General features: G+C 43.2%; 1 long non-coding RNA gene across 2 annotated transcripts; it reads left to right on the top strand.

Annotated features, from left to right (window-relative positions):
* Window positions 1-202: 202 nt before the first annotated feature.
* LOC125690788 (uncharacterized) lies at window positions 203-45,449 on the top strand. Of its 2 annotated transcripts, XR_007375796.1 has the most exons (6): window positions 203-710; window positions 3,939-4,128; window positions 4,559-4,687; window positions 4,788-4,873; window positions 28,405-31,240; window positions 44,372-45,449. It is a non-coding gene; the product is annotated as an uncharacterized LOC125690788 (long non-coding RNA). The 2 variants fall into 2 exon arrangements; XR_007375795.1 differs by lacking the exon at window positions 44,372-45,449 and having other exon boundaries at window positions 205-710; window positions 28,405-32,679.
* Window positions 45,450-60,948: the final 15,499 nt, after the last annotated feature.

Below are 60,948 nucleotides of genomic sequence, written 5' to 3'. Positions count from 1 at the left end.
TGAATGTCTGTTTTGCACTGCAATTGTTTTGCAACGTTAATGATGGCTGATCACTCCTAGCCGTCCTTGGCTTTGCTGCGCACACCTGTCCAATTGATACCAGCTTTTTTATCACCTCAGAGGCTTGCAAAAAAAAAACAAAACAAAAAAAAAAACAATTTGATTATTTATTGATTGATTTACAGATATTCTTACGTGCTTAGCAGAGGTTTGCTGGGTGTAGAGAAGTTTTCCTTGGTTTTCTTCGTCTTTTTCCAATTGACGTAATTTTCTCCTCCCTCAACCCCCATCTAACTGCGCTTTCCCTCTGCCATCACGGCAGGGAGAACAGAACGCCAGAAGCTGCGGCGCGGCTGCGCGTCGAGCCAGTCGTTGATGTTTCCGCGGTCTCCGGTGCCCCCTCGTGGCCAATAGGTGGAATTGCGGCCGTGTTTGGCGCCGCAGGCACCAGGGCGCATGCGCACAAGCACGCGTCGGTGGCGTTCCTCGCTCTGCGCAGCAAATCCGCCGAGCTTTGTTATGGTTAGTCCTCGAGGCAACAGAGCGCATGCGCCAGGACACTCATAACTAGCATTCAAATCTACAAAGCCTCGAGGTGCTGGCGAGCAGTCGATTCCTGGAGCCTGCCTCGGGAACAGACTATTCTGGCTCCCAGCGGCCCCTGCGCCCCTCACACGCGTAATGAGGAGTCGAAAACAACGCACGCGTAGGTGAGTACTCGAAACTAATCATGCGAAATAACTTGCCGTGCCGGAGCTGGCGCGCCCATAACTTTCTCGAGACAAGCACGCGCGCAGTGCGGCGTGGAGAGTAGCGCTTGCGCAATGCAGTGTATGGGCTTGGGCATGCGTAGTGCTGTGCTGAGAGTAGCGTGTGCGTAGCGCTGAGCCGATACCGGCACCTGCGCAGTTCTGTGCCGGGACCGGTGCTTGAGTGAAGCAGTGCCCTGATTCCCGCATGCGTGTTGCTTTCCCGGGACTTGCTTGTTCCGGGTTGCTGTCATTTCGGTACTGCTGCACGCCGGTACTGCGACAGCGAATCTCCAAGCTGATCGTGTCCTAGGGGCTAGGGAACGGTGCAGGGCTGGGGGTGAAAGGGGACGTTTGCTAGTTCACCGGGGTGGCGAGCAAGTTGGATGCCACGAGGCGCTGAGGGGCAGCTGTGAATCCAACCGGTTTGTTCCCGGGTGGGCTCGGGCATAAAACGGCAGAAATAGACGAGGGGCATCCTGGATTAGAAGGGGAAGAATATCGCTGTGCCGGCGGTCCAAAAATCGGCTGCTTGCCCATATCCATAGTGGTGGTTCGAAAAAATTGCTGTTTTTAAGTTGGCGGGCGCATGTTCGCTATTACCTGCAGGACTGATGACCATAGAGAGGCGGCGGATTAGCTGAGCAGAGCGTTAGAACGGCACTTCCGCATTTTGTACGCGCATGCGTTTTGCTGCTTGCGGGACGCAGCAGCCGTTCCGCTCATTGTCCAGGAGGTGGCAGCAGAGACCGCGGAAAGAACTTTTCCGACGGGACTGGGGGAGCAGCGGCGCAGTGCCTGGCGATCCGGTCTGTGTGCTGTGAGGGCGGGAGAGGAGCACGAAGTTAGAAGTGGAGGGGTTGTGGGGGGAAAGACGAAGAAGAAAGAGGGAAACTGCTCCAAACCCAAGAGAGCTGTGCCAAGTGCATATAAATAGCTTTAAAAAAAAAAAGAAGTTTTTTTCTTTTCTTCTTTCTTTTTGCCAGCGTCTGTTGCATTGTTTCTAAATGTTGAAATACCAAAATGCAACTGCCCAGCAAATTTAATGATAATGCGATTAGAGCCCATTGGCAGAAAGTGCAGGGCCATACGAATGTTCACTCAGTCTCCATCTTGTTTATACTTCCACGTATTTTTCTTCAAAAGCCTTTCTTTCACTGCGGGTTTCATTTTTGGCTTTTTGTTCTTTTCATGCCATAAAATGGGAAGTTTTAGGTCCTAGCAAGTCTAAGCAGCCAGATCTAGCACAAAGCTGCAGTTTTGAGTTCTGTGTGGACCATTACAGTGTTCCTACAAAGATTAACAAAAACTACAGTTCTCCCCCTCAGTTTACAGATGGAAAAAATTAATTCATCTGCTTAGAAAGAATTGATGTGTCACAGCTGCCATTGGCAAGATGGCCCGAGAGTTGTGTGGGTGCATCTGGCTGTGAGAGGAATGTCTCTGTGGAAGGACAGCTTGTTCCCCCCTCTGATGGGGGCAGCTGAGAAGCTGCCCTACCCTGGTCTTCCTGCAGCTGGACAGACAGCCCAGAAGGGCACGGGGTACACAGACCCTCCCCAGCCAGCTGCAGCAGTCGCTCCTGCCAGCACTCCCTTTCCCCCCCAACCATTCCCATTTCGCAGGCTGGAGCCCTGTGTGGCAGAGGAGGAGAGAGCTGCAGCAGAAGGAAAACAGGGTGCTGGGATTCCTCCAGCTCGCTGCCAGCTGTCTTCTGTGACATTTTGGGGGTGGGCAGGGGACTGTGGGAGCACCCTCAAGGCTCTGGGCAGGAGGGAAGGAAGGAAAAATGCAGCTGCAGGCAGCGGGCTCTGAGCTGGAGCAGTGCAGCCGGGCACTGTACAGCTCCCAGTCTGGGCACACGGAGCAAGTTTGTCCAGCTGAGGGCTGCAGGGCTGTCCTTATCAAGCACTCCGCCATCGCACAGGTCTGCAGCGACTGCACCAGTTGCTCGAGCTCTTCCCACTGCAAGAGCTCAGAACTGACAAGAACCCTGACCAAAGCAGGTAATGGCAACATATGCACACAGATACACACCTGATACAGAATCTGGCACTTGACAGTCCTCCCAGAGCTTCTTGCTGCTTTTTAGGCTGCTCTACAGCTATTCTGTCCTTTTCCCTCTCGTTCCCCTATGTCTTGCCCCTTCCTTCGCCCTGTGCCTTCCCCATTCCATTTCCAGGCTTTCTCCTTTCTTTCCTCACTTCCTGCCCTGTGCCTTCCCCCTGTGACAACCCCATGTTCTGCTGCTGTTCTCAGCTGACGATCCTTAAACTGCACTTTACAAAGACATGGGATTAGGCTGCATACTATCACTGACTTTAAATAAACAAAGAAACAAGTGCAGTATTATGTATAGATAATGAACTCCTGCTTGAAAACCAATAGCATCTCCACATCCTGGAGTGTCACCATCACCCCCAGGTTGGGCTGGTGCTGATCATCTGCCCTGCAGTGCTGCTCACATGGCACCGGCACCTCCTGGCACGGCCTGCCACCTCCCTGTGTCACCTCTACGTGTCACCTCATCTCACCTCTGCAGTTCTGACTCCACACCTCCACCCCATGTCCCCCCATGTCCCCACATGTCCCTGTGTCCTCACACATCCCCTGCCCCAATTCAGTCCATGCTGATGTCACCATGGGATTGAGGACAGGGGCAGGGATGCCTGTAGGGTGCGTGGAGTCCTGAGACAAGTTGATGGCTGTGCACAGTGGGGTGATGGTGCCCTTGGTGCACGGCTGTGACAGGGGGGTGTGAGTCATTGCCCCCAAAATGGGGCTTGTGCCCCACGCATGTGGGCAAGTTGTATGGGGAGTGCTTTCTGGAGATGATCTGTCTTTTCTCCAAATCTGCAGCGACTTCAGCAATCCCGTGTCGCACCACAGCAGAAATGGGGCACTGCCGTACGTCGGCGATCTCTGACTCAAGCACAGGGGCTGCACGAAGGACACATGCTGCAGTCTCCCTGTTTCTGTGGGGTTTGGGATTGATGTTTGAGCCAAAAGGCCTCATGCTGCCATACAGGCAGGTGCTGGGTTCACCCACTGAGGATGCCAAATCCTAAAATAATGTCACAGCGGTCTTTAATTGCTATGTGAGGAGATGATGTGCATTTCTCCCTGCTGACCCCACAGTGTGGCAGACAGCACCAAAAAGGGATGCCATCCTGTACTTTCCTACCCTAGTAACTCCTGGTTCTGCTGGTACACCTCTCGTACCTGGAGCTGGCTCTCCATCTGGCTGAGACTTCATCTTTAACACTTCAAAACAACCCTAAGGAGAAAAGATTTTGGTGATACACAGCACAGATATAGAGCAGGATAACAGAAGATGTACACGCTGGGTGTTGAATATGATTTGGAAACCAAACCGCAGGTGAGAAGTCTTATTTTATTTGGTTCATTTTTGCTAATCTCCCGGAGGATCAGGAGGTCAGTAGATGTAAACTAGAGATGCATCACAGGGATATTCAATCAAGGTGATGCAACACATATCTAATTGTTTTTTCATAATTACAATGACTAATAGATATTAACATGATAGTGACTCTCTTCCTAGCTTAATATATGTTAACACTAAATTTGAAACTGGCATACTAATAAATAGGGCTTCTGAAAGAGGCGTGTTGGTAAAACCACGCTTTTGTCTACTTGTTTTTCATTGTAATATCAATATATTGAAACATTTGCACAGGGTCAAGTAATTGTGAGGGGATAAAACAGCACATGAGGTTATAATTACTATGTTAGGTAAAGCAGAGCATTATCAGTCTTCATTGTTTTTTTTTTTGTTTTTTTCCTTCCAGTTACTTGACAGTCCAGGAAATTTTTCACAGCTGAGCCATTGTGTTAGAAATAAGATTGGCAGATTCATGTCCGTATTCACCCACGCAGCAAAGTACTGGAAGAACTACATTATTTCATCCCACTCTTCAGTGAGTTTCTATTATTTACCATGTAAGAACAACTTCTTTGTAATACCTCCCTTGTAGAAAAATGACGTGTTTATCTTCATTGCCAACCCTTGATTTCCAGTGCATGTTCAAAATAGTTGATGGGTGAAGGAATGCTGGCTGGTTTTACGCTAAGAAAAAAGCCTCCACAAGTTCACATTCAGTACAGTGAGTACACTTTTATTTTTGCTAGATGGTCTGCTGGTTTCTCCAGTCTTCTTATGCAACACAAGGGAACATTTTGTTGTTTGAATTTCTGTAACTGCCTATTTTCTGTGTTCAGAGGAGTAGATTCCCTTACATATGGGGTATTTTTAACTGGGTAATGTAACTCAGAGTAATAACACATAAAAACAATCTTCTGTGTTGGTTGTTTGAAAGAGAGCTGTTTATTCATTAGAAATGTTAGAAACGTAATAATCCCATTTGGTAGTTAGTTTTTCATCAGACTATTAAGTTCCGAGTAGAAAATAGCACTTAAGTTCAATTGCATGTTTTAAGCAAGGACCACTGGATCACCTTGTCTTAATGGTTCAAAGCACGCGAAAAATCTTTATCTGGAAGAATATGACAACTGAGATTTTTTTATTGGTACACAATAGCACAATAAATTCTGTCACCTGTAATTAACTTGATGCCATAATTCACTGATGCGGATCTTAATGTAAAGATGGCTGGGGCAATGCTTTCAGGGCCAGAACTTCAGCCAGACTGTTGTGTGTGTGAAGGAATATGCAGATACTTACTATTGGAGGTCCGGCTCTTGGCTGTCGTCTTTGAAGTCACTGCTTTCTGTGGGCTTCCTGGCATTTGCCTTAATCAAGAGCTGGTGAGGGATGAAAGCCCTCAGCTGATCTCATATCTGCACTTCCTGCACAACCTTTGGACTAAGTCTCATCTTTGACACTGTAAGCAGTTACATTGTAAATGCACTATTTACAGTATTACTGTACAGTGCAATACATTGTAAATAGTTAATAATGACTAAAAAGATGCAAATATACGTTAAGCTTCATATCCCTTTGGAAGACCACAGCATCATATAATGGCTGAGATTGGAAGGGACCTCACAGGCCCCCAACCCCAACCCTGCTGTGGGCAGGGCTGCCCCCCACCAGCTCAGCTGCCCAGGGCCCATCCAGCCTGGCCTGAGCGCCTCCAGGGATGGGGCACCACAGCTCCTCTGGGCAGCTGTGCCAGCGCCTTGCCACCCTCTGGCTGCAACACTTCCTCCTAACATCGAACTGCAATTTCCCCATTTTAATTTAAACTCATTTCCCTCTGACTTGCAGAGCACAGAGGAAATGTGCTTTCAGTGTTTTTCTGTTGACTTATGCCACACTTTAGCTCCCGCTGTTCTAAATCTAGAATGATTTTTTTGTGTGTGTGTGATATCGGCCGAGAATCAGGTAGAATCGGGTAGTATCATCAGACCTCATGTGGTTTTTTATTTTTATTTTTTTTTCCTCATTAAAAAATGAGAACATTTTTAATCTGGTAGAGGTATTTAGAAGAGCTTGTAGCCATAGCAACCAAAGTTGTTTTAAAGGCTGCGAAAGCTTCAGCTGTCTGTAGAACTGACAAAATGGCACAACTGCAGACAAAATGGACTGCGTGCCTTTTGGGACTGCTGCATAGAAGGACAGACTGGTTTTGTTTGAGCCACTTTTGAGCGTGAATATGGAAATATTTTGTTCTTCCAGATGCGAGTATGAAATAAAGAGTCTCTAATAGTAAAAATGAATGACTGCTGCTGTGAATTACATCGTAGACAGCATTGTGAGTCTTAGTTTTGTGTTACTGCAGTCTTTGCTGTGGTGTGTTTGAGCCATGAGGAAAAGTGAGCCCAAGTAGGATGCGGAGGTGTATAATCAAGATGTTATAATCACAATATAATTGTAAAATCAATAGATATCAAGATGTTATAATCGCAATATAATCAAGAGAATTAGGCAAAGTAAACAACGATCACAAAAGAGAATAAGTGGAAGAGCTTACCCTTCGGCTGAGCTCACCAAAAGACACCAAGAGAGGTGATCTCCAGAAGAGATCCTTCCCCTCTGGTAGCCAGCTCTTAAATAGGTCTAGGAGGGGTGGAGCCAGGCTCCACCCCTTCCGGCAGCACAGGTGAATTGCCTTCACCTGTGCTCCTCTGGCTGACTCATGGCTCGCCTCAGGTGATTAATCAGAGGTTCAGGCCGTGACTCAGCAGTTCCCATACACTCCACCCCTTCACAGCGTGAACCAGTGATCAGGTTAACAAAAGGGTCAGCTTTCCCTAATACAGAGATCCGGTATATCGCGATGCTTATACAATTTTATCGCGACGTGTGTTGGTACAGTTCAAGACAAGTGATGATTAGTGGATGTCTATATTCTTCTATGGGTCAGTGCTCGATGATGTGACTGGAGGCATGAGGTCCTGAGGTGCAAGTCCATTCTGTGTTCCATGAGTCCCATGCAGACCATCACCGGGTGTTGTACTTGATCTGACAGCAACACTGGGACACTTGATGGCATTTTGTTCCTTCCGGTGGTCCTGAAGGCTCACAGACTCACGGGGAGTAATACAGATGTTTTACAGGTACCAGGAGGGGAAGGTCTGCTCTCCAGGGCAAGATACAGGCCGTATTTCTGTCTTGGGTCAACACTTCTGCTTGTACTGGGGCACATCCTGGCCGCCTGTACCACACCTTTTGGCCGGATATCTGCGGCTGCATAACGATATCAGGCACCAAAGGAGGTGTCCTGATCTGCCACAGGGACATGATGGGGGTCCCTTTAGCAATAAAGATTGGAGTGTTGACCACAATATCAGTAGGCCATGTACCTATTACTGGAGGGACTACTGAGCCTCCCACCTCCAATAGTCTCCCCCAAGGTGCAAGTAGGCCACACCACTTGGGTCCTACCTGCACTTTCCAGGGCCATTTTATGGGTACCTGGCTCTAAATTTTCAGGGGCAGGGAGCAGAAGATTATTTTCATTACCAATCTGGGGTCTTACCTGATGATCAGTGCCCGTAATTTGGATCCTAAGCGGGGTGGCCCATGTCATCTGCAACATTCTCAGGGCACTGGGTCTGCCATCTCGAAGTCTTTCATTCAGGTCCCGCAGGGTTTCATACAGTCTTTTTGTCCACCCCTGCAAGGACTGGGAGTCTGTCTTCAGGGCAGCCTTAAGAATACCATTATAACGTTCAATGAGGCCTGCCCCCGTTGGATTATATGGCAGGTGGAATCGCCATTCGATGTTATTTTCTTCTGCCCAGCGCTGTATCGTTGCACCAGTAAAATGAGTCCCTTGGTCGCTCTCGATGACTTGAGGTGTCCCGTAGGCAGACATCAGTTTAGTGAGTGCCTTGATGGTATATGCCTGGTTTGCTTTCGGTACTGGATAGGCCTGCAGTAGCCCACTTGCAGTGTCGACACAGGTCAGGGCATATCTTGCCCCTTCGGAACGAGGAAGGGGCCCGATGTAATCGACCTGCCATCGCTGGAGAGGATTGTGTCCCCTAGCAAGATGGGCTGTTGTTTCGGGCAACGATCTCGGTCTCATCTTGGAGCAAGCGTCGCAATCCTGGCATGCCTGGACAATATCAGATAGTTGTATGGGCAGTCCCCATGCTTTAGCAGCTGCCCACATTGTCTTTTGTCCAGCATGCCGTAGCTTCTGATGTAACCAGCGGGCGATGTTCTCAGATGGTGAATTCTCAATCCATCGAACTCGGGCCAGTGTGTCGGCTTCATTGTTTCCCAGTGACTGTAGGGGCTGATGACCAGAAACATGGTAGACACGTACAGTCCTGTGTTTGACCGTATTCCATATATCTAACCACATGTCTTTGCCCCAGATCGGTCAGGCATGGATAGTCCATTCCTGGGTGGCCCACTGTGCAATCCAAAGAGTGAGCCCCCGGTACACAGCCCAACTATCTGTGCAGATGTTCAGGATACCATCACCGGGTTCCTTGGTTATAACCATCCACACGGCTCGCAGTTCTGCCCATTGGCTGCTCTGACCATCCCCCTCATCGAACCAGATTGTCTCGGTGGAAGGATGGTATGCTATTGCTCTCCACTTGCTCGGGTTGCCCTTGCTGGACCCATCTGTGTACCAGGCATCTTCAGGGATAGGATATTTTCCCTCCTGAACGGGACTCTTCTCTGGTGGAGCAACCAGTATTTCTTTTGGTGCATCACTGTGATACGTAACTGGGCCTAGGATCTTCTGGAGTTCTTCTTTCAAGGGTGATGAAGACAGACTGCTCCTTTGGCTGAGATAGGCAACCCATCCTGCCACTGTTTGTGCTTGGGCCACCCCTGTCTTAGGAAGGTGGGTCAGATCTTTCACCCACCCCTGAATTGGCAGAGTGGTCTTGACTATAACTGCAGCTGTTTGAGTTATTGGCTCTACTGCCTGTAATGCCGAATAGGCAGCCAATAACTGTTTTTCAATCATACTATATCTTTCTTCTGCTCCATGCCAAACCTGAGACCAGAAACCAATGGGGGTCCGAACAGAACTCTGGCGTTGCCACAGGCCCCAACCGAAGCCATTTTGAGTAACATGAACGTCCAACTCGGCTGGGAGGGTAGGATCAAATATACCCAATGCCTGAGCTTGTTTAACTGCCAGTTTTGCTTGTTGGAAAGCATCCTGTTCGGTTTTCCCCCAGTCCCATAGCTGCCCCTTTTTTGTGAGTCTGTATAGTGGCCTTAGCAGCTGTGCTAGGTGAGGTATAAAGGAACGCCAATAACCCAATATACCTAGAAACTCTTGCAGCTGCTTTGATGTTGTAGGGACTGGGAACACCTGAACTTTATCTATAACAGCACTGGGTAGCACTTTGGTCTTTCCTGACCAAACCACCCCCAGGAATTTTACAGACAGGCCTGGACCTTGCACCTTTTGGGGATTTATAGCCCATCCCCTCTGCTGTAAATAGGCAGTTAATGAATCTGCTGCCTGTCCTACTGCCTCCAGTGAGTCGGATGTCAACAGGAGATCATCAATATAATGATATAGGTTAACATCATCAGGTTTTCTCCAATCAGCCAGGTCACGCGCCACTAGATTGTGACAATACGTTGGTGAATGCACGTACCCCTGTGGCAGGACCTGAAAGGTCCACTGCCTGCCTCCCCACGTAAACGCAAACTGATCTTGCGATTCCTCAGCAATTGGGATACTGAAGAATGCATTTGCTAGATCTAGGACACAATGATAGGTTTTTATCTCCCTACTCAATGTGTCCATTAGGGAGGCAATATTGGGTACGGCCGCACGAATAGGCGGCGTGACCTTATTTAATTCTCTGTAATCTACTGTCATCCTCCATGTGCCATCCGACTTTCGCACTGGCCATATGGGGGAGTTATATGGGCTGTGTGCAGGTCTTATAATGCCCACTTTTTCTAATTCCTGCACCGTTCTCGATATTTCATCTTGCCCACCCGCGAGTCTATACTGTCTGACATTAGTAATCCGGCGCGGTTTCGGCAGACAAACAGGCTCATGTTTCGCATGGCCTCTTAATATTGCCTGCACCGCCCGGATACTGATACATCTTTGTCGAAGTCTGGACTCTCCCACAGTTGTTTCGAGAGCCAGACCCCATAGAATGTCTATGGCCAGGATGTGTTCTTGGACTGGGGCAATAGACACCTTGTACTCCCGGGGTGGGAGACGCCCAACCCCCAGTTTTAACCATGTTTGGGTGACAGGAATAGTCTGTCCCCCAAAACCACCAATCATCACTCTGTCGCCATCAAATTTTCCCGGATCTCCATAATTGATGTTTCTGCTCCCGTGTCTACCAATGCCATCACTCTCTGAATATTTTTTCAGGACCAATAAATCGTTAATTCTACATAGGGCCTCCGGTGCCGCCTGGAGGCCCTACAGGGACTAACATCCCTTGTCACTCCATGAATTGTGCTAGGGCCAATTCTTTTGCTTCTGATGACTCAGGCATTGTGGCCCGAGACACCTAAGGTGGCTTCTTTTTCCTATTTGGAATAATAAAATCTTCTAAGTTCCATGTTGTTGTTGGAACCCTCTCTATAGCTCTTACCCTTGATTTCTTAGGGTAGCTCTGGAATTTTTGATTGTCCTTTAGTTGTCTCCAGAGCTGGAGAAGGACATGGTTGGGCTGGCGGTCGATCTTAGCAAATTGGACCCCAGCCCGAATTAAATCATTAAACATTTGTTTTCAGGATACCCTTATGGGTCCCGATGGAGGAGCTCGAGTAGCCGGCATTTTGGTTTTATTTACCAGCAGGACCTCTGCTTCCTCCAAAAACCGAATATTGCGCCTAGTCTGCAGGCGTTCTGTTTCTCCCAAGTTGGCAACTAACTGGGCAGCCTGCTGGACTACGGCTTCTGATGCTACAAGGGGATTTAATATGGAGACTAGGGTGCCGTACAGATGGGAGGGAGCTTGCTGTAAAATTAAATCTCTTATCCCTGCTGAAAATTTAACCATATCAGGGCCGTCAAATGTATCTTCATAGATAGCCTCTCTTACACCCAGTTCGCGGATATAGTTTTGAAGGTCCTCCATGGAGGACCACATACCTGTATGTAAAGGTATGTCTGATTTATTCGGCCATACCATACGGCAGGCCGCCATTAACCATTCTAGTATGGAATGGTTTTCATCACGATATTGATTACCTACGTATAACCTCTGTCTGAGAGCAGGATGGATGGTCATGGTGGCCAACTTGGCTATTTCTGGGCCATTCACCAAGACACTTTCTGCCCCAGAATCCCATAGTCTCAATAAGCAAGCTGACACACTTTCTCTAGGCTTCTGCCGAAATCGTTGTACTAGGTCCATCAATTCTGTTGCCGTGTATGGCTGAGCTGTTACATGTAAATGAGTCTGGGCAGGGGGGCATTAATCAGCCAGCATCCCTGCCGGTCTGTCCTGTACTTTTTTTGTTTTCTGGGTTACAACAGGACGGAGTTCCAGTGGAGCAGTCAGAATTGGACATTCAAGGTCTGATTTGGATTTCTTGTTCTGCTGATCAACAAAGTCCGCTGATTCAGGAGTCTGGTCATCATGTATTGAAATGTTATGAATTTGGCCTACGGGAAGATGTAGAATTGGATTCTTCCCTGTTAAAACGCCAAGTTCGTGCTCCAGCTTTTCAATGTGGTCTTTCAAAAGCTGATTTTCAGTTTCTAAAGTATTATTTCTTATATCCACATGATTTAAGGCACTTAATAATGGCCATGCCACCATGGAGGCAGCCAGTTGTCTTTCTTTAGTAGTGAGGACATCCTTGCCAAGTCCTTGAAAATAGTCTGCCATGCGATATGGGGAGATATTGCCCATAATGCGTAAGGGACCCCATTTTTCAATGATAGCAGCTAACTCATAATAGGGCAATCCCTCAAATCCTGGGGTCTGCCCTGGAATCATTTTCTCTAGAGGAATATTGTTCTCCCCCTTGACCCATTTATAGAAATTCCATAGAAAAGACATGATGTTAATTTTAGTATATTCAGCCTGCCTGGCTCACCAAGTGTATAATCAAGATGTTATAATCACAATATAATTGTATAATCAATAGATATCAAGATGTTATAATCACAATATAATCAAGAGAATTAGGCAAAGCAGACAACGATCACAAAGAGAATAAGTGGAAGAGCTTACCCTTCGGCTGAGCTCACCAGAAGACACCAAGAGAGGTGATCTCCAGAAGAGATCCTTCCCCTCTGGTAGCCAGCTCTTAAATAGGTTTATAGCCAGGCTCCACCCCTTCTGGCAGCACAGGTGAATTGCCTTCACCTGTACTCCTCTGGCTGACTCATGGCTCACCTCAGGTGATTAATCAGAGGTTCAGGCCGTGACTCAGCAGTTCCCATACAGGAGGGCACCCTGAAGATAGCTTTGTCTCCCACTAGCAACGCTGCCACTGAGTTTCAAAGGTTGTATGGGTGAATTTGGCCCATGAATGCACCTTGCACTCATTGGTTGGCTGCTGCTGGAGGAGCTGGGTAAATATATGTTGTCTTTCTTTTTGTTCCACTCACAACATACTTAGCTATGTTATGAGTGTAAGTCATCAGTAAGCCCTGGCTCCTTCAGTGATTGTGATCTTGAGATTTTTTGGTCTGCAAATTTCTGTGATTGCTTTTTTCTACTTGAATGGGAGTATTTCAGGGAGTGTCTTAATTCTCATTAGTCTTCTTCCCCTTTTCCTGGCTAATATTTATACTTTGATTGATGTTGAGCATCCCTCTAGATTTGTGTTTATATGTTGTGTGTAGATGGGACTTGTGAGGGTTGAAGACACAGCAGTTTAGGTTCCCAGCAGACATTCTGAGCTCAGCCCTCCTCAAGCTCGTTAGGGTTGCAGTGATGCAATGGCCCAAGTTCAGGTTGGGAAAACCCAGCATCCTGGCTGAGAAGTGCCCAGGCCACAAAAGCAGAGTGCTTACGTGTATTTCTGAAGCTGTAGTTTGATTTTTGTGGTGTATATATGTATGGGAATCATGGCCTGAACCTCTGATTGATTCACCTGTGCTGCTGGAAAGTGCGGAGCCTGGCTGCACCTCTCCTGGAGCCATTGAAGAGCTGACTACCAGTGGGGAAGGATCTCTTTCTGGAGATCCTTTCTTTGGAGTTTTTCAGCAAGCCCAGGGCGTGGGTAAGCACTCTGTCTGTTCTTGCTTTGGTGTAATAACCTGCTTAGCCAAACTCTCCTGTATTTTGTAGTTACAACATCTGTATATTCATTGATCATATAATGTAACTAGGATTTTCTGGCACATGCTCACTATAGTTGGGAATTATCTGCGGCAAACATGAAAGCCTGGCAAACTGTAGCACTGTGGAATAAAGAGAAATCCTGCAGTAGAACAACTTGAAAGCGGAGGCATCCAAGCAAAGAACTAATCACTTAATTGTACTTTTCTATCATTTGTTTCCTTGAAAGCAAGAAGGAAGAACTGAAGTCAAGAACTAAGAGTGAACATCATTAAAATATCACTAAGAATTTCTGTTCTATAAGTAAGCTAGAGAAGGAGTCTGTGAATACTTATGAGTAGAGGAATGCGGAATTGTAAATTGTTTTTCTTGAGTTCTTATATTCAAGTTTATTTAAAAAGAGGTTGACATAATCTCTGTTTCTGCCTGTGTGTGCATAGCAGTGTATTTGGAGATGCTCAGATAGTAGAAAACGATGGGCCAGTAACTCAGTAACTCTATTACAGCAAGAAAGAATTCAAAACATCCCTATAACATTATAGAAATAGTTGCTAGTCAAAAATTGATTTTTTTTGGTTCCCAGTCCTGTGAAGTATTCCTTTCAATAGATGTATTTGTGTGTGTATGTGAATATAGAAACAGTTGCAGATACTTTTGTCTCAGTTCAGGATCAAGGACTCTATGTCCACAAGGCTTCCAAAAGTTTAGGCAAGTGCTTCCTTCTCTCCCTGGCACCTCACTGCCTGCCTTTCCTGAGGTGTGCAGCACCTCTCCACACTCACAGCAGGAGCGTGCACTCACGGACTTGGTGCTCATCTGAACAAAAATGGAAGCTGGAATATTGACTGAAGACCCAAGCTAACATAACATAGTAGGTGCAGCAAATACAGTCTAGGCAAATACATTCCCCCTGTGTTCTCAGAAGTGTTAGACTTTTATCTAGTCTACTTTTGCTTCAATCCTGTCTGCAGTGGCTTTGTACCAGCTATTTGCCATTCAGCTGGCTCCTTGCAAAACACCCTGGTGCCCTGATTGTACTGATGAAATTAAGGCTGTTCTCGGGAGATAGATCAATTGCCTGCCTCCTATTCATAATTAGTTCTTGAGACCACGACTGCTGCAAGCATAACGAGAGCACAAGTGGACATCTAGAGAAGTGGGTTTTAACGGCCAGAGACAGAGCAATGCATTTCTCTGGTCTGGTGTCAACAGATTGGGTCATTCATTACAAAATGAAGAAAATCCTGCAAAGCCATGTGGAGCAAACTGAGAACACAACAAAATAATGGATCGTCAGTACCAGATGGATGTATGCATTCCCATCTTATTATATAAAAATATAGATGGCTGTGCTTATCTTGTCCTTAGTACAGTTCAAATACTTGGATTCCAACCTGTTCAGACTTCCTTGTCAGTGCCAACTGGAAGTACAAATCACCTCACTTGGCATCAAACCTGTAACAGGTGTGAGGTTAAGCTGGCTGAAGGTCAGATTTGGCTGCTATGGACATTCAAAGTGCATCTACAGAGGAAGCTTAATCTTTCCCATCCCAGATAGCTGTCTTAAAAAGGGATGGATTGCTATCCTTAATCACTCCTTCCTCTTTGCTGAATATATAGGGACTCTAAATATGGACTTAAGATGATATGTGTAATTTTTAGATAGCTGATTCTAGAGAACAGAAATTCTAAGGAGGCACACAAATCTTTCCATGTGGTACTGTTGTCATAGATAAAGTGTAGTTCTTGTAGGCCTGGGATGTAGGTATCTTATGTATTTTCAGGAAGATAACAATTTAACCGCTCTGTCCTGTACTCTTGGTGTATGTGTCTGGTGCTGGGGGAGTACTGGTTCTTTAGGATCCCAGTATGAAAGGCAGTCAGGGTCTGTAAGATATCGTTTGAACTGCTGTTTATTAGATGTAATGCTATAAGGACAGAATAATAAATAACTCATGTCCCTTTAGATGTTAAGAACTCCAAGTTATGCAGCACTGAAGAAGCATCCAATCCACAGAATCACACAGAATCACAAGGTTGGAAACGACCTGCAAGATCATCTAGTCCAACCACCCTCCCATTCCTATCAGTGCCACAAGCTACTAAACCATCTCTTGTAGCTCCTCATCCAGGCACCTCTTGAACACTGCCAGGGACGGCGACTCCACCACCTCCCTGGGCAGCCATTCCAGCGCCTGACCACCCTTTGAGAGAAAAAGTTTCTCCTAATATCCAACCTAAACCTCCTCTGGTATAACTTCTGGCCATTTCCTCGGGTCCTACTATTTGCCTGGGAGAAGAGGCCAGACCCTTTTGCACCACAGCCTCCCTTCAGGAAGTTGTACAGTGCAGTGAGGTCTCCCCTGAGCCTCCTCTTCTCCAGACTAAACAATCCCAGCTCCCTCAGCCGCTCCTCATAAGACTTGTGCTCCAGACCCCTCACCAGTTTTGTTGCCCTTCTCTGGACACGTTCCAGGGCCTCAATGTCTTTCTTGTAGTGAGGGGCCCACTCCACCCATCCATGCACAGCACTGTGCAGACACCTTATTTGCAGGGGTGCTCCCACTTTGATAATTCCCCAACATGCCAGCTTTTTGCTGTACTTCCAGACAAGGCAAGATAACCTGAGTGGCATAATCACTGTTACAAAAGGGGAGCTGCCAGCAGGCTCCTCTGGTGCAGTGAAGCAGCTGAGTTCATCCTACGGCCAGGGATTTGTGCAGAAGGACACAGACTGAAGGCCGGGTGGGATATGCAGTGCAGGAATGTCCTGTGTAGGCTAACTGTTGAGTGGATCCCTGACTGCTCATGTGTAATGATCTCCCAGTCAGAACTGTGACTGTATCTTCAGAGCGTTTTTTTAACAGGTAGCCCCATCTGCTTTTTGTGGGGGCTTTGCAAAGTTCATTAGTTACAAACGTGCGTTATTCAAGAGCACTTCTGTTCCTCATTGCTTTGCTGTATGTCCTAGGCTCCTTACTTAGCAGTTGCTTTCCTGCAGCAAGTTATTGCATGCTGAACTGAGGCATTGCAGAAGTCCTGCACGTGGAGTTTTTGTGAAGGAAACTTAAAACATTGCAGTACTGAATGAACAGGTGAGAATGATGCACAGAGCAGAGATCCACAGCCGTTCTAGCCAGGCATAGGAAAGTTATGTTCACTTGTAGCCTTTAATGTCAGGCAAGGAGTTTGGTGCTGAGCTGTGTATGCTCTGTGTTTCTGAGAGTCTCAGTGTAACTCACTGAGTCAAACTGACATCTCTTCCTGGAAGGCAGGCTAAACTTCAGACTTCTTTGTGTCTCCCACACTCCAGATTACACACGTGCACATTTAAAGCTTGTGAATGAAATGCTGCTTTCCTACCCATCTACTTAAACAAGTAAATATTTCTGAGTCAAGTTAAAGATCAGAGTGCTTTATTCCACGCGATGGTCTTTGTGGCTTGGAGACAATCATGGCAGATTCCCTGCTCTGAAGAGTACTGCTGTGGCATTTAGCTAGGAAACAGAAATTCTATTGAAGAGGCAGACCTCTGCTGTTACTGAGGCTTACTGTCTGGAAGTGCTTTTTGGGACAGCAATTTGAAGGACATCATCCTGAGATCTTGAGGCATTTCTAACTGTAGACAGCACTGTTTAGGTCTGTTTCTGGCCACCACAGAGCCAAGAGGACAGCTACCCCAACTCCTGTGAAGGGGTCTTATGTGACTGATGATGGGGTGAGGCCAGGGGCCTCCTCCTGTTACCTGTCCCCTGTCAAGGAAGAAGCACTGCTGCACTTGCGTTTTCCAGCAGAGGTGACGGGCCTTGGCAGTGGGACGACTGGGATGCCAGCAAGGAAGTCAGGCTGGCCCTAAGTCAAAGTGAGAAACTTCATCTGGATGTAAATATTGCCTTCATAACCTGGGCTTCCCTTGTTGCATCTGTTTGCAGAGGGACTGGGCTTTTTCTTGGTGATGGACTGACAAATGAACGAGGAAGATTCAGCCTGGATCAGATAGAATTGGAGCTGAAGGTCTCAGCAGCAGCAGGAGAGGCCTAAACAGTGCCATCCTATGGACTCAGAAGGCTCAGGGTGCATTGCAGTCATACAGGAATTCATGTTCTGTGAGACACTCACGGTAAGGGTTGCATGGTGAAGGCATTTGGCTTTTGATCTGAAATGTGCTGCATTTAACGCACTGCTCCAAGGGATGGTATGGCGCCAGAGCAATGGGAATCTGTGCCCTGATATGCAATGAAGTCATATTATGGGCCCTGCAGACAAATGTCATGTCAACAGAAAGATCAGAATTTCCCTTCTCCCAGTAGAAGCTTTTAGGGGAAAAGAAAATCAGGCTTAAAATCATACTTTAAAAAAAATTATTGTTATCTGGGAGAGAATATCTGGACAGCATGGCAAACGCAGCTGAATGAAAGGATTTTCATTTGTAATTGGCTTGAAGCTAATTTCTTCTCCATTAGGATCTCCTCTCCCAAGGTTGAATAGTAATCAGAGGGCTGAAGAGGCTTCCCATGCCCTTCAGTTGCAGTAGCGTGTGCAGTTGGGTGAAGTCTGTGCCCTGTATCTCAAATCCCTGGGCACTGCCTGCCTTGCGTCTAGCCCTCTCACCCTGTGTCATTCATTCAGATGCTGTACAGGTCAGAGCACAAGTCTGCATTTGTACGTTTGAGATTTACTGCAGTTTGAGTCTAGCTTTAATATATTGCTTCATTGTGTGAAGACTGATTCAACCTTAATGTGACTGTTCAACTGCAGTAGATAACAGCTTGCTCAGCCCTGAGCTTGGCCATCACGATCACTTAGGCACTACTCCTGGAAAGCTGCTGAGTATAAACTTAGCCTGAGAAGATAGATCGGCTGAATTGTCTAATTTTTAACAGATGGACTTGCTGAAACACAGAAGTCTTTGTTATTCTATGGAAAAGGCCTTTCAAAACTGAGGAAGATGTATGAAAAGGAAAAATACGTAAAATTTTCTTTGGCTGTGGGCTACTCAGAACAACTTAGCAATTACAGTTGGTATGGAAGTAATGTGAAATAAGATGAATTTTTTTTTTTGAATCTGAAGTTTCCAAAGCTTCAGAGATGACATAGATGAAATAGAATTAGAAAAAATGCTTTATGTAAGCAAGAATGAATTTGGTATTCCAAGCACTGTCATTCATAGTGGAAAATTCTTGGTGCTCGTGTACCTTAGATATTTACTGGGGTACTTACAGATACATGCACTTAGGTACAAGGCATAGTATCTGCAAACTAATGAAGATCACTTAGTTCAGGCACTGAAACCTAGCAAAAAGCTATTAAATAAACCTGAATAAAATAGATTAACTCCACAGTGATCAACTGTTAGGATTCTAATAGGCTTTCATAACAAGTCTTTGTCTTGGATGCAGAAAATACCTTTGGAAAAGACAGATGGGAGGCTATCTGACTGATTTGTGAGAACAGTCAAAATGTGCTATGAGAAGGGATTTCCTCCAGTGTGACCCACTGCACTGATGTCCAAGCTGCAGCTCATTTCAGAAGTGTTGCTGAGCTCCTTAATGGTGCTTTCGGACAGCTTTTCCTTATCTGAAACCACTCACTAATGATACCAAGGGTCTAACTAACTTGCATTGCTTTCAAATACCTGCATACTGAACAAACTCAATTACACGAACTTGATTTCTCTTCATTCTTTAGAGATAATTTGATAGGAAAATCTTGGAGTTAGCTAAAAGGATCCCATTCACCCCTGTGAACGTAGGTGTTGCTATCCACATTTCTTAGATAACGACAGATTTCTGTGAATTGCAGTTATTCAGGATAAGACAGCTATTACACTCCCCAGACTGGCTTCTATTGCATTGTAGACCTCAGTGTTTTTGCAACACTGTGTGTGTCCCGCTGCTGACAGCACTTTGCTATGTTCAAGATGAACCTTCTTTTGAGTGCAGTGATACCATGGTTTTCATATTGCTTTACCCCAGTCTGTGCGCATCTGATTGCTGTTGTGGGCCTTTCCCTGTACAGGTTTGATTTCACACACCTGTATCTACCTGTATTACATTGTATAAAACCTTTTGCTTGGAGAGTAATAAATGACTTTACCCCAGAAAGAACAGAAATATTCCTTCCTTCCTTCCCTCCTTCCCTCCTTCCCTCCTCCCTCACTTACTGCTTTGGCTTATTATTGAAATGCAGATCTCCTAGAGGTCTTATTTCAAGTGTTTCAAATATTCTCTACCATACTTGTCATTAATTTATGGTATTACTTTTTTGCCCACGTTCTATTCATTATATGGAGCTGGCCTCAGTATGAGCCTTGAGAGATTGCCATCCAGGAGCATTAAAGAGGTTTAAATCCTTTAATGTTCAGTGCTTTAAAAAGTATTTTATGATAAGGCAATTAAAAATGACATGCTGCAGAAAGTAACAGGATCCCAGAGTGTGTTACAGGTATGGCTCAGCAGAAAATGAGCACTATGTCCGATTTCTCCCCTTGGCCTCTGCTTATCTCATAAAAACTGTAACTTTCAAAAAATAAAGGAAGCAACCCAGATCTCTGCTGGGTTGAAAGATGATGTTTTGTTGCAGGGTGGAAAGTTGCAAGTTCTGAGAAAACAATGACCGTTGAAAGGGGTCCGTTCATGGTGCAGGAAATCTGATTTCTGGAGCTGTGTGTGCATGTGTGTTCTCACTTCACAACTGCTTCCAGATAATGGGGCTACCAACTCAGGCAGGAATGGTAGGGCTGTCATCCTTAGTCTAAAGTTCTGATCTTCTTTCTGCCTTGTTATAGTTCATTTGAGGTGTTTGTAGCAATGCTCATGGCGTTCTCTGTTTGGCTGCAACTCTGACTAAATGGAATAAAATCAAATGAATAGAATACAGAAGCTGGTATTCTCTGGGCAAATTTGCGTGCCAAATCCACCTTCAGCAGAAGAAAGATGTGGTTTTTCAGAACTCAGGAGAGCTGTACCCACAAACACTACAGGCATATTTGATGAGCTTGCATTCCCCTTCTGTTGAATCAAAAACCTGGGCTAAGAAGGAATGTTCCATGTAGGGAGAAGAAGATGATAGAACGCGTTCCTTTCAAGGCTCGCTTGGGAAATGTCAGGTCTTTCTGAAGGCACCATTCAGCCACGGGCCTTTTTTGCCAAAAAAGTAACAAGACAGGCAGCGCTGCAGAACTGAGTATTCTCCATGGATTTACTCATCGCCTGAAATAGACTGTGGCAATTGTCTTTATGATCATCAGCATATAGTTAAAAGGGAGCAGCTGACAAAGGTAAGGGCATACCAGTGAATCTTTCCATTTTAAAAGATTTTCATGTAGTCCTTGCTCATCTCTATGTACTGAAGATTTATCACAGTCACAGATTCCATCTATCTTTCATCATCACCATGGAATATTATTCCAAAAGCTATTAAGCTATTGCAAATGACCTTGTCTGAGCTATGCTCTTTTTTCTTTTTTAACTTGAAATGCTTATTATGTATTCATTTCATGTATCTCTTATTTTTGCCTTGCCTCAAGCTGGAAGTCACTTTAAGAAAGCCATCCAAAAAATTCTCTATTTAGTATGTGTGTACATCTCAGTGTGAATTGTAGTGTGTGCTATCTGTGGTTCATCCTGTACTCCGTAACGTGGCAGTATGGCTGTACTCTTTCCAAAGCAGCATGCCTTTTCAGAAAGCACTTCACTGACAGCTGAAGATGTTCCTGTTTTACTGAACTGTAAGGGGGATAAGAAATGCCACGTGGAAGAAGCAGCTGTGCTGGCTGCTTCTCCTCTGTTGTCTGCGGGAACATCTGATAAGGTGCCCATCTTGTACCTATCTGTGTCTCCAGTGGAATGTGTGGCAAGGCAGAAGCAAAAGACTTGAACTTTGCAGCTGGGAAAAAAGCCTACAAAATAAGGCAGTTACACACAGATTGAGATAAAAGTGACAGATGTGAATGATGAAGAAGTCCGTGTAATATCTGACCTTATTCCTCAGAGCAGAGATTCACTGTCAGACAGGCTGCTTCAGACATTGATCTCATCACACAGCTGAAGCAAAGACAGCGTTTGCTTACTGCTTAAAGGGAGACCTCCAGGGTAAATGCACAAACAGGTGTACAAGAAGAGTTAGCAGTTGTCACTCTTCCCAAATGCACTGTGATATGGGATGTGTTCAAGGTAGCAGACTTGCTGGAGGGGCAGATTTACTTGTAGTGTTATAGGAGACCTGAGATATCAGTGCAGAACTTTACGATAAAACACCGTTAGTAAAATCTATTGAAGAGGTGAATCCTCCTAGTTTCTGATTTCCATGAAGTTTGTGACTCCCTAATCATGAAATTAAAATTTGTATTATTGAAAATCATATGTTTGGTTATTTTGATCCAGCTGGACTTTAGTTTTAATATTTACCTTCCTGCCTATTGGGGAACTTGAGTAATTTTAATCTGCTATGATATTGTGCAGCTCCTCCCTTTGACAGAGTGGTGTAGGCTGTTATCAGCTTGGCTGAGGGAGCTGGGATTGTTTGATCTGCTGAAGAGGAGGCTCAGGGGAGACCTTACAGCTCTCTCTAACTACCTGAAGGGAAGTTGCAGTGAACTGAACTTGGCCTCTTCTCCCATGTAACCAGTGACACGACGAGAGGAAATGGCCTCAAGCTGCACCAGGGGAGATTCAAGTTGGACGTTAGGAAATACTGCTGCTCTGAAAGAGTGGTCAGGCACTGGAATGGGCTTCCCAGGAGGTGGTGAAGTCACCAACCCTGGAGGCATTCAAGGAATGTTTGGATTTTGTATTGAGGGACGTGGTTTAGTGAGAACTGTTGGTGATGATCTTGCAGGTCTTTTCCAACCTCGGTGATTCTCTGACAGCAGGAGAAACAGTTATTGCATATACTTTTTTCTATTCTACATCACTTTGTATTTGGGCTGCTGCTTGGGATCTGCTCAGGAACACAGATTATCTTAGATACTTTTGATCTGTAAAGATGAAAATGAGAATGAAGATGGGGTGGATTTTAATATTAGCTATTGGGTGAATACCAAAGATGTAAAAAGGGATTTGAAATATTTGATGGATTGAGATAAAAAAGACCTAGTGGAGATTGTAGTGATTGAATTGTCTTTCCTTCATGTATCAAATTGGAAAGTGCTCTTCAATATCAGGCGAAGGTGACAAATTTCAATTAAATCATATCTCTACAGATTTTTTTCTGTTCTCATAAAAACGTTGTACAGAAGACTGCAATATTTAAGAGGAAGAGTGAGATTCAATTTCCAGCCAACTACTTTCCTGAACATAGGTGTCCTTACGTTGGTGTCCACATGGGAGCTAGGAACTTGACTCAGGTCCCCACATAAAGGCACCTGATGAAAGTTGAGGTGCTGCAGGGTGCTCCTTGCTTCCTGCTGCTGGTACAGACGAGTCTGGGTGTCTGTGGAGCTGCCTGTCACATTCAGCAGTCCTGTATGTCCTGAACTGCTGCACAGTTCTGTGCACTTTTAAGGCCGTGCTGTTGGATAAGGTGATGAGAGCACTTGACCAGTATAGGACAATACAGGAACACAGGATTCAGTCTTGTCTTGAGACTTTGGAGAGAAGAAATAAAAATCAGCTTCAAATAGGCCCAGAACTGGGAAAGGGTCTTCCATCCCAGGCAGATCCTGCTGATGAACTGCTCAGTGCAGAGTTGTCTCACGCTCATAGTGAGGAAACATCAACAGGAGCAAAGCTGAAAGCCTCATGGTCAGGGGCATTGCCTGAAAGAGAATTAAATGTTAATCTGCTTAGTTTTACACAAATTACTTTGCTCCGAGTCCCCAGAGAATGCAAGATCCTGGCCAAAATGCAGTGCAAGGAACAGCTGTGCACTGTAGTAGAACCTATTTGACAGTAAATCTGGATTTCTCACCTGTAAGATGAAACAGACAAATGCTCATAAAAGAAAGCACTTCAGAAATGTTTAAAATGTGTATATCGTGGATGTGAAGTCAGAGAGGTAACAAAGAGATGTATGGAGGTAAATGAAGAGATGTAAGAGAAAATGTGAAGTTAGAAGACACAAAGTTCTCCTAAAACATTTGCTGAGAGTTTTACTCACATAAGTGTTTCCATGTATTAAAGTGGTATTGTTCACATGAATACATCTTTGAAGGATTCAGTCTTTAGCCATGCCATCTTTTTCAGTGTAGAAAATTTTAATGTGACCGTTGTACATTCTTTAAAAGACAAACAGATGTTTTACTGCAGTATTCTTTTCTTCTGCATCTTTTTATGTCATCCAATTCTCCAAGTTTAACATTTGCATAATTAGTCTCTAGACTAATGTTACTAGAATGCAAACGATAATAATTACAGATCTGTACTAGTACCAATGAGGCAACCAGGTGATTCAGTTCATCAGCTGGAAGCTACTCTTCTGTCAGAGGTGGGTTGTATCCTGCCTGTAAGAAAAGAATGTATATTAAGCGGACTAGTTTAACCAGAATATCAGTGATTAAACAGATGCTCTTCAAGGTTTCTTTGAGTAGATGTGTGAGTGGGAGATACACATGAACACAGAAACCTTTTAAGGATACGAAGAATATATTAAAATTCCACATGTACAAAGCTAAGTATAACTGAATTGTTGTATCTAGTGTTTTCTGTTCTCACCTCAGGACCAACTGCAAGTAGAGTTCAGTATTTCACTGCTAACTGTAATGTCAGAACCTGGAGAAACAGATGAGGACTCAACAAATCAATCCACAGAATTATGCTCTCCTTTTAGTATAGAATCACAAGAATCACAAGGTTGGAAACGACCTATAAGATCATCAGTCCAACCGTCTTCTCATCACCATTGCCACCACTAGTACTAAACCATATCGCGCAGCACATCATCCAGACGCGTCTTGAACACTGCCAGGGACGGTGACTCCACCACCTCCCTGGGCAGGCCATTCCAGTGCCTGACTACTCTCTGAGAGAAGAAGTTCTTCCTTATGACCAACCTGAACCTCCTCTGATATAGCTTGCGGCCATTGACCCGTGTCCTGCTCATTGCCTGGGAGAAGAGGCCAAATCCCTCTTCACCACAGCCTCCCTTCAGGAGGTTGTACAGTGCAATGAGGTCTCCCCTGAGCCTCCTCTTCTCCAGACTAAACAATCCCAGCTCCCTCAGCCACTCCTCATAAAGTTTGTGCTCCAGACCCCTCACCAGTTTTGTTGCCCTTCTCTGAACACGCTCCAGGATCTCAACATCATTCCTGTAGTGAGGGGCCCAAAACTGAACACAATACTCGAGATGTGGCCTCACCAGTGCTGAGTACAGGGGGATGATCACCTCCCTGCTTCTGCTGGCCACACTATTTCTGATGCAGGCCAGTATGCCGTATATGACAGTATAGCTGTCCCTCCTTGATGATAGCAGAGAAGGGACAGTTTGCATTAGTGTTTAATCAGTAGGTTCCCTGACTTGGTCTTGAAATGTCAGTTGTTAGTGTCCCCCTTGCCTTGAAAAATGAAGATACTGGAATTTGGTGTAACTCCTTTGTATGAGAGGTACAGTCCTCCTCCCAGTATTTGCCTCATGGAAGGGCTTGCTCATAACCCCTAGTGTAGTGCTCATAACCTCACGTAGTGCAGTGAGTCTTGACAGAAGACTCAGTGGTAAACTCAGAAGTTTTCTCGGTTTATTTTCTTCAACCTTAAACGCATGAATTTTTAGTCATTTTATTTAAACCTTGGTTCCGAGAAAATGTTACCAGTAAAACCTGATCAGGAAAAAAGCGTGATGAAACTATTCACTCTGCTAAAAGTTTTCAAATTATGAAGGTGAATGAAATCCCATCTATTTGAAGTTTCATTAGAAATACCCAAGCATTTTCCTTCCTACCCCGATATACCTTAACCTAGAGGTGGCAATTAAGTATTTGTGATCCTACAAAAGGAGGTTGAGTATGGACTGAGAAATCTGTCAATTTCTAATGGCATTTCTGTACGCCTTACAGTGAAAGTGGTGAAGACAGATGAAAGGCAAGTAGGTTGGTATATTAAATGATCATTCTTCACACTGAATAGCAATTTCATGCACCAATCCAAGAATCCAAGAATTAGAGCCTCTTGTTTTGTAACTTGATCACAGCACAGTAACTCCTAAGCTAATTTCTTAAAGGCTCATCTGTAGTCTTAGCTGATTATCCTCCCGCAGTGAAATGTTTGGGATGGAAGACAGCAGCAAGTATAGATCGCTGATTTATTGGATTGCAGCCATTATGGCTACCCTAGGAGGACTTGTAAGCAAATTCCGTTTTCCATGGATTCAAGCTAGAGTGAACCTTTGCTGCAACTGTACTAAATGTAACTATGTGAAATGCTTGTTAGTGTATCAGTAGTAAGGGTGAGCACTCTATTCAGAGTCACTGCAGTCAAAGACTTGCAGGTAGTTTTCAGAGTTCAAGACAAGTGGCTCTGTGGGCATGTTGCACAGCCACGGTCCCTCAGGCATCCCTACTGGTGGACTGCCAGAGTGCCCTGTGCTTCCCTTTCAGCCTCTGCACCTTTGTTTTGTTCTCAGGGAATCAGGGTAAGAGATGAAAGGCAGAGATTACATGCAGAGTGCTTTGCCCACCTGTATTTTCTGGAGAAGTGCCTTCAGATGTCTTGGCACAAGTTTTCCCTAATGATTTCGTAGTGCTTTGCATACGGCTGCAGACTAGCACTGTAGGCCAACTTTGAACACACAACATAAAGTGAATGTAGGTGCCCTGCTCACAAAGAAGCAAAACTGCTTCTGACAGATTCTTGGAGATAGCAGGCAAAGTATTCACAGGTAGACCAGTAATCATAGAAAGAAAAATTGTGCTCACCCAACTAGTGAAGGGGCTCTACGGCTACACAGCACTCCGTCACAGCAAGCAGCCTCGGTTCAAGAGACACTCTCTTGTCCTGGTTTTATGTTTTTTGGTCAGTATTCCACACCATCACATCTCGCAGTGCACTGGAGTTAAAGGCTTAGTACTGCTGTTCTGTGGCTTGTCAACATTTCTGGTTTCCTGGTCTCAGAAGACAAGAGTGAACTGCAACTCCCAGAGGACTTTGTTGTTCCATTTCCATTTGAACAAACAGATAAAATGACGGAGTCTCAAGACTGCCTCTCTTTGCTGTCTGTGCTCCTGGCTGTCTCACCTGTAGCATTAGAGTAAGGAATGCAGTTTTGTAAACTCTCTCCTCTTTTATTGATGAGCTTCAAATCCCATCATATTCTATTGTTGTACATTCCGCTGCTATATTTTGTAAATTAAGTTTTTCCCTTAGTTCACTGCTGCTGGTTTTCTTGCCTAGGCCTAACTTCCCCCACCCTTTTCTCTTCTCAGTCCGTAGATGCCTTAGCTCCCTATCACCAAACCTGGCCAAACGACAACAGCTTTCTTCAGTGACTGGCCCTTACAGGAGCCCAGGCTAACAGAAGCGGTCTTATTTTCTGGAGAACATTTCTGTTCTTTTGTTTTTCTTTTAGGAACTGTGCAAGCTTTGGGTAGCAATGTCATGGTAGCGAAAGGAGAACATGTGAACTTACCAACAGGCAGGACACAGTGCCACCTGCAGAGCTGACTTCAGACAGAGCACAGAGGGCACCTGAAGAATCTGGGATAGGGCATAGTGGATACAGCTCATCTTGCTGGAGGATCATTAGGCGAGGTAATTGGAGGTAGAAGGTAAAGGAGTTTACACTGGGCAGCAGGGATTTATCTGAGCATCAGCTTAGTAAGGGCTGTGCAGAATATCTCATGGTGCCAACCTAGCTTCTCCCCATCTCACTTTTGAGCATTGCACAGACTTTTTGACGTGCTCTACGTTCTGACATGGTGGGACTCAATAGTCAGGAACCAGAGGAGACAGACCATACCCTCTCAACCCACTTGGAGGGTTTGGTTTGGAAATGTCTTGGGCTGATGCAAGTGAACAACTCTGAACCACTCAGGAAATCATTTTTGCTACTGTATCTTCAGTTAGTGAGCAGGTGTAGCTGGTGAGCTCTCAGGGCCAAATCAGATAGTATTCAGGAAAAGCAGCCTCACCTTTAGGTGAGGGTGGAGCCACTCATGTGATTAAGTTCTGAAGTGGGGTCTAAACTACTTAAAAGTAAACTCCAGGTTGAATGAATATAGCTTCACATATAAAATGAAGATGCCTAATTGCTTACAACACAACAGTCTTGAAAAATACAGCTCTCTAGGTGTTAGATTCTTATGTCCTACTGGGGAAAGAAATGGTGTGATTCCTAGTGATTTGATCTGGGAGCATCCAAAGGTACAAAAGGAGTAATTTCAGAGAATTTCAGTTGGAATCACAGAATCACTGATTCTGTGAATACTTCACTGTTCCATTTCCATTTTCTGTTTAGAAGGAAAGAGAAAACTGGGAGTCATGAGACTTCTATTTCTGCTTGGCTCTGCAGTGTATGCTCCCTAGCTGTCCCACCTTCAACATTAGAGTAAGGCCTTCAGTTTTGGACAATCTCTCTCCTGTTTATTTGATTTATTAGCTACAATTCCAATTGTATTGTGCTATATTGCATTCTCTCACACTGTGCTATAATATCTAGTAAATTAATTTTCTCCCTTAGCTCGTTGCCGCTGTTTTGTGTTTAGACCCATCACAGGGGGTGGGTCCATGGGTCCCCCTGTGCCATTTAGTCAAGGATCCAGGTCGAACCGGGCCAGAGCTGTGACCATGCTGTATCTGAATAACCGTGTAAAAGGCACTAAGTGCACTGAGCAGGACTTCTGCTCCTCCGTACGTTTTTGTTGAGTTTGTAATATAGAGTTGGTTGTATTGAAACGGAGCTTAATTGTAACTTTCCTAAAATCAGAATGCTGTAATGTCATAATTCCAAAGATGCTCGCTGTATGTTTCCCATTTGCAAGTATTTATAGCTGACCTACTGTTACTGAATCCTCGCTAATTTTATATTTACTTTTATTCTTTAAAAGATACAGCTGTTAAGTGAGAAGATGAAAAGTTCATTGTACTCTGCAGAGCAGAAAGACAATTTTCTTTGTACGACTGGCAGAACAGCCCCATGGCAGGATTCGTAGGGTGAGTTAAAACCTTGTTCTGGACTAACTTCTCACATAGAGAAGACACGAAAGCTGCTTGCAGTTCCAAAATGGGGGACGTATGGCAGAATAATTAATATTGACCTTCAAAGGTAAATACAGGACAAAGGATGTTGTACCAAAGGCCAGGACATGCCCCAGCATAAGTGGAGGTGTTTGACTCAAGACAAAAACGCAGCCTGTATCCTCCCACTGAAGGCAGACCCACCACTCCTCATACCTTTTAAACATCTGTACTACTCCCCTTGAGGCTGTGAAGTCCACAGGACCACTGGTAGGAGCATCAACACTTCAGCGTGCTTCAGTGTCTACGAGGGTATGTCATGACACCAGGTGGTGGAGTGCTGAAATTCTGGGAACCAGGGAACCCAAACCCAAACTGAAGAAGAGAAGCCTCCAGAAGGAACATCAAGTACTGTTCCAACAGAACCATAAGAAGACTGTCAACAATCACCTTGCAACAATCACCTGTCAATCACATCATTGATAGGTACTGTACCTGCATCGCGATGCACGTTGTACTTCATGTTTCCAAAACAGCAGGAGTTGAGCCCTGACCTACTCACTCTTTGGTTCAGGCGGTGACCTGGCAACTCTGCTGCACTCCATCCCTTCACAGCCTGAACCAATGATTGAACATTAGTGGAGAGGTCAAGGCTCTCCCAGGGAGCTCAGGTGCAAGCAATGATTGGAAAAGGTGCTTTTATTTAAGTGTTAGCAGCAGAGGGAGCAGTATCTCTCTGAGTTTGCTCTTCTTTTGAGTTGTTACTAGTTTCTGGAAGGGGTGAGCTAATTTTTCTTTGTTACCTGCTGCTATGGTTCTTGTAGGTTATGTATGGTTACCTGTTAGGTATGGTCATATGGCCTTGTATGGTTACCTGCTATGGCGCTTATCTCCCGTTAGAAAGCACTGTCATTACCTTCTTTTGCCATGTGACTTTGTTGAAAATATTTTCTTCCGGTGACAGGCTTTTCTCAGTTCTGTTGCTTTATTTTTCAGTGCTGCTCTGCAAAACTTGCTGTGACTCTGGGCTAGGCCTGGCCACTCATCAAGGTAGAGCTGCTGCCATGATAGATACAGCTGTAGGGGGTGCAAGTTGAGTTGGGATACACGTAGCACGTGGGTTACAGGTTGTGTATGCCTGAGTATCTAATTCACACTAAAATGTCTTGGCTGTATGCATGTGGTGGCTGGAATCCCTTTGCATTGTAGAAGCAAAGTTCAGAGCCCGAAAGTAAGGGAACGCAAAATGATGAAAAAAAGAAGAAATGATCTATGGAAAATTAATTGTGATAGATGTTCTTTGATCCTGGAAAATCATAACAATAGTTTTGGGGGGGGGGAAGGAAAAAAAAGCAGGTAACTGTCAAAATGTTAGCTAAGTACACTAAACACTAATACACTTGTATATACGTATGCATATATACAGGTATGTTATGTACCTTCTCAACAGTGTTCCACTACAGGTATATCATCTGTTGTCACACCACCAGCATCGGCCTCTGATATTGTGGACGAATATAATCAAATAGGAGATGTTACTGTTGAAGCACACCTCATACATACACATTGAATCAGCTGTACAACTTTCTCTTCAAAGGCCTAATTAGCTTAGGCAATCGACACCATCAGTAAGAACATCTATTGTATAATGCACCAAGATTTACCTGACTTCCTAGTAATCAAGGTGCTGAGACTGTACCTTGTCAACTTAATCAGTGCATATTGATTTTAAATTGCTTTTGCCACAGTGCATTTGGTGCGTTGATTTTATGGCCACCAGACACTCACCCAGCCTCTCTCTCACTCCCCCTCCACAGAAAGCCAGAGAGAGGGGGGAAAGCCCATGGGAATATTACCTCAGAAGTAAAACAAATTTCACTTAGGGAAGATAAATTTCATTTATTCCTCCCATTCCCTGCTCAGCAGGTCTTCCTCACCCCTCTGTTTCTGACTCCTTCATCTGTTGCAGAGTAGCTCCTCACACCTCTCCCCGATCCAGCATACGCTCTTCAGGATCTGCAGGTTGAGCGTTGCTGGGGGCACGTAGCACCTTCTCCATGACCTTCTTACAAGGTGTTCCCACTCTTTTGTGGGATCTTTCTTCTGAGCTCCACTCCCTCTGAGCTGCCTGCTCATTTGCTAATGGGTCCTGTGGGGCAGTAGGAGTGAGTAGCAGTGGAATGGAACTAGTTGTGTCTAGCACCCCAGTTTCATACCGCACATCAGCATTATGGCAGGCCTTTCCACAACTGGACACCTGCACTCAATGCAATACTCTTGTGATCTGAAAGGTCAAAAGAAGGTTTCAGAAAGCTGAGTTGGGATTGTGTAAACGTACAACACGTGTATTGATTCAAATTACATTGATGTTTATTAGGAGTACAATGTTAGTTCAATTGTTCAGGAGGTGTGGACTCTATAATAATTGATTCTTACAAAATCAGAATCATTTTAAACAGCCTAAATTTTCAAAGCACTCATTGAACTGTACATAAGCTTTATTTGAGAAGCCCCTTATGCAAAAAGCCACTTTTTCTAGTGGATGAGCGCACACACTTTCTCTCAAAACAGTTTAATAAAAGGTTTATCTTAGTGAAAGTTAAAAGATTTTCAATGAAGTTGTTTTAGAGGATATTCTTCTTACCAGACAGTGGCATGAAGATGTTGATTGGCTTTTTACTGTGTAGCTTACTGTGCAGATGCTAGGTGGGAGCCTGCTCAGTATCTTTCTTGGTAATTTATGTAATGTAATTTATATTTGCATCAAAAGACAATTTTTCATTTTTTGTATCATCAGTAGCACTGGAACTTAGCTTTACCTTTTGGGCTTTTGATGACCTAGAGTATCAAGATATCTTTCCTTCAAGTATTTCTGATGTACAGTAAAATCAAATATTTTCCTTTTAGCTGTTTTAAAAGAGTTTGGCAGCATTGAATGTTTTTTGGTACTCCATCCAGTTCTTTGATCTTCCTCCAACATGACCTAATTCTGTTTAGAAGTTGTTGTGTTTAAGTGGAAAGAATGGACTTGTGGATAAGACAAAGCAGTACTCCCCTAGCATCTGATTCACCAACTGCTCTTGCATGCATGCAGTTTCTCCAAAGGCGATAAAGGATTACATATTTTCTACGGATATTTTCTAAGAGAATTCTTTTTTTGCCTTCCAATATATAAAATCTGAACATCCATGCTGCTTGTGATTTCATGCTCCTTCTGAAAATTCTTGCTTTTTTCCAGACAAGAAAACGTATATTTGTGTGATCCATGTTTTACTATTTTTAGATAAATGAGATGTAGTTAATATAGCGAGGCTAGAAATGATGGAAGCCACACCGAGCTTGGTCACTACTTTAAAGGTATCATTTTAAATCGTGTCTATTGAAAGTGAAAATGCCTAGTCATTTTTGTAAGCTGGTTGAGCTTATTTTGATAGCATACGTTTAAAGCGTTGATCTGAATGATCTTTTGTAAAATCTGGTGATATTCAGAAGGCAGACACCTTTGAAGTCTATAGAATAATATCACTTAGTTGTACCAGTTATTAATCCACGTTTGCTCATGTTACTCATCCTTTCAAGATTTCATTTGTGTTTTTAATCCCTCTGTAGAGGAAGACAGCATGTCAAGTGATGCAGTTTTACACAGTAGATTGAGGCCATGATCTTGGCTTTATAAACAAATACAGCAACAGTGGTAGTGAGAATCCTTGATTTTATTTTCATGCAGCTTGAGTGGTCTTTTCTTACTTTTCTTTACTTATTATTACTATTTATTTGTATCATTTTTATTTATTTATTTGTTTATTTATGCAAGTTCTGAAAATAATCAACTGGTTTTCCTTGGCCAAAACAAAACACCATGAGGTTTCCATCAGGTGGCCATGGCCTCTTAATTGTTTGTTACTGCTAGTGGCTTCTGCTCTACTAATCAGTTTGTAGATGAACTGTTGAAGAATAATGAGGTTTCCTTAGTTGAGTGAAGTATCAGAATATCAGTGAAAAGGTGTCTGTAGTAAATATTTTTCATATTTGCATTAAAGATCATAATACAAACAGATTTCTGAGATGGACATATACTGAAGTCACTTGGAAGCAGACACACAAACAGAACAACCAAGCTAAAACAACCAACTCAGCCCTCCCAAGCCCCCCTGTCCTCCCTCCCCCCCAACAAACAAACAAACAAACAAACAAACAAACAAAAACTTAAGCAACAGCAATACAGATAGACAAACAAAAATTAAAAAAAAAAAAAAGAAAAAAAGAAAGAAAAAAGAAACGAAGAACAAGGAAAAGAAAACACACAATGGAAACTATGAAAAAGACAATGAGAGATACAGTGTGATGGGGAAGAAAATTGTCAGCAATACCTGTAGACAGTATCTTCTAGAACTAACAATGCAAAGGCAGGTATACATATGCAATAATAACACCAAGAACAAGATCACTACTGCATTCTAATTCATAAGTCATTCTCTTCTATGAGGCAGTTCTTTTGTTTAGTACACAATCCTGGAATGCAATGAAATAGCAAGTATCAACTAGTAACAGTGTTACACTATCTCCAGCTCTAAAATTAGACTCCTTATCTGGTTTGGACTAACGGGCTTACAGCAGGTCAGAAAAAGACTTGTGTGAATACTAAGCACAGAGAACTTTCTAAAAAGTAAGCAGCTAATCAGCAGTATTTAACCTGTAGGGAAAAAAAATTTACTGTGCGTTGACTAATTATAGAAATATTTATAAGGCCCCATCCATACAGAATTCAGAGATTTACAGTAGTAAATTTAGTAAGAATCCCAGATGAATTTTTGTCCTTTTCTCAGAGCTGAAGTGAGAGAAGCACTGGACTGGGCTCCCCAGGGAGGTGGTTGAGTCACCATCCCTGGATGTTTTAAAATCCGTTTGGATGCGGTGCTCAGGAACATGATTTAGCAGAGGGTTGTTAGAGCAAAAGTAGTATGGTTAGGTCATGGTTGGATTCGATGATTTTTCAGGTCTTTTCCAACCTGAGTGATTCTATGAGTGTAGGTGAGAAAACGACCTGCCAGAAATCACCAAACATACATAGAAATTGTCTGTAGCTCTGTCAAGGGTTGAAGCCTAGCAAGAAACCTTTTTTAATGTCTTTGAACTATTTCTGAAAACTTTCTGAATTCTGCCTCTCCTCCATTCTTTACCTCGCTACAATGTATTAGCCAGCTATAATTATCTCAAATTTCTTTTTTGTACTGTTTTTAATTGCTACAGTTTTCCAGAGCACTTTGTGTACAAAACCTAACTGGATAATCCTCACTGTAAGGGGCTATGAGTCCTTTCCATTTTGATTGGAGAAGGTAAAGCCATGGAGATATTTTATTTGATTTATGATTATCAATTTATGATCAGATATGATACAAACTGTGGAACACTTACAAAGCTTTGCTTTCTGTGCTTTGATTGCTTCTGCATTTGGCAAAACTCTCTCTCCTTATTTCTCTAGTTGTTCAACTGTAAAATATCAAAAGGATATGATACTCTAGGAGTGGGAATTATCACACAAACAAAAACAAGTGCACAAACTTGAAGTGCAATTTCTTGCTCAAACCAGAAAGGCCAATAGATTGGTAAAGAGCTTGACACTGTCACCATGTCAACACTTACAGACAATGCAAGTAACAAAAGTTTGGGCCCAAAATAGAACAGAACAGAACCTTGCGCTCTATATAATGCATGCCTCTGGGGCCAGGACCACATCCATCAGCCCAGGAAACAGAGCTGCTCTCCTCACCAGTAATAGCAGCCGGAGGAATCACAGAATGGCCAGGGTTGGAAGGGACCTCAAGCTTCATGAATCTCCAAACCCCCTGCCACATGCAAATCTAACCACATTTAATACCAGAGCACCACTAACCACCACATTTAATCCCAGAGCAGGCTGCGCAGGGCCCCATCCAACCTGGCCTTGAACACCTCCAGGGACGGGGCATGCACAGCCTCTCTGGAAGAAAGTGGCTTCTTATTCCAAATTTATGCACACTTAGTAGATAAGATGAAATCCTTAAGAAGTACCAAAATGGTAACTTTTGTATTATAGACTATTTTGTTTTGCCAAGAGGCCCTCAGCAAAAGAACAACTTAAGGGGCCTCTGACAGGAGGTCAAACTGTCCCTCTTTTGGATTAGGAGGAATGCAAGTGTTGCTCCCCTACATTTTTTCTTCCAACTTACCTCTATCCCAGGACAGCATGGGTCCAGGAATAATGGCCTAGTGCAGAATGAGCAAATGTGAGAATTAGCAATATGCGCTTAGCTAGCAACAGTTCATCTTTAGCCAGTATCTGTATGTTTAGTGGAATGTTGGGAAAATTGTGAGCCTGCAGTACTCAGCCAATGGGGAACCAGAGCAGGGAGAGAGAAGCGTTGGCTGAGATGGAATAAAAGACATGAAGGCTGTTCTGATTGTTCTGATGGCTGTAACACCTTTCCCACAATGTAATCTGCCAGTTAGTGGTGGGGTTTAGAGCTAGTAGCTCAGATACGATCAGTAAGGAGCATCATTTTCGGATTGGCAGACTTTTTAGGAGCTCCTATCTCCTTAGTTCACTTGACAGCTGGTGTCTTTAAAGACCTGGAAACGGCACTTACGTACTATCCTGTTGCAGGGACTTCAGAAGCTTGCTTCCTGTGACAAACCTAACTGCAGCTTTCCCATATTTGATTATGCATTGGGCATCTTTGCCAAGCCTTGTAGGGGTATGAAAGAACAACAAAGGAATTCCATGAATTGTTATGGGCTGTGGATATATCCAGTTCTGCTTACTAGTTAAAAAATAAATAAGTAAATAAAATAAAATAAATTCTCTGCTTTGTGGAAAGCAGCCTCTTCTCTTGAAATCTTATCTGTCTTAGGAAAAAACACCCTTGTTTCTCAGCTTTGGTGCTGTCTTGTTCTTGATATGCTTTGTGAATTAACATGACAGTTTTCTAAAGACAGCTCTCTCCCACGATCACTGCAGTGAACATCTCCTGCATGCAACACAGGAATCTTCCTGAATTTCATTTCTGTCTGTGCGCATTTCCAGAAGAGTGCAATGGAACCAGCAACAGGTTTTGCAAGAATGGGACTTATTTATTTCGTTGATCCATATTCCAAAAATATTATGGAGTAAATAAATACGAAGCTTGAATTTTGCCAAAGTTTGAACTTTGAATGGACTTTGTCCTGTTTAAAGAAAGAATGTTCCTGAGCCTTCTCAGCATCACCAATCATCCGGCTTGCCTGGGTGGCATGAGCTGAAGAGTCATTGTCTTGGGCTGAAGATAATATGTCCTCAGTCAGTATATATGAGTAACAAAGCTTCTTTGTAATGTATGACTAAAACATAAAATGAGAAAGCAGAACACTAGTGGGAATGTGGACCTTGCTTTTGTGAAACAATGCATCAGTGTCTGATTCAAGAGAAGCACTTGCAATTGTGAAGGAGTTCTCCAGGTGTTTGCCAGAGGTTTTTGATGACATATTGCTCTTTCTGTCTCTGGGGTTATAACCTTGGTTTTCCCTGTTTGTCTTAAAGGCAGATTTACAATTCTCCTTCAGTTAATATTGTTTGATCCTTAATTTCAGTTCTATTTAATTTCTTGCCAGAGTCACCTGGTATGTGCAAGCATGTATTTATTCCTTCTTGTTTTCTCAGGCCATATTCAATTAATCCCAAAAAGTAAGCCATTCATTTATTTGTTTGTTTGTGTATTTGTTAGTTAGTTTGTTTTTTTATTGGGATTAGCTGCTTCTGTTGTTACAAAATCATCTACGGGCAGGAAGAGGCACCCGTACCCAGGAAAGGTAGACTTCTTTATCCTGCTCCCCTAGCTGTAATTTAACCAAAAGAACTGCTAGGGTAGACTTCCCAAATTCCCATCCTTCATCTATGCAACCAGAAATTGCTCCCTCTTTCTCAGTAATTTAAGATTACTTTCATTCCAATGGGGCGGAGCCCTCTCTGGGCTCTTCCAGACCTCCACCCACCCCCTTCCCCCCCCCCCACTCCCCATGCCCCTCTGAGTGGATCCCTGGGTCCTACGGCCCTACTCCAGTGCCGTGACACTAACAGCCGCTGTTATTCCCAGGTTACCTCCTCCTCTCCAGAGGCTCCCAGTACCAACACTGGGATTCTCTCTGCAGAGCCTAGTCTCACTTCCAGTGCCCTGTCCTCTCACCTCCCCCTTTGCAAGTAATGTTGTTTACAGCAGAAGTCTCCGTCTGCAGCTCACTCTCTCACTCCAAGTTCTGCTCGCGGGGAAACGGTGTGGGGGGTTGCTCTCACACCAGCACAGATTAACTCACTTTCTCTTTAACCCTTCTTCCTTTGTCGTACCCTCAGTTACACTTCCACATACCCTCCATTCTACTTCTGTATACCTGTAACAATTACCTTTCTTAGACCACCAAAACAGTTTCTCTCATTCCTTTCAAAACCCACAGATCAAACCGCACAAGTCTTCAACTTCCACAAACACCCAGCACTTGGTCTCTCCTGATTAGGGTACTCAATTAGAAAACTGGTCCCTTTATTCCATTTCTGTTCCTAGTTTCTCATTTAGTGGCCTTTTCTTATTTGATGGCCCTCCTGCAACATCCTTCCAATGTGCCAACATACACCTGAGAGGTGTTTGGTTTGGTTTTCTGTTTGTTTGGTTTGGTTTTTTTGCTGGTGTGAGAGCAACCTCTCCACACCGAATAACTATGGAATTGCGAGCCACAATTCTTTGCAGTGTGGTTCTCTGTGGCTCCACTTCTGTGTTCTGTGACACAAGGGTAGAAGTGAAAGGCCTCTCTTAAAGAGGTAGCTGGAGATTCGAGGAGCGACAGATGCTGTGCTCCCAGGGAGCACATTCGAAGAAGTCGGGAGAGATCCTTTCTGCACTGCGCCGAAAATAACCCCCTCCCGAGGAAATGCAGCACGCCGAATTCGGACGTTCTCGGCTTCAGAACGGCACGACTTCGCTCTGCCGGCTCGGAAGTGGCACTCGCGCTGAAGCGCTCCGGAGCGTTTGCCGTTGCTGCCCGAGAAGTCGCGCTTATCGGCGAATGCCGCTTTCAGCCTCCAGCCGCGGTGTCGTGTTCCTCCGTCGCCGAGAAGGGCGACTGTCGCCGGCAGCTTTTCTCCGAGTTGCCGGCTCTTCTCCGCACATCGGAAAGGAGCGCTTTGGACGTCGCCGAGTGTACATATACGCAGAATGCACTACGCCTGGCTCTGAATGTTGAGTCCGCACCTTCATTTCAAGCCACAATTCTTTGCAGTGTGGTTCTCTGTGGCTCCACTTCTGTGTTCTGTGACACAAGGGTAGAAGTGAAAAGCCTCTCTTAAAGAGGCAGCTGGAGATTCGAGGAGCACATCGGAAAGTCTCCCAAAGACTTGACGTTTTCTCTCAGATATATAGCTGTTTCTCCCAGTGATGTGATATATTCCCCCGGAAATACCTGCTTAGTTATAAAGTGCGGCCTTTTTTCTTCCAATACCAGCTTATTCACTAATATTTTCAGCCGTTTTAGTTTTGAAGCCTATTCTGAAACTGGGGGTTATTTTCTCCGCAGTCCAGAATGGATCTCTCCCGACTTCTTCGAATGTGCTCCCTGGGAGGTGCTCCTCCTCTCGGAGGAGCCGCTCTGAACATCATTATGTCCAATGGACTGAAGAGTTGCTAAGTACAGGAATTCATGAGAAGTATAGATGCTGATTATAGGGACATCATTTACATTTCTGAAGGAAGGTGGCGAAGTTGGGATCAAATGCTAAGAGGATGTGATCATTTGCGAAATGAAATCAAGTCATTTATGGAATCCAAAAGAAACAATGGTTTTAAAAGTGAAGATGAGAAATGGCTTTCATAGCTAGTTTTTTTGTTCGATTTGACTGCTCATTTAAATGAGCTGAACAAGCATCTTCAAGATGAGAAATCACCCGATCTGTGCTGTTACAAACCAAAACAAAACGAAGAAAGAAAAAATGAAACTTGAATGATGGCAAGTTCAACTTATGGCAAATGCTTTCATGTGTTTTGATATGCTGGCTAAACAGAGTCCAGGGCGCAGAGAAAAATACACACCCTTGCTTTCATTTCTGATAAAGAAATTTGAGAATAGGCTTCAAAACTAAAACGGCTGAAAATATTAGTGAATAAGCTGGTATTCGAAGAAAAAAAGCCGCACTTTATAACTAAGCAAATATTTCCGGGGGAATATATCACATCACTGGGAGAAACAGCTATATATCTGACAGAAAACGTCAAGTCTTTGGGAGACTTTCCGATGTGCTCCTCGAATCTCCAGCTGCTTCTTTAAGAGAGGCCTTTCACTTCTACCCTTGTGTCACAGAACACAGAAGTGGAGCCACAGAGAACCACACTGCAGAGTATTGTGTCTCGAAATGTAGGTGCGGTCTCAACATTCAGAGCCAGGCGTAGTGCATTCTGCGTATATGTACACTCGGCGACGTCCAAAGCGCTCCTTTCCGATGTGCGGAGAAGAGCCGGCAACTCGGAGAAAAGCTGCCGGCGACAGTCGCCCTTCTCGGCGACGGAGGAACACGACACCGCGGCTGGAGGCTGAAAGCGGCATTCGCCGATAAGCGCGACTTCTCGGGCAGCAACGGCAAACGCTCCGGAGCGCTTCAGCGCGAGTGCCACTTCCGAGCCGGCAGAGCGAAGTCGTGCCGTTCTGAAGCCGAGAACGTCCGAATTCAGCCTGCTGCCGTTCCTCCGGAGGGGGTTATTTTCGGCGCAGTGCAGAAAGGATCTCTCCCGACTTCTTCGAATGTGCTCCCTGGGAGCACAGCATCTGTCGCTCCTCGAATCTCCAGCTGCCTCTTTAAGAGAGGCTTTTCACTTCTACCCTTGTGTCACAGAACACAGAAGTGGACCAAAGGGAACCACACTGCAAAGAATTGTGGCTCGCAATTCCATAGTTATTCGGTGTGGAGAGGTTGCTCTCACACCAGCAAAAAAACCAAACCAAACAAACAGAAAACCAAACCAAACACCTCTCAGGTGTATGTTGGCACATTGGAAGGATGTTGCAGGAGGGCCATCAAATAAGAAAAGGCCACTAAATGAGAAACTAGGAACAGAAATGGAATAAAGGGACCAGTTTTCTAATTGAGTACCCTAATCAGGAGAGACCAAGTGCTGGGTGTTTGTGGAAGTTGAAGACTTGTGCGGTTTGATCTGTGGATTTTGAAAGGAATGAGAGAAACTGTTTTGGTGGTCTAAGAAAGGTAATTGTTACAGGTATACAGAAGTAGAATGGAGGGTATGTGGAAGTGTAACTGAGGGTACGACAAAGGAAGAAGGGTTAAAGAGAAAGTGAGTTAATCTGTGCTGGTGTGAGAGCAACCCCCCACACCGTTTCCCCGCGAGCAGAACTTGGAGTGAGAGAGTGAGCTGCAGACGGAGACTTCTGCTGTAAACAACATTACTTGCAAAGGGGGAGGTGAGAGGACAGGGCACTGGAAGTGAGACTAGGCTCTGCAGAGAGAATCCCAGTGTTGGTACTGGGAGCCTCTGGAGAGGAGGAGGTAACCTGGGAATAACAGCGGCTGTTAGTGTCACGGCACTGGAGTAGGGCCGTAGGACACAGGGATCCACTCAGAGAGGCATGGGGAGTGGGGGGTGGGGGGGGAGGAAGGGGGTGGGGGGAGGTGTGGAAGAGCCCAGAGAGGGCTCCGCCCCATTGGAATGAAAGTAATCTTAAATTACTGAGAAAGAGGGAGCAATTTCTGGTTGCATAGATGAAGGATGGTGGATACGGGTTCCTCTTCCTGCCCGTAGATGATTTTGTAACAACAGAAGCAGCTAATCCCAATAAAAAAACAAACTAACTAACTAATACACAAACAAACAAATAAATGAATGGCTTACTTTTTGGGATTAATTGAATATGGCCTGAGAAAACAAGAAGGGATAAACACATGCTTGTACATGCCAGGTGACTCTGGCAAGAAATTAAATAGAACTGAAATTAAGGATCAAACAATATTAACTGAAGGAGAATTGTAAATCTGCCTTTAAGACAAACAGGGAAAACCAAGGTTATAACCCCAGAGACAGAAAGAGCAATATGTCATCAAAAACCTCTGGCAAACACCTGGAGAACTCCTCCACAATTGCAAGTGCTTCTCTTGAATCAGACACTGATGCATTGTTTCACAAAAGCAAGGTCCACATTCCCACTAGTGTTCTGCTTTCTCATTTTATGTTTTAGTCATACATTACAAAGAAGCTTTGTTACTCATATATACTGACTGAGGACATATTATCTTCAGCCCAAGACAATGACTCTTCAGCTCATGCCACCCAGGCAAGCCGGATGATTGGTGATGCTGAGAAGGCTCAGGAACATTCATTCTTTAAACAGGACAAAGTCCATTCAAAGTTCAAAACTCGGCAAAATTCAAGCTTCATATTTATTTACTCCATAATATTTTTGGAATATGGATCAATGAAATAAATACATTCCATTGCACTCTTCTGGAAATGCGCACAGACAGAAATGAAATTCAGGAAGATTCCTGTGTTGCATGCAGGAGATATTCGCTGCTGTGATCGTGGGAGAGAGCTGTCTTTAGAAAACTGTCATGTTAATTCACAAAGCATATCAAGAACAAGACAGCACCACAGCTGAGAAACAAGCGTGTTTTTTCCTAAGACAGATAAGATTTCAAGAGAAAAGGCTGCTTTCCACAAAGCAGAGAATTTATTTTATTTATTTATTTATTTTTTAATTAGTAAGCAGAACTGGATATATCCACAGCTTGTAACAATTCATGGAATTCCTTTGTTGTTCTTTCATACCCCTACAAGGCTTGGCAAAGATGCCCAATGCATAATCAAATATGGGAAAGCTGCAGTTAGGTTTGTCACAGGAAGCAAGCTTCTGAAGTCCCTGCAACAGGATAGTACGTAAGTGCCGTTTCCAGTTATGAAGGGAATCCCAACAAGAGTTGTTAGTACCAATAAATGACAATAGATGGCAGCAGAGACCATGAAATACTCATCTTGCTGCTTCTCACTGCAGAATCGGCATTTCATTCGCACGGTAAGTCCGATACTTTGAGAGAACTACTTAAAGAGACGGTCGGCCTGTTGGATTCAGAATATGAGAATATAACTCCCCGAGCCTGGCCCTGTCTGCACTCCCATAGATATGGGCACTCTTCATGCATATTTATGATGAGCCAGAACTCACCTTTTCTTCACTCCTGCACTACTGAGCTAATTGTAATCTTCATTGAGTGACGTATGTTGCAAAACACTAGGCAAATGTAACCTACCAAGCACCAGAAGAGAGCTAGACGAGTTTCTGTCCCCTTCAAAACTCCTTCGGCATGAACATATTGTCATAACATAGAACATATGTTATAACATATATGTTATGGAATATTGCTTTGGCCGGTTTCATTAGAATTACACGCTGCACTGAATTTGTGATTTCCACTCTCTTACACTGGTATCTCCAGAGCCCTTCTCTTGTGGTGTCTTTTTAATTTTCTCCAAGAATCACTGTTTGTGTATATACGCTCTAGTGAACTAGGGCTTCAACTGGGATCAGCAGCACTAGATATTGAAATGCGTTGTCAAAATTTCCTTGCATTGTAACTTCAAATACTCAGGTAATTGTAATGGTATCTTGGTAAGCGTTGGAAATATCCAAATAATTTTCTGGGACGGTAGCTCTGATCAAGCAGATTTTATTTGCAATTGCAATAGTGGGCCTCCAGCAGGCAGAGGAGTTGCTAAGTTGGGATAAAATGCGAAGAAGATGTTATGATTTGCCAAATGAAATCAAATCATTTATGGAGTCAAAAAAGAAATATAGTTGCTCAAGGTGAAGATGAGACAGGGCTTACCTAGTTAGCCTCATTACCTTTTTGGCAGTAGGTACATATGTGAGCAACCTGTTTTCAAAGATGCATCACAGACACCTGGAGAACTCCTTCACAATTGCAAGTGCTTCTCTTGAATCAGACACTGATGCATTGTTTCACAAAAGCAAGGTCCACATTCCCACTAGTGTTATGCTTTCTCATTTTATGTTTTAGTCATACATTACAAAGAAGCTTTGTTACTCATATATACTGACTGAGGACATATTATCTTCAGCCCAAGACAATGACTCTTCAGCTCATGCCACCCAGGCAAGCCGGATGATTGGTGATGCTGAGAAGGCTCAGGAACATTCTTTCTTTAAACAGGACAAAGTCCATTCAAAGTTCAAAACTCGGCAAAATTCAAGCTTCATATTTATTTACTCCATAATATTTTTGGAATATGGATCAACAAAATAAATACATTCCATTGCACTCTTCTGGAAATGCGCACAGACAGAAATGAAATTCAGGAAGATTCCTGTGTTGCATGCAGGAGATATTCACTGCAGCAATCGTGGGAGAGAGCTGTCTTTAGAAAACTGTCATGTTAATTCACAAAGCATATCAAGAACAAGACAGCACCACAGCTGAGAAACAAGGGTGTTTTTTCCTAAGACCTGTATATATACAGGTATGTAATATACCTGTAGTGGAACACTGTTGAGAAGGTGCATCCTCTATTGTCACACCACCAGCATCGGCCTCTGATATTGTGGACGAATATAATCAAATAGGAGACGTTACTGTTGAAGCACACCTCATACATACACATTGAATCAGCTGTACAACTTTCTCTTCAAAGGCTTAATTAGCTTAGGCGATCGACACCATCAGTAAGAACATCTATTGTATAATGCACCAAGATCTACCTGACTTCCTAGTAATCGAGGTGCTGAGACTGTACCTTGTCAACTTAATCAGTGTATATTGATTTTATATTGCTTTTGCCACAGTGCATTTGGTGTGTTGATTTTATGGCCACCAGACACTCACTCAGCCTCTCTCTCACTCCCCCTCCACAGAAAGCCAGAGAGAGAGGGGAAAGCCCATGGGAATATTACCTCAGAAGTAAAACATATTTCACTTAGGGAAGATAAATTTCATTTATTCTTCCCATTCCCTGCTCAGCAGGTCTTCCTCACCCCTCTGTTTCTGACTTCTTCATCTGTTGCAGAGTAGCTCCTCTGCGCTTTCCCTTCCTCCTCACACCTCTCCCCGATCCAGCATACGCTCTTCAGGAGCTGCAGGGTGAGCGTTGCTGGGGGCACGTAGCACCTTCTCCATGACCTTCTTACAAGGTGTTCCCACTCTTTTGTGGGATCTTTCTTCTGAGCTCCACTCCCTCTGAGCTGCCTGCTCATTGGCTAATGGGTCCTGTGGGGCAGTAGGAGTGAGTAGCAGTGGACTGGAACTAGTTGTGTCTAGCACCCCAGTTTCATACCACACATCAGCATTATGGCAGGCCTTTCCACAACTGGACACCTGCACTCAGGGCAATACTCTTGTGATCTGAAAGGTCAAAAGAAGGTTTCAGAAAGCTGAGTTGGGATTGTGTAAACGTACAACACGTGTATTGATTCAAATTACATTGATGTTTATTAGGAGTACAATGTTAGTTCAATTGTTCAGGAGGTGTAGACTCTATAATAATTGATTCTTACAAAATCAGAATCATTTTAAACAGCCTAAATTTTCAAAGCACTCATTGAACTGTACATAAGCTTTATTTGAGAAGCCCCTTATGCAAAAAGCCACTTTTTCTAGTGGATGAGCACACACACTTTCTCTCAAAACAGTTTAATAAAAGGTTTATCTTAGTGAAAGTTAAAAGATTTTCAATGAAGTTGTTTTAGAGGATATTCTTCTTACCAGACAGTGGCATGAAGATGTTGATTGGCTTTTTACTGTGTAGCTTACAGTGCAGATGCTAGGTGGGAGCCTGCTCAGTATCTTTCTTGGTAATTTATGTAATGTAATTTATATTTGCATCAAAAGACAATTTTTCAGTTTTTGTATCATCAGTAGCACTGGAACTTAGCTTTACCTTTTGGGCTTTTGATGACCTAGAGTATCAAGATATCTTTCCTTCAAGTATTTCTGATGTACAGTAAAATCAAATATTTTCCTTTTAGCTGTTTTAAAAGAGTTTGGCAGCATTGAATGTTTTTTGGTACTCCATCCAGTTCTTTGATCTTCCTCCAACATGACCTAATTCTGTTTAGAAGTTGTTGTGTTTAAGTGGAAAGAACGGACTTGTGGATAAGACAAAGCAGTACTCCCCTAGCATCTGATTCACCAACTGCTCTTGCATGCATGCAGTTTCTCCAAAGGCGATAAAGGATTACATATTTTCTACGGATATTTTCTATGAGAATTCTTTTTTTGCCTTTGAATATACAAAATCTGAACATCCATGCTGCTTGTGATTTCATGCTCCTTCTGAAAATTCTTGCTTTTTTCCAGACAAGAAAACGTATATTTGTGTGATCCATGTTTTACTATTTTTAGATAAAGTGATGACCGTTAGTCTTCTCAGTAAGACTGACATTCACTACCTAATTTTTCCATAAGAGCGCAATCCTTATTCTTGAGATGTAGTTAATATAGCGAGGATAGAAATGATGGAAGCCACACCGAGCTTGGTCACTACTTTAAAGGTATCATTTTAAATCATGTCTATTGAAAGTGAAAATGCCTAGTCATTTTTGTAAGCTGGTTGAGCTTATTTTGATAGCATACGTTTAAAGCGTTGATCTGAATGATCTTTTGTAAAATCTGGTGATATTCAGAAGGCAGACACCTTTGAAGTCTATAGAATAATATCACTTAGTTGTACCAGTTATTAATCCACGTTTGCTCATGTTACTCATCCTTTCAAGATTTCATTTGTGTTTTTAATCCCTCTGTAGAGGAAGACAGCATGTCAAGTGATGCAGTTTTACACAGTAGATTGAGGCCATGATCTTGGCTTTATAAACAAATACAGCAACAGTGGTAGTGAGAATCCTTGATTTTCATGCAGCTTGAATGGTCTTCTCTTACTTTTCTTTACTTATTATTACTATTTATTTGTATCATTTTTATTTATTTATTTGTTTATTTATGCAAGTTCTGAAAATAATCAACTGGTTTTCCTTGGCCAAAACAAAACACCATGAGGTTTCCATCAGGTGGCCATGGCCTCTTAATTGTTTGTTACTGCTAGTGGCTTCTGCTCTACTAATCAGTTTGTAGATGAACTGTTGAAGAATAATGAGGTTTCCTTAGTTGAGTGAAGTATCAGAATATCAGTGAAAAGGTGTCTGTAGTAAATATTTTTCATATTTGCATTAAAGATCATAATACAAACAGATTTCTGAGATGGACATATACTGAAGTCACTTGGAAGCAGACACACAAACAGAACAACCAAGCTAAAACAACCAACTCAGCCCTCCCAAGCCCCCCTGTCCTCCCTACCCCCAACAACAAACAAACAAACAAACAAACAAACAAAAACTTAAGCAACAGCAATACAGATAGACAAACAAAAATTAAAAAAAAAAAAAAGAAAGAAAGAAAGAAAAAAGAAACGAAGAACAAGAAAAGGGAAACACACAATGGAAACTATGAAAAAGACAATGAGAGATACAGAGTGATGGGGAAGAAAATTGTCAGCAATACCTGTAGACAGTATCTTCTAGAACTAACAATGCAAAGGCAGGTATACATATGCAATAATAACACCAAGAACAAGATCACTACTGCATTCTAATTCATAAGTCATTCTCTTCTATGAGGCAGTTCTTTTGCTTAGTACACAATCCTGGAATGCAATGAAATAGCAAGTATCAACTAGTAACAGTGTTACACTATCTCCAGCTCTAAAATTAGACTCCTTATCTGGTTTGGACTAACGGGCTTACAGCAGGTCAGAAAAAGACTTGTGTGAATACTAAGCACAGAGAACTTTCTAAAAAGTAAGCAGCTAATCAGCAGTATTTAACCTGTAGGAAAAAATGTATATGCTTTACTGTGCTTTGACTAATTATAGAAATATTTATAAGGCCCCATCCATACAGAATTCAGAGATTTACAGTAGTAAATTTAGTAAGAATCCCAGATGAATTTTTGTCCTTTTCTCAGAGCTGAAGTGAGAGAAGCACTGGACTGGGCTCCCCAGGGAGGTGGTTGAGTCACCATCCCTGGATGTTTTAAAATCCGTTTGGATGCGGTGCTCAGGAACATGATTTAGCAGAGGGTTGTTAGAGCAAAAGTAGTATGGTTAGGTCATGGTTGGATTTGATGATTTTTCAGGTCTTTTCCAACCTGAGTGATTCTATGAGTGTAGGTGAGAAAACGACCTGCCAGAAATCACCAAACATACATAGAAATTGTCTGTAGCTCTGTCAAGGGTTGAAGCCTAGCAAGAAACCTTTTTTAATGTCTTTGAACTATTTCTGAAAACTTTCTGAATTCTGCCTCTCCTCCATTCTTTACCTCGCTACAATGTATTAGCCAGCTATAATTATCTCAAATTTCTTTTTTGTACTGTTTTTAATTGCTACAGTTTTCCAGAGCACTTTGTGTACAAAACCTAACTGGATAATCCTCACTGTAAGGGGCTATGAGTCCTTTCCATTTTGATTGGAGAAGGTAAAGCCATGGAGATATTTTATTTGATTTATGATTATCAATTTATGATCAGATATGATACAAACTGTGGAACACTTACAAAGCTTTGCTTTCTGTGCTTTGATTGCTTCTGCATTTGGCAAAACTCTCTCTCCTTATTTCTCTAGTTGTTCAACTGTAAAATATCAAAAGGATATGATACTCTAGGAGTGGGAATTATCACACAAACAAAAACAAGTGCACAAACTTGAAGTGCAATTTCTTGCTCAAACCAGAAAGGCCAATAGATTGGTAAAGAGCTTGACACTGTCACCATGTCAACACTTACAGACAATGCAAGTAACAAAAGTTTGGGCCCAAAATAGAACAGAACAGAACCTTGCACTCTATATAATGCATGCCTCTGGGGCCAGGACCACATCCATCAGCCCAGGAAACAGAGCTGCTCTCCTCACCAGTAATAGCAGCCGGAGGAATCACAGAATCACAGAATGGCCAGGGTTGGAAGGGACCTCAAGCTTCATGAATCTCCAAACCCCCTGCCACATGCAAATCTAACCACATTTAATACCAGAGCACCACTAACCACCACATTTAATCCCAGAGCAGGCTGCGCAGGGCCCCATCCAACCTGGCCTTGAACACATCCAGGGACGGGGCATGCACAGCCTCTCTGGAAGAAAGTGGCTTCTTATTCCACATTTATGCACACTTAGTAGATAAGATGAAATCCTTAAGAAGTACCAAAATGGTAACTTTTGTATTATAGACTATTTTGTTTTGCCAAGAGGCCCTCAGCAAAAGAACAACTTAAGGGGCCTCTGACAGGAGGTCAAACTGTCCCTCTTTTGGATTAGGAGGAATGCAAGTGATGCTCCCCTACATTTTTTCGTCCAACTTACCTCTATCCCAGGACAGCAGGGGTCCAGGAATAATGGCCTAGTGCAGAATGAGCAAATGTGAGAATTAGCAATATGCGCTTAGCTAGCAACAGTTCATCTTTAGCCAGTATCTGATTGTTCTGATGGCTGTAACACCTTTCCCACTATGTAATCTGCCAGTTAGTGGTGGTTTTTAGAGGTAGTAGCTCAGATACGATCAGTAAGGAGCTTCATTTTTGGATTGGCAGACTTTTTAGGAGCTCCTATCTCCTTAGTTCACTTGACAACTGGTGTCTTTAAAGACCTGGAAACGGCACTTATGTACTATCCTGTTGCAGGGACTTCAGAAGCTTGCTTCCTGTGACAAACCTAACTGCAGCTTTTCCATATTTGATTATGCATTGGGCATCTTTGCCAAGCCTTGTAGGGGTATGAAAGAACAACAAAGGAATTCCATGAATTGTTATGGGCTGTGGATATATCCAGTTCTGCTTACTAATTAAAAAATAAATAAATAAATAAATAAAATAAATTCTCTGCTTTGTGGAAAGCAGCCTTTTCTCTTGAAATCTTATCTGTCTTAGGAAAAAACACCCTTGTTTCTCAGCTGTGGTGCTGTCTTGTTCTTGATATGCTTTGTGAATTAACATGACAGATTTCTAATGACAGCTCTCTCCCACGATCACAGCAGCGAATATCTCCTGCATGCAACACAGGAATCTTCCTGAATTTCATTTCTGTCTGTGCGCATTTCCAGAAGAGTGCAATGGAATGTATTTATTTTGTTGATCCATATTCCAAAAATATTATGGAGTAAATAAATATGAAGCTTGAATTTTGCCGAGTTTTGAACTTTGAATGGACTTTGTCCTGTTTAAAGAAAGAATGTTCCTGAGCCTTCTCAGCATCACCAATCATCCGGCTTGCCTGGGTGGCATGAGCTGAAGAGTCATTGTCTTGGGCTGAAGATAATATGTCCTCAGTCAGTATATATGAGTAACAAAGCTTCTTTGTAATGTATGACTAAAACATAAAATGAGAAAGCATAACACTAGTGGGAATGTGGACCTTGCTTTTGTGAAACGAATGCATCAGTGTCTGATTCAAGAGAAGCACTTGCAATTGTGAAGGAGTTCTCCAGGTGTCTGTGATGCATCTTTGAAAACAGGTTGCTCACATATGTACCTACTGCCAAAAAGGTAATGAGGCTAACTAGGTAAGCCCTGTCTCATCTTCACCTTGAGCAACTATATTTCTTTTTTGACTCCATAAATGATTTGATTTCATTTGGCAAATCATAACATCTTCTTCGCATTTTATCCCAACTTAGCAACTCCTCTGCCTGCTGGAGGCCCACTATTGCAATTGCAAATAAAATCTGCTTGATCAGAGCTACCGTCCCAGAAAATTATTTGGATATTTCCAACGCTTACCAAGATACCATTACAATTACCTGAGTATTTGAAGTTACAATGCAAGGAAATTTTGACAACGCATTTCAATATCTAGTGCTGCTGATCCCAGTTGAAGCCCTAGTTCACTAGAGCGTATATACACAAACAGTGATTCTTGGAGAAAATTAAAAAGACACCACAAGAGAAGGGCTCTGGAGATACCAGTGTAAGAGAGTGGAAATCACAAATTCAGTGCAGCGTGTAGTCCTAATGAAACCGGCCAAAGCAATATTCCATAACATATATGTTATAACATATGTTCTATGTTATGACAATATGTTCATGCCGAAGGAGTTTTGTAGGGGACAGAAACTCGTCTAGCTCTCTTCTGGTGCTTGGTAGGTTACATTTGCCTAGTGTTTTGCAACATACGTCACTCAATGAAGATTACAATAAGCCCAGCAGTGCAGGAGTGAAGAGAAGGTGAGTTCTGGCTCATCATAAATATGCATGAAGAGTGCCCATATCTATGGGAGTGCAGACAGGGCCAGGCTCGGGGAGTTATATTCTCATATTCTGAATCCAACAGGCCGATCGTCTCTTTAAGCAGTTCTCTCAAAGTATCGGACTTACCGTGCGAATGAAATGCCGTTTCTGCAGTGAGAAGCAGCAAGATGAGTATTTCATGGTCTCTGGTGCCATCTATTGTCATTTATTGGTACTAACAACTCTTGTTGGGATTCCCTTCATAACTGGAAACGGCACTTACGTACTATCCTGTTGCAGGGACTTCAGAAGCTTGCTTCCTGTGACAAACCTAACTGCAGCTTTTCCATATTTGATTATGCATTGGGCATCTTTGCCAAGCCTTGTAGGGGTATGAAAGAACAACAAAGGAATTCCATGAATTGTTATGGGCTGTGGATATATCCAGTTCTATTTACTAGTTAAAAAATAAATAAATAAATAAATAAATAAATAAAATTCTCTGCTTTGTGGAAAGCAGCCTCTTCTCTTGAAATCTTATCTGTCTTAGGAAAAAACACCCTTGTTTCTCAGCTGTGGTGCTGTCTTGTTCTTGATATGCTTTGTGAATTAACATGACAGTTTTCCAAAGACAGCTCTCTCCCACGATCGCTGCAGTGAATATCTCCTGCATGCAACACAGGAATCTTCCTGAATTTCATTTCTGTCTGTGCGCATTTCCAGAAGAGTGCAATGGAATGTATTTATTTTGTTGATCCATATTCCAAAAATATTATGGAGTAAATAAATATGAAGCTTGAATTTTGCCGAGTTTTGAACTTTGAATGGACTTTGTCCTGTTTAAAGAAAGAATGTTCCTGAGCCTTCTCAGCATCACCAATCATCCGGCTTGCCTGGGTGGCATGAGCTGAAGAGTCATTGTCTTGGGCTGAAGATAATATGTCCTCAGTCAGTATATATGAGTAACAAAGCTTCTTTGTAATGTATGACTAAAACATAAAATGAGAAAGCATAACACTAGTGGGAATGTGGACCTTGCTTTTGTGAAACGAATGCATCAGTGTCTGATTCAAGAGAAGCACTTGCAATTGTGAAGGAGTTCTCCAGGTGTCTGTGATGCATCTTTGAAAACAGGTTGCTCACATATGTACCTACTGCCAAAAAGGTAATGAGGCTAACTAGGTAAGCCCTGTCTCATCTTCACCTTGAGCAACTATATTTCTTTTTTGACTCCATAAATGATTTGATTTCATTTGGCAAATCATAACATCTTCTTCGCATTTTATCCCAACTTAGCAACTCCTCTGCCTGCTGGAGGCCCACTATTGCAATTGCAAATAAAATCTGCTTGATCAGAGCTACCGTCCCAGAAAATTATTTGGATATTTCCAACGCTTACCAAGATACCATTACAATTACCTGAGTATTTGAAGTTACAATGCAAGGAAATTTTGACAACGCATTTCAATATCTAGTACTGCTGATCCCAGTTGATGCCCTAGTTCACTAGAGCGTATATACACAAACAGTGATTCTTGGAGAAAATTAAAAAGACACCACAAGAGAAGGGCTCTGGAGATACCAGTGTAAGAGAGTGGAAATCACAAATTCAGTGCAGCGTGTAGTCCTAATGAAACCGGCCAAAGCAATATTCCATAACATATATGTTATAACATATGTTCTATGTTATGACAATATGTTCATGCCGAAGGAGTTTTGTAGGGGACAGAAACTCGTCTAGCTCTCTTCTGGTGCTTGGTAGGTTACATTTGCCTAGTGTTTTGCAACATACGTCACTCAATGAAGATTACAATAAGCCCAGCAGTGCAGGAGTGAAGAGAAGGTGAGTTCTGGCTCATCATAAATATGCATGAAGAGTGCCCATATCTATGGGAGTGCAGACAGGGCCAGGCTCGGGGGGTTATATTCTCATATTCTGAATCCAACAGGCCGATCGTCTCTTTAAGCAGTTCTCTCAAAATATCGGACTTACCGTGCGAATGAAATGCCGTTTCTGCAGTGAGAAGCAGCAAGATGAGTATTTCATGGTCTCTGGTGCCATCTATTGTCATTTATTGGTACTAACAACTCTTGTTGGGATTCCCTTCATTACTGGAAACGGCACTTACGTACTATCCTGTTGCAGGGACTTCAGAAGCTTGCTTCCTGTGACAAACCTAACTGCAGCTTTTCCATATTTGATTATGCATTGGGCATCTTTGCCAAGCCTTGTAGGGGTATGAAAGAACAACAAAGGAATTCCATGAATTGTTATGGGCTGTGGATATATCCAGTTCTATTTACTAGTTAAAAAATAAATAAATAAATAAATAAACAAATAAATAAATAAATAAATAAAATTCTCTGCTTTGTGGAAAGCAGCCTCTTCTCTTGAAATCTTATGTGTCTTAGGAAAAAACACCCTTGTTTCTCAGCTGTGGTGCTGTCTTGTTCTTGATATGCTTTGTGAATTAACATGACAGTTTTCCAAAGACAGCTCTCTCCCACGATCGCTGCAGTGAATATCTCCTGCATGCAACACAGGAATCTTCCTGAATTTCATTTCTGTCTGTGCGCATTTCCAGAAGAGTGCAATGGAATGTATTTATTTTGTTGATCCATATTCCAAAAATATTATGGAGTAAATAAATATGAAGCTTGAATTTTGCCGAGTTTTGAACTTTGAATGGACTTTGTCCTGTTTAAAGAAAGAATGTTCCTGAGCCTTCTCAGCATCACCAATCATCCGGCTTGCCTGGGTGGCATGAGCTGAAGAGTCATTGTCTTGGGCTGAAGATAATATGTCCTCAGTCAGTATATATGAGTAACAAAGCTTCTTTGTAATGTATGACTAAAACATAAAATGAGAAAGCATAACACTAGTGGGAATGTGGACCTTGCTTTTGTGAAACGAATGCATCAGTGTCTGATTCAAGAGAAGCACTTGCAATTGTGAAGGAGTTCTCCAGGTGTCTGTGATGCATCTTTGAAAACAGGTTGCTCACATATGTACCTACTGCCAAAAAGGTAATGAGGCTAACTAGGTAAGCCCTGTCTCATCTTCACCTTGAGCAACTATATTTCTTTTTTGACTCCATAAATGATTTGATTTCATTTGGCAAATCATAACATCTTCTTCGCATTTTATCCCAACTTAGCAACTCCTCTGCCTGCTGGAGGCCCACTATTGCAATTGCAAATAAAATCTGCTTGATCAGAGCTACCGTCCCAGAAAATTATTTGGATATTTCCAACGCTTACCAAGATACCATTACAATTACCTGAGTATTTGAAGTTACAATGCAAGGAAATTTTGACAACGCATTTCAATATCTAGTGCTGCTGATCCCAGTTGATGCCCTAGTTCACTAGAGCGTATATACACAAACAGTGATTCTTGGAGAAAATTAAAAAGACACCACAAGAGAAGGGCTCTGGAGATACCAGTGTAAGAGAGTGGAAATCACAAATTCAGTGCAGCGTGTAGTCCTAATGAAACCGGCCAAAGCAATATTCCATAACATATATGTTATAACATATGTTCTATGTTATGACAATATGTTCATGCCGAAGGAGTTTTGAAGGGGACAGAAACTCGTCTAGCTCTCTTCTGGTGCTTGGTAGGTTACATTTGCCTAGTGTTTTGCAACATACGTCACTCAATGAAGATTACAATTAGCTCAGCAGTGCAGGAGTGAAGAGAAGGTGAGTTCTGGCTCATCATAAATATGCATGAAGAGTGCCCATATCTATGGGAGTGCAGACAGGGCCAGGCTCGGGGAGTTATATTCTCATATTCTGAATCCAACAGGCCGACCGTCTCTTTAAGTAGTTCTCTCAAAGTATCGGACTTACCGTGCGAATGAAATGCCGTTTCTGCAGTGAGAAGCAGCAAGATGAGTATTTCATGGTCTCTGGTGCCATCTATTGTCATTTATTGGTACTAACAACTCTTGTTGGGATTCCCTTCATTACTGGAAACGGCACTTATGTACTATCCTGTTGCAGGGACTTCAGAAGCTTGCTTCCTGTGACAAACCTAACTGCAGCTTTTCCATATTTGATTATGCATTGGGCATCTTTGCCAAGCCTTGTAGGGGTATGAAAGAACAACAAAGGAATTCCATGAATTGTTATGGGCTGTGGATATATCCAGTTCTATTTACTAGTTAAAAAATAAATAAATAAATAAATAAACAAATAAATAAATAAATAAAATTCTCTGCTTTGTGGAAAGCAGCCTCTTCTCTTGAAATCTTATCTGTCTTAGGAAAAAACACCCTTGTTTCTCAGCTGTGGTGCTGTCTTGTTCTTGATATGCTTTGTGAATTAACATGACAGTTTTCTAAAGACAGCTCTCTCCCACGATCACTGCAGTGAACATCTCCTGCATGCAACACAGGAATCTTCCTGAATTTCATTTCTGTCTGTGCGCATTTCCAGAAGAGTGCAATGGAACCAGCAACAGGTTTTGCAAGAATGGGACTTATTTATTTCGTTGATCCATATTCCAAAAATATCATTGTGTAAATAAATACGAAGCTTGAATTTTGCCAAAGTTTGAATGGACTTTGTCCTGTTTAAAGAAAGAATGTTCCTGAGCCTTCTCAGCATCACCAATCATCTGGCTTGCCTGGGTGGCATGAGCTGAAGAGTCATTGTCTTGGGCTGAAGATAATATGTCCTCAGTCAGTATATATGAGTAACAAAGCTTCTTTGTAATGTATGACTAAAACATAAAATGAGAAAGCAGAACACTAGTGGGAATGTGGACCTTGCTTTTGTGAAACAATGCATCAGTGTCTGATTCAAGAGAAGCACTTGCAATTGTATAGGTGTTCTCCAGGTGTTTGCCAGAGGTTTTTGATGAAATATTGCTCTTTCTGTCTCTGGGGGTTATAAACTTGGTTTTCCCTGTTTGTGTTAAAGGCAGATTTACAATTCTCCTTCAGTTAATATTGTTTGATCCTTAATTTCAGTTCTATTTAATTTCTTGCCAGAGTCACCTGGTAAGTGCAAGCATGTATTTATTCCTTCTTGTTTTCTCAGGCCATATTCAATTAATCCCAAAAAGTAAGCCATTCATTTATTTGTTTGTTTGTGTATTTGTTAGTTAGTTTGTTTTTTTTTATTGGGATTAGCTGCTTCTGTTGTTACAAAATCATCTACGGGCAGGAAGAGGCACCCGTACCCAGGAAAGGTAGACTTCTTTATCCTGCTCCCCTAGCTGTAATTTAACCAAAAGAACTGCTAGGGTAGACTTCCCAAATTCCCATCCTTCATCTATGCAACCAGAAATTGCTCCCTCTTTCTCAGTAATTTAAGATTACTTTCATTCCAATGGGGCGGAGCCCTCTCTGGGCTCTTCCACACCTCCCCCCACCCCCTTCCTCCCCCCCCACCCCCCACTCCCCATGCCTCTCTGAGTGGATCCCTGTGTCCTACGGCCCTACTCCAGTGCCGTGACACTAACAGCCGCTGTTATTCCCAGGTTACCTCCTCTTCTCCAGAGGCTCCCAGTACCAACACTGGGATTCTCTCTGCAGAGCCTAGTCTCACTTCCAGTGCCCTGTCCTCTCACCTCCCCCTTTGCAAGTAATGTTGTTTACAGCAGAAGTCTCCGTCTGCAGCTCACTCTCTCACACCAAGTTCTGCTAGCGGGGAAACGGTGTGGAGGGTTGCTCTCACACCAGCACAGATTAACTCACTTTCTCTTTAACCCTTCTTCCTTTGTCGTACCCTCAGTTACACTTCCACATACCCTCCATTCTACTTCTGTATACCTGTAACAATTACCTTTCTTAGACCACCAAAACAGTTTCTCTCATTCCTTTCAAAATCCACAGATCAAACCGCGCAAGTCTTCAACTTCCACAAACACCCAGCACTTGGTCTCTCCTGATTAGGGTACTCAATTAGAAAACTGGTCCCTTTATTCCATTTCTGTTCCTAGTTTCTCATTTAGTGGCCTTTTCTTATTTGATGGCCCTCCTGCAACATCCTTCCAATGTGCCAACATACACCTGAGAGGTGTTTGGTTTGGTTTTCTGTTTGTTTGGTTTGGTTTTTTTGCTGGTGTGAGAGCAACCTCTCCACACCGAATAACTATGGAATTGCGAGCCACAATTCTTTGCAGTGTGGTTCCCTTTGGTCCACTTCTGTGTTCTGTGACACAAGGGTAGAAGTGAAAAGCCTCTCTTAAAGAGGCAGCTGGAGATTCGAGGAGCGACAGATGCTGTGCTCCCAGGGAGCACATTCGAAGAAGTCGGGAGAGATCCTTTCTGCACTGCGCAGAAAATAACCCCCTCCGGAGGAACGGCAGCAGGCTGAATTCGGACGTTCTCGGCTTCAGAACGGCACGACTTCGCTCTGCCGGCTCGGAAGTGGCACTCGCGCTGAAGCGCTCCGGAGCGTTTGCCGTTGCTGCCCGAGAAGTCGCGCTTATCGGCGAATGCCGCTTTCAGCCTCCAGCCGCGGTGTCGTGTTCCTCCGTCGCCGAGAAGGGCGACTGTCGCCGGCAGCTTTTCTCCGAGTTGCCGGCTCTTCTCCGCACATCGGAAAGGAGCGCTTTGGACGTCGCCGAGTGTACATATACGCAGAATGCACTACGCCTGGCTCTGAATGTTGAGTCCGCACCTACATTTCGAGACACAATACTCTGCAGTGTGGTTCTCTGTGGCTCCACTTCTGTGTTCTGTGACACAAGGGTAGAAGTGAAAGGCCTCTCTTAAAGAAGTAGCTGGAGATTCGAGGAGCACATCGGAAAGTCTCCCAAAGACTTGACGTTTTCTGTCAGATATATAGCTGTTTCTCCCAGTGATGTGATATATTCCCCCGGAAATATTTGCTTAGTTATAAAGTGCGGCTTTTTTTCTTCGAATACCAGCTTATTCACTAATTTTTTCAGCCGTTTTAGTTTTGAAGCCTATTCTCAAATTTCTTTATCAGAAATGAAAGCAAGGGTGTGTATTTTTCTCTGCGCCCTGGACTCTGTTTAGCCAGCATATCAAAACACATGAAAGCATTTGCCATAAGTTGAACTTGCCATCATTCAAGTTTCATTTTTTCTTTCTTCGTTTTGTTTTGGTTTGTAACAGCACAGATCGGGTGATTTCTCATCTTGAAGATGCTTGTTCAGCTCATTTAAATGAGCAGTCAAATCGAACAAAAAAACTAGCTATGAAAGCCATTTCTCATCTTCACTTTTAAAACCATTGTTTCTTTTGGATTCCATAAATGACTTGATTTCATTTCGCAAATGATCACATCCTCTTAGCATTTGATCCCAACTTCGCCACCTTCCTTCAGAAATGTAAATGATGTCCCTATAATCAGCATCTATATTTCTCATGAATTCCTGTATTTAGCAACTCTTCAGTCCATTGGACATAATGATGTTCAGAGCGGCTCCTCCGAGAGGAGGAGCACCTCCCAGGGAGCACATTCGAAGAAGTCGGGAGAGATCCATTCTCGACTGCGGAGAAAATAACCCCCAATTTGAGAATAGCCTTCAAAACTAAAACGGCTGAAAATATTAGTGAATAAGCTGGTATTCGAAGAAAAAAGGCCGCACTTTATAACTAAGCAAATATTTCCGGGGGAATATATCACATCACTGGGAGAAACAGCTATATATCTGACAGAAAACGTCAAGTCTTTGGGAGACTTTCCGATGTGCTCCTCGAATCTCCAGCTACTTCTTTAAGAGAGGCCTTTCACTTCTACCCTTGTGTCACAGAACACAGAAGTGGAGCCACAGAGAACCACACTGCAAAGAATTGTGGCTTGAAATGAAGGTGCGGACTCAACATTCAGAGGCAGGCGTAGTGCATTCTGCGTATATGTACACTCGGCGACGTCCAAAGCGCTCCTTTCCGATGTGCGGAGAAGAGCCGGCAACTCGGAGAAAAGCTGCCGGCGACAGTCGCCCTTCTCGGCGACGGAGGAACACGACACCGCGGCTGGAGGCTGAAAGCGGCATTCGCCGATAAGCGCGACTTCTCGGGCAGCAACGGCAAACGCTCCGGAGCGCTTCAGCGCGAGTGCCACTTCCGAGCCGGCAGAGCGAAGTCGTGCCGTTCTGAAGCCGAGAACGTCCGAATTCAGCCTGCTGCCGTTCCTCCGGAGGGGGTTATTTTCTGCGCAGTGCAGAAAGGATCTCTCCCGACTTCTTCGAATGTGCTCCCTGGGAGCACAGCATCTGTCGCTCCTCGAATCTCCAGCTGCCTCTTTAAGAGAGGCTTTTCACTTCTACCCTTGTGTCACAGAACACAGAAGTGGACCAAAGGGAACCACACTGCAAAGAATTGTGGCTCGCAATTCCATAGTTATTCGGTGTGGAGAGGTTGCTCTCACACCAGCAAAAAAACCAAACCAAACAAACAGAAAACCAAACCAAACACCTCTCAGGTGTATGTTGGCACATTGGAAGGATGTTGCAGGAGGGCCATCAAATAAGAAAAGGCCACTAAATGAGAAACTAGGAACAGAAATGGAATAAAGGGACCAGTTTTCTAATTGAGTACCCTAATCAGGAGAGACCAAGTGCTGGGTGTTTGTGGAAGTTGAAGACTTGCGCGGTTTGATCTGTGGATTTTGAAAGGAATGAGAGAAACTGTTTTGGTGGTCTAAGAAAGGTAATTGTTACAGGTATACAGAAGTAGAATGGAGGGTATGTGGAAGTGTAACTGAGGGTACGACAAAGGAAGAAGGGTTAAAGAGAAAGTGAGTTAATCTGTGCTGGTGTGAGAGCAACCCTCCACACCGTTTCCCCGCTAGCAGAACTTGGTGTGAGAGAGTGAGCTGCAGACGGAGACTTCTGCTGTAAACAACATTACTTGCAAAGGGGGAGGTGAGAGGACAGGGCACTGGAAGTGAGACTAGGCTCTGCAGAGAGAATCCCAGTGTTGGTACTGGGAGCCTCTGGAGAAGAGGAGGTAACCTGGGAATAACAGCGGCTGTTAGTGTCACGGCACTGGAGTAGGGCCGTAGGACACAGGGATCCACTCAGAGAGGCATGGGGAGTGGGGGGTGGGGGGGGAGGAAGGGGGTGGGGGGAGGTGTGGAAGAGCCCAGAGAGGGCTCCGCCCCATTGGAATGAAAGTAATCTTAAATTACTGAGAAAGAGGGAGCAATTTCTGGTTGCATAGATGAAGGATGGGAATTTGGGAAGTCTACCCTAGCAGTTCTTTTGGTTAAATTACAGCTAGGGGAGCAGGATAAAGAAGTCTACCTTTCCTGGGTACGGGTGCCTCTTCCTGCCCGTAGATGATTTTGTAACAACAGAAGCAGCTAATCCCAATAAAAAAAAACAAACTAACTAACAAATACACAAACAAACAAATAAATGAATGGCTTACTTTTTGGGATTAATTGAATATGGCCTGAGAAAACAAGAAGGAATAAATACATGCTTGCACTTACCAGGTGACTCTGGCAAGAAATTAAATAGAACTGAAATTAAGGATCAAACAATATTAACTGAAGGAGAATTGTAAATCTGCCTTTAACACAAACAGGGAAAACCAAGTTTATAACCCCCAGAGACAGAAAGAGCAATATTTCATCAAAAACCTCTGGCAAACACCTGGAGAACACCTATACAATTGCAAGTGCTTCTCTTGAATCAGACACTGATGCATTGTTTCACAAAAGCAAGGTCCACATTCCCACTAGTGTTCTGCTTTCTCATTTTATGTTTTAGTCATACATTACAAAGAAGCTTTGTTACTCATATATACTGACTGAGGACATATTATCTTCAGCCCAAGACAATGACTCTTCAGCTCATGCCACCCAGGCAAGCCAGATGATTGGTGATGCTGAGAAGGCTCAGGAACATTCTTTCTTTAAACAGGACAAAGTCCATTCAAACTTTGGCAAAATTCAAGCTTCGTATTTATTTACACAATGATATTTTTGGAATATGGATCAACGAAATAAATAAGTCCCATTCTTGCAAAACCTGTTGCTGGTTCCATTGCACTCTTCTGGAAATGCGCACAGACAGAAATGAAATTCAGGAAGATTCCTGTGTTGCATGCAGGAGATGTTCACTGCAGCGATCGTGGGAGAGAGCTGTCTTTAGAAAACTGTCATGTTAATTCACAAAGCATATCAAGAACAAGACAGCACCACAGCTGAGAAACAAGGGTGTTTTTTCCTAAGACAGATAAGATTTCAAGAGAAGAGGCTGCTTTCCACAAAGCAGAGAATTTTATTTATTTATTTATTTGTTTGTTTATTTATTTATTTATTTTTTAACTAGTAAATAGAACTGGATATATCCACAGCCCATAACAATTCATGGAATTCCTTTGTTGTTCTTTCATACCCCTACAAGGCTTGGCAAAGATGCCCAATGCATAATCAAATATGGAAAAGCTGCAGTTAGGTTTGTCACAGGAAGCAAGCTTCTGAAGTCCCTGCAACAGGATAGTACATAAGTGCCGTTTCCAGTAATGAAGGGAATCCCAACAAGAGTTGTTAGTACCAATAAATGACAATAGATGGCACCAGAGACCATGAAATACTCATCTTGCTGCTTCTCACTGCAGAAACGGCATTTCATTCGCACGGTAAGTCCGATACTTTGAGAGAACTGCTTAAAGAGACGATCGGCCTGTTGGATTCAGAATATGAGAATATAACTCCCCGAGCCTGGCCCTGTCTGCACTCCCATAGATATGGGCACTCTTCATGCATATTTATGATGAGCCAGAACTCACCTTCTCTTCACTCCTGCACTGCTGAGCTAATTGTAATCTTCATTGAGTGACGTATGTTGCAAAACACTAGGCAAATGTAACCTACCAAGCACCAGAAGAGAGCTAGACGAGTTTCTGTCCCCTACAAAACTCCTTCGGCATGAACATATTGTCATAACATAGAACATATGTTATAACATATATGTTATGGAATATTGCTTTGGCCGGTTTCATTAGGATTACACGCTGCACTGAATTTGTGATTTCCACTCTCTTACACTGGTATCTCCAGAGCCCTTCTCTTGTGGTGTCTTTTTAATTTTCTCCAAGAATCACTGTTTGTGTATATACGCTCTAGTGAACTAGGGCTTCAACTGGGATCAGCAGCACTAGATATTGAAATGCGTTGTCAAAATTTCCTTGCATT

The sequence above is a fragment of the Lagopus muta genome, chromosome 3, assembly GCF_023343835.1.
Source record: "Lagopus muta isolate bLagMut1 chromosome 3, bLagMut1 primary, whole genome shotgun sequence".
NCBI classification, from domain to species: domain Eukaryota; kingdom Metazoa; phylum Chordata; class Aves; order Galliformes; family Phasianidae; genus Lagopus; species Lagopus muta.
This window is presented reverse-complemented; position numbering and strand designations above follow the sequence as displayed.